Raw genomic sequence first — 72,089 nt, forward strand, 5'->3', positions numbered from 1 at the left:
AACAGGAAGAATTCAGCCTTGTAGAAATCTTCCCCAGAAATGCTATTTTCCATGAGTACAATTGAGATCACCTTTGAAATATCTATCAGAACAAGTTTAAATAGACAGAGAAAGAAACTGGGCTGAGGGGTCCTATTGGTATAGAGATTGACTTTGACTGTTCACATTTGCTATCATTTCTGTTAAAATTCAGCTTGGAAAACATCAAAAAGACACAAGAATGGAATAGTCTTAGCTATTTTTACTGCTTTATAATTTAAGAAGTGTCAGGCCGAATATTTACTAATTTGCCTCATGCAAGAGCTTTGAACTCTCTCAGAACCATGGCCCTAAACCACCAAGGATGGGGCAAGAGCCAATCTTATTAATTCTGTCTGTTCTCTTGTCAAGTAATCTCCTTTCCACATTGGAATCCATGTCTCTCTAATTCTACAAGCCTACCTGTATCCTCCCTACAGAGGAGACTATGTATCATAATTTTACAAAATGTTTTTTATTGGATATAAGACAAATGGTGGCCTTCTTTGTTCAGACAATTTAAAAAGGGGTGACATTTTACCTGTCAACTATTATTTTTGAAAATTTCATACTGGACAAGGTTTTGACTCTTGCTCTGCTACTCTAGTTTTGGGGATCACCAAGTTAATGCCTTTAGACTTTTTTAGAGGTTTCACACTGATGGCTGATTTGAAATATAAATAGGTGAAATTATTGGTGCTGTTGAACTTTCTTCTGCCCTTTAAAAGCCATTAGTGATACAGTCACCTGGAGGTGGCTGTGTGCCCAGCTGAAAACTGGGGAGTGCTAATAACTAAGGAAAAGAAGGAAAACAGATGTTAAGAGAAGCCACTAGCAACCTCTGCCATAATCCATTTTCTCCCTCTTTAGCCCTCTCCTCATCCAGACCCCCAAATTTGCCAAATCAAAAGGATTTTCTCACTCAGAAAAGCATCACTTTCACAACCCAGCAGAGAAAACTAAACATTTCAGTCTCCATGACAATCACTGCTGTGGTGGCAGCCACCTGATGTCACAGTCAAACACATCCTATGTTCAACCACCGCTCACGGATGCCCTTGCTTGAGCTATGAGACGGTTCCCCTTCCACAAGCTCAGCCACGTATCCCGAAGCAGAGCGCCATGCCTGGGTTCTGATGGGCTTTACCCCTCATTCCTGCGCTGCTCCAGAACCGGCTTCCCCGTGGTGCAAGCTCAACCCAGTGGCCAGACCACCTCTTGTCTCCTGCTGAATTCCTCGTTAGGCCCTTGTCCTTTGTGGTGGGCTTTATATGTTGGGGGTTTCAAGGTTAACACTGCAAGAAGGAAATTCCCTTGAAGCCCTTCAAACTGCAGTAAAAATACACGGCCACTGGGTGGAAAACACCTTGTTAATAACCCTGAAATCCAAAGAGTAGGAGCTGCAAACATGTGACCTGTGTTTTTGTTTTGTTACCATGGACAATGTTGAAAAAAAATTAGTTGCCAATATTTAAAAATTAGAACATTTCACACGAAAAGCTGAATTTCCAACTTGTATTATAATCTAGAAATTAGAATCTATCTCCACATTCTGGGCCTGAATTCCTGCAAGCCAAAAGATAGCTAAAGTGTTTCCTGGTATCCTGTGATAATAAACGCATTTGAAAATGTGGACTCTGAAATTGTACAGCAGTGTCTAGTGATAAGGTGAATGAATAAACTTAAAAATAACTTTAAAAAGATTTTCCTGAAAGTAAAAGTCAAACATAAAATTCTCATTGATGACTTGTAGACTCCCAATAATGCATTGTAGATTCCCTTCCCAGGATGAAACATACTCTGTTGGAGTCCCCATCATTCACCTGGCAAACTCCTCCAACTCCTTCTGGACCCACCCAGGAGCATTGTCCCCTGTACTGAAACTGCCCCAGTTTCCCCAGGCCAATTCCCTGTGTTTGCATTATAACAAAATACTACTTACCTTTTTCCGATTCTGTAGTCATCATTCATTTGTCTCCACGACTGACTTGTGAGCAATTTGAGGGGAAAAGATGGTAATTTATATAGTGTGTTCCTAGCAGCTCAGTCATAATAGCTGATTAATGTTTGTTTGTTTGTTTGTTTATTTATTTATTTATTTGTTTATTTACTTGAGATGGAGACTTGCTCTGTCACCCAGGCTGGAGTGCAGTGGTGCGATCTTGGCTCACTATAACCTCCGCCTCCTGGGTTCAAGTGATTCTCCTGCCTCAGCCTCCTAAGTAGCTGGAATTACAGGCACATGCCACCATGCCCGGCTAATTTTTGTATTTTTAGTAGAGACGGAGTTTCACATATTGATCAGGCTGGTCTCAAATTCCTGACCTTGTGATCTGCCCGCTTCGGCCTCCCAAAGTGCTGGGATTACAGGCGTGAGCCACCGTGCCCCTGTGCCCCCGTGCCCGGCAGATTAATATTTATTTAATAGCATATCATGCTTTAGTCTCTGATTAAATACCATTTCTAAAAAGAAACTTTTCCTGGTTCAATCAACTTCCCAGAATCCCTGTTATGCCTCTCAGAATAGAATAGACTTCTCCTTCATAATGTTACATGATGGGTAATTGTTTTAGGGAAATTATTTATTTATCATTGCTTTCCTTACCAGATCCATGAGACCGGGGTCTGTATCTTCCTGTTCCCCTATATTCCCCCCTTTGCCTAGTACAGTGCCAGGCAGCTACTCTCAGTGGTCAGATGGCACATTCACAACAGTCCTGGATCATGAACCTCCTGCATGATGATCCTGCAGCTGCCACTTGCTCCTGTATGCCTAGTCACCACCACCTACCTGTGTCTGCAAGTTCCATGAGAGGGGCCCACGCCGCCTCCTGCTTACCACAGTGCGTCCAAACCAGTGCCCGGTTCAGGGCCTGTGCGTATGGGACATCTCCTAGGCACCACTTCACACCCTCTCAGCCCCACCTCCCACTCCAGCCACCACCTCAGCAACCAGTTCTGTGCAAACTTACACCCACTTTGTGTAGGTGCAATCTGTTAGTGTCTCACCTGAGTCTAGGCCAGGTACCTCTCTGTTCCTGTCCTTGAGTTTCTCCAGCCAGAGGAGTAGGACTCTGTGAGAACCCGCTGGCCACACAAGCATGCATAAGCCAGACTGCACAGTGTTAATATTTGTGGGGCCATCCTTGGCCGATGTGGACAGCTACGAGACCCACTTTAGAAAGCTTCTCAGGAGGTCCAGGGGGTTGGAGCACGGTTGCCTACAATACTGGCCAATTTCATAATACATCCTTGTACTGTCTTTCCCTCCTTCCTTCTGTCCCTGGCCTCTCATTCCTGCTCCCTGGAATCATTTCTCAAATAAACTACCTGTCTCTGGCTCTGCTTTTAGGGATATTCAGGCCAAGACATGATACAACAAGTTTTTGTTGAATGAAGAAGTGAATGAATAAAACTGTAACCATGTTGGATATGTAAGCATAGTTGGGTCACCAAAAATATCATAAATGATTATTTGCATTTGTGTAGCTCCTGAGAACAGAATTATCTCCAATAGAAATATGTGAGAGACATTTCTATCCCAAAGAATCCATTTAAAAGAACTCACTTATCAAAAAAAAAAAAGAAAGAAGAAAACAGTGGTTGCCAGGGTCTGGAGCGAGGAGAAAATGAGGAGAGTTTTTTCATGAGTACAGTTTCAGTTTGGGAAGATGAAAAATTCTGTCTTCCTGGGGATGGATGGTGAGGATGGTTGCATAATGGGAATGTACTTAATGCCGTTGAACTGTATACTAAAAATATTTAAAATGATAAATTTATGATATGGATATTTTACCACTATAAAATTATAATACATTCATAACCATTAAAAAACACAATGGTCATAAAGAAACATTGGCAGGAAATAAAGACAAATGTTGTTCATTCCTGTGATATGGAGGTAGAATTTCATAATATATACTTTTTAGTTTCCAAACTTTCTCCACTGTGGTTGTATTATATTCCTAACCTAATAGCAGCAATTATTACTACTACAGTAATAATTATTAAGAATTATGGTATTAATAATTCTGTTTTTATTGACATGGCCTCAAAACATACATACATGTATACATATATATAGGCTAACATTAAACTTTTTTTTTTTTAGTGTACTTTAACTTCCAGGGTACATGTGCAGAATGTGCAACTTTGTTACATAGGTATACACGTGCCATGGTGGTTTGCTGCACCCATCAACCCCTCACCTACATTGGGCATTTCTCCTAATGCTCTCCCTCCACTAGCCTCCCAACCCTCAACAGACCCCAGTGTGTGATATTCCTCTCCCTGTGCCCATGTGTTCTCATTGTTCAACTCCCACTTATGAGTGAGAACATGCGGTGTTTGGTTTTCTATTCTTGTGAGAGTTTGCTGAGAATGATGGTTTCCAGCTTCGTCCATGTCCCTGCAAAGGACATGAACTCTTCCTTTTTTATGGCTGCATAGTATTCCATGGCGTATATGTGCCATATTTTCTTTATCCAGTCTATCACTGATGGACATTTGGGTTCCAAGTTTTTACTATTGTAAATAGTGCCACAATAAACATATGTGTGCATGTGTCTTTATAGTAGAATGATTTATAATCCTTTGGATATATACCCAGTAATGGGATTGCTGGGTCAAATAGTATTTCTAGTTCTAGATCCTTGAGGAATTGCCACACTGTCTTCCACAATGGTTGAACTAGTTTACAGTCCCACTAACAGTGTAAAAGCATTCTTATTTTTCCACATCCTCTCCAGCACCTGTTTTTCCCTGACTTTTTAATGATTGCCATTCTAACTGGCATTAGATGGTATCTCATTGTGGTTTCAATTTGCATTTCTCCAACGATCAGTGATGATGTGCATTTTTTCAAGTTTGTTGGTTGCATAAATGTCTTCTTTTGGAAGTGTCTGTTCATATCCTTTGTCCACTTTTTGATGGAGTTGTTTGTTGTTTTCTTGTAAATTTGTTTAAGTTCTTTGTGGATTCTGGATATTAGCCCTTTGTCAGATGGATAGATTGCAAAAATCTTCTCCCATTCTGTAGGTTGCCTGTTCACTATGATGATAGTTTCTTTTGCTGTGCAGAAGGTCTTTAGTTTAACTAGATCCCATTTGTCAATTTTGGCTTTCGTTGCCATTACTCTTGGGGTTAACGCTAAACTTTGAATACAAAAGAATACATCATTAACTAGACTGCTTATTTTTAATAATGATAATTTAAGAATGATATTGTAAAATTTTGTTTTGTTCTATGCAATTTTCCATTAATTGGGACTTAATTTTCACAGGAGCTGGAAATTAGACCATAATCATCGAATGGCTTGTTTTTATAAAGGATAGGCTGATACCATACTATACTTTATGTAAAATGTGAATATTAAGGGAAGTAGTGTGAAAGGCTCTTTATGAAAATAAGGCTAACCCCCATTAATTACTCCCTTAATCTCTTTATGGTCTCCCATTTTTTATGATTACTATGTATTTTTATGATCATTGATTCTATCTTAACATTGGTATTCTTCTTTTAAGGTTACCAATGCTTTCTTCCTCCACATTTTTTGATTTACCCAAATGTATTTATCCGTGGGTATTTCCCTAAATTTAGTGATCAGCGCATTATACTCTATGAAACACTCCACTGAATCCTGTTAGGAGACAGTATTCTGGAATTCCAACCCAATTTCATAACAGCCACAATTCCTGTATTCTTGGGCAAATTGCTTTACTTTGCTTATGACTGACTTTTATGAACAATTAAGACAAAACTAAGAATTCCTATGTGCATTTTCCAAGGTTATTCTGTAGAATACTTGGGCCACATGACAGTCCCATAAAATTAAGTTTTATGATCAAATATACATGAAAAAAGACTGCAAATTTATCCTTGGCTTAGAGATCAACAATGCAGAATAGCACCTAAAGGCTCTGGGAAGTCTCACTAAGAAAACACTAATTTATCTGTTCTGAGGATAGGATACACACATACATATATGTGTGTGTATATATATGTGTGTGTGTGTATACATGCATGTATATATATGTGTGTATATATATGTGTGTGTATATATATATATGACTGCTGGATTCTTTACAAAATGTATTATCAATTTTAACATACCTTAGAACAAACGGTTCTAAGAATGTACTTTAGGAGACACTGATTTTTACATAAATACAAGTTATTAATTCTAGAAAGAAAAAAAAGGCAAGAAGATCTTGGTGGAGCAGAGAACTCCCTGTCATTGCAAAACCAGAAGTGGTTAGGTGACTGCTTGCTGAGGATATTCTAGTCCAGTCTCCTACCCAAGGAAGTCACTTTCATAAAGGTGCTCCTAATTTCAAAATGGTATGACAATTAGAAAATGTGCCCTGATGGGAAGCCCTTCATGGCAAATTCAGTTGCCTTCATGACCAGGCAAGGAGTAAAATCACCCAGGGCCTTGGTGCAGTGCAAACCGTGGGTGGGTGATGGAAACTGTGAAGAGAGAGGAAAACTGCCCTATCTAAAGGGAGCAGTCACCACTCAGCTTCAGCTGCCGTTCCCATGTAGATGAACAAGCCTAGCATTACTAGATAGTGTGATGATTCATGAAAGGCCTAAAATTCATATGTCAATGGAAAACTTACTTAATTTTGAATGTCAGCTCAATAAAATAGAAAATAACACTGTAAAAGACAAACAAAATACTCATGTAGGCCAAACTGAGCCCACAGGGCAATAGTTAGGAGTCCTCATGTGTTTACAAATGGGTAGCCCTACCCTAAATAATCTGAGACGGACAAGATGTCAGAATTCCTCTGCTTAGTTTTCACTAGCTTTCCTCCATTCTGGTTACCTGGTCTCCTCTTGCTGTGCCTGTCTCCTTGCCTGCTTAGGAACCAGCTCAGTTGGAACGTGAAAGAAAAAAAAAACAGAGTTAAAACGCGTTGAGTGAGGATATGAAGGGACACCTATGTAGAGAAAGCATGGATTTCAGAATAATAGATATTATAACTTATAATATCTATTTAGCAGCTCAGAGGCATTTTTTTTAACAGAGAACAGAGGCATATTGTATTCTTTCCAGCTGTTTTCCAGGTAGTAAGGAGTCACTATATTGCCTGAAAGTACTCACAGACTGCCATCAAGCTTTCAGAATGTAATTTTAATATAGTCTTCTGTTCAGAAATAACTCTTGCAATTTAAAACTATCTTAAGACAACATGTAATTGATCTCAACATGCATAAACACAAGCCAATATGGTTTCAAGATTTTATGATTTGGGGTCTTAAAAAAAAGAACAGGAATAAAAAATGATTACTAAGGTTTTACTTAAAAGGGATTGCAGCCAGGCGCGGTGGCTTAAGCCTGTAATCCCAGCACTTTGGGAGGCCGAGACGGGCAGATCACGAGGTCAGGAGATCTAGACCATCCTGGCTAACACGGGGAAACCCTGTCTCTACTAAAAAATACAAAAAACTAGCTGGGCGAGGTGGCGGGCGCCTGTAGTCCCAGCTACTCGGGCGGCTGAGGCAGGAGAATGGCGTAAACCCGGCAGGCGGAGCTTGCAGTGAGCTGAGATCCGGCCACTGCACTCCAGCCTGGGCGACAGAGCGAGACTCCGTCTCAAAAAAAAAAAAAAAAAAAAAAAGGGATTGCATATCACTTCTCAGCTTCTATAAATCTTCCATAATCACGTAGCTCTTGATCAGAGTGAAGCAAGCAGAAATATTTTAATAGAGTCAAAGATCAGACTGTAGCTAAGTGGGTGAAATGGGACAGAGTGGCAGGCAAGCACTGGATAGGGCCATCTCTTCATTAGGGCAGAGAATGGAAGGGACTTTTTAGTCCTTTAATCACCTTTTTAAGAAAATTTGACAGTGCAACCAAAGTGTGGGTGATCTTTGGGGTCTTGTTTAATCTTACTTCAATCTTGTTTAATTCCAGAGTTAGAGGGTCATTAGTGCAAGCAAATGACTCATCACTAGAGTGACAGACTTTCTGGAGCATTGCCCAAGTGTTCAGGCACCATGCTGGGGATAGAGATATAAAAAAAATGAAGACCAGGAAGGAGACAAACAAATTGTTAAAATATAGTAAGTGCCAGGAGAGACAGGTATACACACGAAATTACAGAAACAAAAAGAAGGCACTTCACAGGCTGGGAGATGGGCAGGGATGGGGGAGAGCCAGGCAGGTCAGGGAAGGAGACACAAGACGAAGGCAATTGGTAGAATAGGTAAGCCATTCAAAACTTGTTAAAAAGGAAAAGTTAAATCATTTTAACTTAATGTGACCACACGAGCCAGTCTCTAACTTTTATTAAGACAACTGCTATGCCAGGAAAGCAGGTTTTCTGAATAATAGGCTTCTATGTGCTGAAAGGGTTTATATTTTTTCTTTTTTTTTTTTTTTTTTTTTTGAGATAGAGTCTTGCTCTGTCACCCAGGCTGGAGTGCAGTGGCGTGATCTTAGCTTACTGCAACCTCCGCCTCCCAGGTTCAAGTGATTGTACTTCCTCAGTCTCCCAAGTAGCTGGGACTACAGGCATGCGCCACCATGCCCAGCTAATTTTTTGTATTTTTAGTAAAGACAGGGTTTCACTATGTTAGGCAAGATGGTCTTGATCTCCTGACCTCGTGATCCACCCGCCTCAGCCTCCCAAAGTGTTGGGATTACAGGCGTGAGCCACTGCGCCCGGCCTAAGGGTTGACTCTTTGATGATGCTACAGCAAATGAGAGTTCAGCATTCATATGCAGATTAAAAAAAAAAACAACATGTTTTCTGTGTTTTGAAAACTATGCCCATAATGTGTTAATCCTTGCAATAAATATGTTTTCTCCTTTGCAAGTGTGCCTTTACACTAGAATGGTGCTGCTGCCTCCAAAATGTCACAACAGAGCATGTGGTTTGCAAGTGCCCACTTACGTCAAGAACCTCTTAACTATACTGAGCACAGACCAACTACAACTATCACTTCTAGATACTATTGGGATAGGCTGTATGAATTCACCAAATTAGCTGCAGTTTCCATCAAAGTTTTTATTTCATTGATTGGCCCCATGTTTATTTTTCCAAAGTAAAAATTCAATCAGACTTTTGAACACATTGACTTGTTGTTGGAGTTATCTTAGCCACTGCTTCTTATTTAAAACTCATGTGTTTGAAATAATAAAACATATTTCTCTGTTTCTTCTTAAAAAGGCAACATTTTGGCCAGATGCAGTGGCTCATGCCTGTAATCACAACACTTTGGGAGGCCAAGGTGGGTCGATCACCTGAGGTCAGGAGTTCAAGACCAGCCTGGCAAACATGGTGAAACCCCATCTCTACTAAAAATACAAAAATATTAGCTGGACCTGGTAGCAGGTGCCTGTAATCCCAGCTACTCGGGAGGCTGAGGAAGGATAATCACTTGAACCCGGGAGGTGGAGGTTGCAGTGATCTGAGATCACGCCACTGTACTCCAGTCTGGGCAACAAGAGTGAAACTCCATCTCAAAAAAAAAAAAAAAAAAAGTGATGTTTCGTTTCTATTATCAGAAAATTCTTGGAATACAGACGTTCCTCCCACTTGTTTGGGGAGTCACTAACGTTCCTTTTTCAAACAAAGATTACTTCTGCCACATAAAAGATGAGAAATGGCACTTGTTGTCCCGTGTGACCGATCCCTGAGCCAGCTGTTCTTAGTGAAGACGGATAAATTAACACTGGTGTAACCCAGATGTCAGCTGAGGTCTCCCATAAAATTGGCTTGACCTTTCTAAGTCACAGCCATGGGGGACCTCTGTGCCCTCGCCAGGATTTCAGAGAATTTCCCAGGTCGTAGACTCATGTCTGTCACCACTGACTCCAAGTCACTGCTCTGCTGCACTCCCCTTTACAGCTCAGCCACAGCTCTCCCCTCATGTCTGCTCTGTGCCGACTGCAGTGACTTTTCATTGATTCCACTCAACACACCGCCCAGGCTTTTATGTATAGCAGACTTTACTGAAACTTTTGTGCTATGGAGAGCACTTGTTGCAACAAAATGCAAACAGCTGAAAATGAATCATTGGGCACCTTTGTGGTGGCAGGTCCTTCAACCACACAGCCATCAGTAATTCCTTGTTTTCTCACACACTACAGCTTCCTGCGATGTAGCTCAGCGCCTGTCTCCCACAAGACTCCTACCAACTCCATGCTTCCTTGTTTTCCAGGCTGTCTGCTCTCAGCTTCTCTCCCTCAGTTCCCCTGCGATTTATTATGCAGAGCAGCTGAGCTCCAGAGCTAGCCAACTGAGCAACTGAGGAGGAAAGAATCCTTTGAAAGGGCGCTGGGCAGCTCATAGAACCTCCGCTGTATGATCAGAGAACCAGGCCAGAAAAAGGGAGGGAGCAAAAGAAAGAGAAAACTCTGTAGCCAGAGTCAAGACCAACAGCTCCAGACACCACAGCTGCCTCTATGTCACAGCTTCATGTCCTAAAGCCTCCTGCTCTCGACCCAGGGATGCCACCACTGCCCTCCTGCCAGTGCTGTTCCTGCAAACCAGTGCTGCTGATACTGCTCAGTCTGTGCAACCCCTACTGCCAAAACAGTGTCCTCTCTGCCTGCTTCTTTGCATCACTAGCTCCTCATTTCTAGTCTGGATGCAGGCATTTGATTGGTCAAGCCTATGTCTTGTGCCCCTTCTTGCCATAGCTGCACAGGAGCCTGACAAATGAAGCATCTGGTTTTTGGCTTCTATGGTGAAAGACAGACTCTGCTTTCTGCGTGACCTCACACAGTGGGAAAATGTACCACCATAGGAAAGAGGTTCAGATGTGAGGCAGCTGGAAGTAAAATCTGTCTGCCTTACCTTTCCACTGCCTATTTGGCTCCTGGCCTTTCTGGCTCCTCAATTACTTTGTACAACCAAAAACCTAATATAGTCATTGCTAAAAGGTCACCTTCTCAAGTCTCACCTTCTAATAACCCAAATCTTGGGCAATTTTGTTCTCTTAACCTTTCCTTTCTTTTGCCTGAAATGAAATTGCCTATTTCATTAACCCCAGTTTTAAAAACATGAAGGTCCATGCCCAAAATCAATGAAAGCTTTCTCAGGTGTCCAAAGTGATAAGTCATTTATGTTCTAGCTATGATTTAAGAGCAACTTTCAGACAACTTCTGTCCCTAAAATTCAGTTTTTATTTTGAGCTATTTCTGATGTATCCAGGAATTTAACAGAGAGAGTGGTCACAAGGGGAATGGATATTCCATAGATTCCCAAAGGTTGACTCTTCCGTCCGAGAATTACACCTGCACCATTCACACACCTGCACTATTCACACACCTGCCCTGCCCTGTTCATACACCTGCACCATTCATACACCTATACTATCCATACACCTGCACTATTCACACACACGCACTATCCATACACCTGCACTGTTCCTACACCTGCACCATTCATACACTGACACTGTCCATGTACCTGTGCTGTTCACACACCTACAATGTCCATACACCTGCGGCATTCACACAAAAGCACTATCTATACACCTGCACCACTCAAAACATGCACAGTCTATACACCTGCACAATTCACACACATGCACTGTCCACACACCTGCACCATTCACACACATGCACTGTCCACACACCTGCACCATTCACACACATGCACTGTCCAGACACTTGCACTCTCCAATATTAGCCAGGTATGGCTACTGAGTGCTTGCAATAGGGAATATCCAAGTTTCAGCACTTGAAATATACTAAAAAATGTAAAAACCAGACCAAATTTTGAAGCTGTAGTACTTATTCTGAATGTAAAATATCCCATTACTAATTTTTATATTAATTACATATTAAAATAGTAATATAGATATATTGACTTCAATAAAATGTTTTATTAAAATGAATGTCACCTGTTTCTTTTTACGTCCTTTTTTTTTTTTTTTTTTTTTTTTGAGATGGAGTCTCACTCTGTCACCCAGGCTGGAGTGCAGTGGTGTGATCTTGGCTTGCTGCAACCTCCACCTCCCAAGTTCAAGCAATTCTCCTGCCTCAGCCTCCTGAGTAGCTGGGATTACAGGCGCGCACCACGGCACCTGGCTAATTTTTGTATTTGTAGTAGAGACGGGGTTTTACCATGTTGCTCAGGCTGGTCTCAAACTCCTGACCTCGTGATCTGCCTGCCTCAGCCTCCCAAAGTGCTGGGATTACAGGCGTGAGCCACCACGCCCGGCCTCTTTTTACTTCTTAAAAGTAACCCCTAGATCATTTAAAATTACATATGCAGCTTGCATCATGTTTATATTACACTACTCTACACACTGAAATGCACCTGTAAATTTCAGTCAGTTAGTATGTGGCCCTGAAGAAGCCATACCACAAAACAGGAAGAAACCTCTGAGACCAAACAGGCACAATTATACTTTTTGAAAATGCTTATAAAATTATCTTGCATGAACAAAATAAACCTATTCATCATTCAGTTAGCAGTGTTCTAGATTAAGAAATTTACCATTATTGAGAATCTACTATGTGCCATACACTATGTTAGAGAATGGGACAACTGTGAACAAATCAGACCCAGCCACTGCCTTCGTGTAAAGTCAAGTAATCAAGAGAGCACATTTGGGAGCCTGACAACTTGGGTCCAAATTCTGACTCCATCCTTTACCAGCCATGTGATCTGGAACAAGTTAAAACAGCCTTTGTTTTCTTGTATATAAAACAGGAATTTTATCTGGCAAAGATGCTGCACGAATTAAACTAGTAAAAGGCAAATAGAAGCATACCATATTAGTCACCTAGTGCTGTATAACTTAGCAGCTTAAAACAACATGCATTTATTAACTCACTGATTCTTTGGATCAGGGATGGAGGCAGAGCTTCCCTAGGTCCTCTGCTTTAGGCTCTCTCACAAGGCTTCAATCAAGGTGTTAGACAGGGCTGGGGTCTCAACTGAAGGCTTACTGGGGAAGGACTGACTTCCAGGTTCACTAAAAGATGATTGTCATCATCTTTTGGGATGTTGAACTGAAGGCTTTAGTTTCTAGATGGCTGCTTCTTGCTTGGGCATCTCCAACCTGGCACTGGGTTTTATCAAAGCCAGCAAAAGAGAAAGTCTGCTGTTAGGACAGCTAAAAATCCCTGCCTTCATGGAGCTTACATTTGAGCTGGCTGGATGGCAGAGGGTATTGGGAGGTTGGTGGAAGAGAGACAGGGAGTAGCAATAAAAACAAATAATTGCTCAATCTAAATTCCATTAAGGTTACACCCCCAAATTATAGAATGTTCATTCTAAAATGCTAGTCTCATCATGGCCCTCTTTTTTATTAAATATGCTCCATTTGGTAGGCTCATTGTTTTAAAGATGAAGACAAAATGTCTTAGTTTTCACTATAACCTACTGTTCCAAGCTGTGTTTCCAGTGTATCCCCCATAGCAGTAGTTGAATGGTTACAGAGAGTAGCTACTCTGAAAATGATTTTTTAAAGTGTCTTAGATTTTCCATCTTTTGCCTTTTATTCTTCCACTTGTGTTCATATCTTAACATTAAACTATATTCTATTGAAAGGAGCATCTCAGTGATGTTCCAGTAAAACTGGAATTAATAGTCCTGAACCCTTGAAGATGATAATATTGGTACCAACATCTTCTTGAAGGCCCTTTCTATCATTATATCATCATTATCATAAATACTGATATAAGGCTGACTTTTATGATAATAAAACAAGATTGAAGCCCAAGGCAGAAAGATCACTTGAGACCAGGAATTTGAGACCAGCTTGGACAACATAGTGAGACCCTGTCTCTACAAAAAAAAAAAAAAAAAAAGATGGAATATTCTGACTCTTTACCTGAGTCAAGGAGGTGGGACCAAGTAGAATTGCTTAGAAGCAAACCATAATATAAACTTCTTTGATTTACTCCCAGCGCGTTCTGTGCTGGAGATCTATGGGTGGAAGCAAAGAATTTTTAAAAAATCAAAATAGTTTTTCCTACTAAAAACTTGGCGGGAATTCCAACAGAAGTAGTCAATAGACAGATGCTATCCAGTGAAATGAGAGTCTCAGGTGAACTGGAGACTGGTGCATGTAGAATCAAAGAGCCTTAGAGTCGGAAAGACATCAGAGATGATGCAGTGAAGCCCCCAGCCATAGACAGAGACCCTTCAATGTCACACCAGTCCTGCAACTTCTTTTACTTCCACCCTTCTAATTATAGAGAACTGGCTCTTTTACAAGGCTGACATTTTCATCATTAGAACCCAGCTGTTATCTGCACTCTTCTTTATTTTAAGGTATTTCCCCGGAATTAGTGCACATTAAAAATTTTGACATTTTAGGCTACAGAAATTTTGGTTGAATCCTCTTGCTGCACAACAGCCCCCACAGCACTTGCTCTCAGGAGTCTCACCTATCTTAAAATTCCTCTCTTTGTCATACTTCTCTTAGATGTTTCCAACATGCACTGCCGCTGAAGGTTTTTGTTCCAGTTATCTACTGTAGGATGAAGAGTAAGTTCCTAGAGTGCCAAGATGGCAAAGCGATGCTTAACACATCGTCTGACTAATGAAGAATAATTAGAACATTTATTTTCCATGAACTATTTTTCTATTATTGTAGCTTAATATCATGCTAACATTTTAAGCAACCATTTCACATTCTTGGTGCCCATTAAAAGTTTTCAGTCAATTACAATCCTTACATTTTTTTTCTCATGAAGTGTTGCCAAGGTAGATATTTCCCAACCTGCATGTGTACTAGAGTGTGTGTTAATCTCAGACCTCTCTGTGATCACTGGAAAATCGCTGGCCATAAACCTTATGTTATTAAACTATAAAATGAATCTAATAATGTTAGAACCACATGTGAGGTGCTGTAGAAAGTACCATCTCTGGTAGATAAGTGCTCCTCTTATAAAGAACAGGCTATTTATAACCACTATCTTCTCAAAAGACCGTAGGTGACCAGGCTAATTACCTTTCCAAAAACTAATTTTTAATCCACAGCCTTCCCTTCTCCTTACTCTACTAGAATCCCTGCTTCCAACAATTAAACACCTATCGAGTTAATTTTCTTTCCTCTCACACAGGTTGATTGAGTTCTTGACTTTCTTTCTTTCTTTTTTTTTTGTTTTTGAACAGCCGGTCAGGTCAAGAAACCCAACCCCTCTCCACCAACCGGAGCCCCGCCCCCTGCCCCCCGGCTGGCCCGGAGAGTTGAAGGCCAAAGACGGAGAGGAGGGCGCTCGCTGCTGTGCTCCCGGCCAAAGCGCAGGCTCGGCCTGCCTTATCCAGTGGGACGGCAAAGGGTCACTCTAAAAATTGCTGCAGCCGGGTCTTGTCAGGTGGCTGTTGGTGGCTCCCCACTGGATTTTCCTTCTCCCTCTCTCTGTCTCCACAGATCCCTTCCCAAGAGGAGTCTCCTGCTAAAACTTCATCATCTCCAGTTGACCTGCCACTTCACCCAAGGAGGGTAAGGAGCTGGGACCAGAGTCTCCAATTCCTGCCTTCTAGATCCTGGGGTGTGTGTGGATGTGTGGGTGGGAGACGGTGGGCTGAGTGTTTGTGGTTGTAGAGCTATTTTTCTGAAGGGAGTCTACAGCTGGGTCAGGTGGTTCATGTCCCTAATCTGAAGTTGGGAGACAGAAAACATGTTTTTTTGAAATCTGAGGAATGTAGTGTGTTAGGAGAATGTCACAGTAACAGAAATGTGTGACAGTGATGTGCTATAAACGTAAAACCACCTGTAATTTCTAACAAAAATTCTAAATCTCTAAAGCTTAAGATATATTTTTCTTTCACTACTTTATGGAGGAGGAGAAGGAGAGAAAATTCTTAGGCTTTGTTCACAAAGTTTAGAATTCTATCTCTATTTTTATCAAGAATCACTTTAACATTTGGTACTGATCAGTTTGGATAAAATGTTACCAGTTTTAACTAAATCTGTAGCACAAATATCAGACAACTCTGAATTCCCAGAAATATAACCTATTGACAAAATGGAAATATCCATTCCGGAAAAAAAAAAAAAAAAAAAATTTGTTGTTTGGCTAAAAAATAGGTATTTGTCTTAAATGTGCACATGTCATTATGCTGACATATATTTTGTATTTAAAATCATGTTGGAAGTGTAATGGTAAAGTGGAAACCACCCCCCCGCCCCCATCACCCCGAGGCTGGACTTAAAATGGCAAGCGACAGAAGCCAGGAGGGTTTCTATTCTTGGAGGTAGGGCTGATGAGCCCTGACAGATGCAGCGATAGGAATGTGGCCAGGACAGGGAGCAGGAGCAGCTGATTCGCCCCTTTGGCAAAAAGACATTCTGGGATCCCAGTTCATACTGGCATGAGAGTGACAGTGACACTTTAGCACACATGGCTTTTCAGCTTGCCCTGTTGTGGACTCTCTCCCAGGAAGCATGGGTGCAGGGCAGTGGGAAGGAAAATGTTCTCAAATATGAAGTAACAACTCTTTTCTGTAACCAGTTCTGGGGGCCTTCTTCTGGGATCAGTTGGGGCCAGGAAGAATTTAAGTGCCATGCATTCACAAGGACTTGCCCACTTACAGACAAGGGTCCAATTATGTGCCATCGTTTGGCAGCGTTATTCTCAGTCCAGTCATTTTGGATCTATTTCGGGTTACAGATCTCATGAAAACGCGGAGCCCACTGTGTGGAAAGTACACATAAACACATGCACACAGTATGTTTCAGACTATCCCATAGGACTCACGGACTCACCTGATACCCAACCCAGATCAGGAATGCCAGGTATAAGTCAGATCATCCAGCTACATTCAAATTTCAGGTAAGCTACAAATCAACTTTCAGTGTAAGTATGTCCCCAACACTGCCTGGGACATACCTGTACTAAAATATGATTCATAGTTTATCTGAAATTCACATGTAACTTGACATCTTGTATTTTTATTTGCTAAATCTAGCTGTTCAGACCCAGACATATAGATCCCATGTAAAGAAACCTTGTCTCAGTCAGTTCATCCCTATCTGATAATGAGTAGATTCTAGAGATATGGAAGGCCATATTAAAGGGATATTTGATGTAGGAACAGATTTTGACAATTCTGACAGCAAAAGTCAGCTGTGTATTCATAACTCTCTGCAAAATTATAGAAGCAAAAGTAATGCATCTCTTTGTTTGACAGATGATTAAACTGAAATCCTGATAGGTTGGACGTTCTGACATGGGTCTATCAAGCAGTTAGAGCAGAATGAACACCAAAACCCAATTTTCAGTTCTGTGATGATTAAAAACTCAATTTCTAACCTCCTCTCCCTCCAATACACAAAATACTAGGAAAGAAAAAGAGCCATTTTACTAAAGTTTTCAACAAAACCCAAACAAAAACTTTTGTACTGTGTCCTTGTGTCCTACATCCAGCCTTAGAGAATAGAATTGTAGTTAACTTTGTGCATAGAGTCTGTATTCTTTATAGATAAAGTTAGGCACAGTCTCTAGCTAAGTGGAACCATATGAAATGGAAAGTATTTGCTTTTAAACAAAAAATGATAATTTCATATTCAGTCTAATACTTCTAAAGGAAGTGCTTGATTATCTGATAAACAAAGTCATGCAAGCCCTCCTTGTCCCTATTTATTTGGCTTACCTAACCTATTGGATTTTCACATTCTTACTACCCTTGATAGGATAAAGAAATCCACAGGATCAATGTGTCCCCAAACAAATTTATTTTACATTCAAAAAGGTAACTCTTTTATTCCAGTATTTGGAACCAGAACGAACCATTTCATGTTCTCCATATCAAAATTTTAATTTTATAAACACCAGCTATGCCTTGCACTGTCTCTATCCTACCATGTTAGAAAAAGCTAACTTTTAACCTACTACAGTTTTTATCCTACCCTGGATTTAAAGAAGACAATATAGGGGGCCAGGGTTTCCATGGGTTTGAATTTTTGCCCCAGCACACACTGCACACTTACTTTTGTGATCTTGGACAAATTTTTTTTTTACTCTTTCTGATTCTTAATTTCTTCATTTGTAAAATGAACATAATATAACCTAACTTTTAGGATATCTGTAATATTTAATTTTAAAAACTAAAATTATGTAAAGTACTTAACATACTTTACAGGGCCCAGCATGTAGTATACTCTCAATTAATAAATGCTAGCTATATAGCTTTTTTAGGTGAAAATGGAGTTATCCATTTACATTAAATACATAACACAGATTCCTCCTTGGTGATGTATATTTAAGAATTAATATACTTAAATTTGGCAAATAGAAAAGATGATGAAAAATGTGATGATTTACGTAATTCTGTCCAGCTGCTTATCAGGTGTTGAATACATGGCACTAGAAATGGCCCAAGAGCCAGGATCTGCAGTGGGCATGGGGAGGGGAGTGTGGAAATGCCTCTTTGTTACCTTTCTGCCCAGTTTCTAATGGGCAGCTCTTCCAGGGTAGTCAAGAGGCTGCTCTATGTGATAGCAGATAGAGCAGAGGGAAAGAGACTGTGGAGTCCATAGCCAGGGAAGGTGAATTCTCTGGGCTTCCTCCACAGAATGAAAGGATGACTCCAGTAGCATAGGGACCCTTCTACAACCCTCTGCATCCTGCGTAAAATCTTTTCTTTGACCCAAAAAGGGAAGGGACTGGCAGTGCCTCCAAATAGCTGTTCATCCCATTACACAACCTCAGCTGCTGTGGCTAAACCTGCTCCTCCTTCCAGAATTCCTACTATGGTAGGAACAGTGTGAAAAGTGCAAGCCACCAACAGTCCTGGCAGAAGCTTGTAAAGTTCTTCCTCCCTTTGATCCCAAAAGGCAACATGTTAGAGCCCCCCTTAGGTAGCCAGGGAGAACCAAGCCTGCTATGGTTTAGGAAAAATGGAGAAACGGCCTTCACACTCTCCCAGCCATGGGCAGTTTAGCAAAGATGCATGCCTTGCCATGCAGACCATAATCCGAGTCAAAGCCCTCCCTAGGGTATAGTAATCATATCCTGGCTGATGGCCCTGACTACCAAGCTTGGGACGCCCTGAGCAGCTGACAATAAGACATTCACTCTGTTAAAAAGAAAAGAAAGAGAGAGAGCTTAAAAATAATTTTAAAAAAAGAGTAAGTAAAACCCTCATCCAACTTTGCAAAGTTAAAATATTAATTGAATCAAAAAGAATGGAAAGTTTCAAAATGTATTGCTCAGCATGTAAGTTATACTCTATATATGAACACATACATGTAACTCATTTTGGTAACACCTCACAGCCACATTTTGACTGTCATTGTGACCATCATTAATGATGACATAGGAGTGCATGGTGAACATTTGTAACATTGTAGAAAAAAACAGTGAGAGTTCCTGTAAGAATTGCTCTGACTACATGTTCACATGTGACCTGGTTACTGGTTAATATGTTTTTAAAAATACTCAATTTTTTTCCAGTCATCTATTAGCCCGTATCATCGGCCTCAAAGCCCAGCACTATGACCAAATTCGTAAATGGAAGTGAATTAAATTGTTCCACTTTCCTTTCCTGTGCACATATATTACTTTGCTGGCCTTTTATGACTTCTTTCCTTGAAGATTGCCCTTGCTCTTAATTTAAACATGATTGTGGAAAAATCCTGGTTCATCAAGTGGTATGCTGTGTGTTTAGGCAGGTGTGTGTTTGTTTGCACCCAGTGTGACATGCCTTGTGTCTGTACCCAGAAAGGCTCCAATGTGTGGGGCCTGGAGAGTTTGTTGAAGCCTTTCCTGTATGCCCCATGAGAACTTAGCCTCTGATTTCTGATCCCCCATAAAGAGGGAGCTAGTCTTTTCTGTAACAGGGCCTGCAGCACAAGATGGGGCTTATTATTAGTTGACCACGGTTCTCCTCAAGTTGAGAAAAGCAGTGGCTTTGGCAGATGGAGGAGCAGGGACACAGGCAGAGCATTTGTTAGGACATAGTAACAAATGAACAACTCTGCAGCCCTGAAGTCAACATTAGAGCTTTGCTCAGCTTCAAAGCAATGATCCTGATCCTCTGGTTCCTCTGAAGGATCTGCAGCAGTGTCCTTATTGGAGGAGCATGGCACAGAGTGAGAACACTTGGGTGGGTGGGTGGACAACCTTACCTATGAGTTACAGACCCGGCAATGAGATATCATGGTAGCTCTAAAGAAAGACTGAATTTATGAGTATAGATAGGAAAATCTGACCACAAAAAAGTTGCTTGCAGGCTTTGATTTCAACGGTTTCTTTTCTTGAGACAAAGTCTCGCTTTGTTGCCCAGGCTCGAGTGCAGTGGTGCAATATCGGCTCACTACAACCTCTGTTGTCTCCCAGGTTCAAGTGATTTTCCTGCCTCAGCCTCCCGAGTAGCTGGGATTATAGGCGTGCATCACCACATCCAGCTAATTTTTGTATTTTTGGTAAAGACAGGGTTTCGCCATGTTGGCCAGGCTGGTCTTGAACTCCTGGCCTCAGATGATTCACCCACCTCGGCCTCCCAAAGTGCTGGGATTACAGGAGTGAGCCATGGCACCCAGCCTGACTTCAAGTTTCTTAAATGGTCTACTGCCTATTCCTCTCCTTCTCTCCACTTTGGAGAAAGCTAAGTAAGCCAGTTACCTCTAAAAAGTGATTTCACAAGCTCTAAAAAGCTTCTTTTAATTAAAAAAAATTTATAAACACATATGTGTGTGCATGTGTATATCTATATGTTTTCAGTAACATTATAGATTACCTGAACAACATTATCAATTGCCCTGATTTAATTGATATTTATAGAACATTACACCCAACAATTGCAGAATACAAATTCTTCTGAAATGTATGTGGTATATTCAGCAAGTTAGTATATATATATGAATATATGTATTCTACGAAGGCTACTCTGATAGAAATTTTTATGTGAGTCATAGAAGGACACTTATTTACAAAACAAAAACCATGCATATCTGGGAAAAAGAGTAGATCTGCCCATTAACTGGTTAGCTTGGATTCATTTGTCAGACTAGCTAATGTATCACCCAGAGGGATCTTAGAGAAATAGGACAAGGTCAAGAGAATATAAAGAAAAAGAGGGGCATGGAAGTTCCCGTGAGTGGAACAGGCCAGGGCTGGGTCAACAGTGGGAACACCAGGAGTAGCATGAAGGTCAGGCAATGGAGGAAAGAGAAGCCATCAATAGGAAGTAAGAGAAAGAAAATGGAGAGAGAGAGAGAGAGCTTTTACTGATTTCACTATTTCGTCTAGCCTCAAGTTGTGCTCTCTCTTCCTGGAGATTTCTTAGTCCTTCCGGATTGCATATGAATTTACCAGGTTCAAGCATTCTTGGCATCCAACCTCCTGTATGTATTGACCGAACATTACTTGCCCAACTATCTCCCTCATGACCTCAGCCATCTCTGAATGCATGTGACAGGCTGAGTCACGCCTCCCTGCTTCAACTTGAAACATTTCCACTACTTCTAATAACCTTCTCCCTCCTATACATGCTGCTCTGTAAAACCCTTCAGTTACCAAGACCCAACAAGATTTATGTTATCTGCAAAACCTCCCATTCTAACACCACCCCACCACAATAGTCCTTTTTATTTGAATCCTTAAATCCAGATACACAATCTGCTCCATGTACTCTGTTGTTTTGCTCACCTAACCTATAACCAAATGCCCCAAGTTTTCTGAACTTTTGGGGTTAGCCCTACCTATCAAAATAAAAACTATTTCTCAGGTTGTGTATTTGCATGTATTCCCTTTCTCTCCCTGGTGTTTTTAAAAAATCTCGTAGAAATATTTACATGTTCCAGAACTCTTCCCTCGGTTGCTGTTTGACAATTCTTTTCTGAGTCACTATGTGACTGTCCCATATTGCCTCCTGCTCCTCATGACTGCTTGTCCATGATGTGATGGCTTTCTCTGATTCACTTCACTCTAAAGCTTCAACAGGCTCCTTTCTTCATTCCCAAAGACAACTAACAAAGGCTATTGCTTGTCATGAAAATGGTTCCAATTTTTTGAACATTCACTTTTTGTCAGGTACTCTGCAAAATGCTGTTACAGACATTTCCTCATTAGGCTTTCATTGACAACCCTAGAGCAGGCACTATTATTATCTTCTCTTAAGAAATAAGTCAATGGAGACTGTAAGAGGCTACGTAATCTATCAGGCTAGGTAATCTATCAAAAGTCACATGGAAGATAAGTAGTAAAATTGGTATTTATATTATATTTTCATTGTCATTCTATTTGAAATATTATCAAAATTTCTCCTGTGATTTCTTTTTTGACTCATGGATAAAGTAAAAGGAAATTGTTTAATTTTCAAATATTGAAAATTAAATGGTTTCCCTAGACGGCTTATTGTTATCAAATTCTAGTTTAATTCCATTTGGATCAGAAAGTATGCTAAAATATTAAGATCTCTCTGTAAATGTTATGTGTATATCAAACAAATTGAAATAGCCAAACAGCTACTGCCCTGAGCTTCTCTGAGTCCCTCTCACCCTTCCACCCTCTCCTGGGTCTCTTATCTAGTGACTGAAGAATTACACAGTGTACCCTAGGGAGTCACTGGGACCCGGGTCCAGCACTGTGGCCTGAATCCATTTTAGTTAGTAGATGTCCTGTTTTATCAGTAATTAATATTTTAAATATTACCCTTACATGCTACTTATGAAACAATATCTTAACGATGGGTAACAGAATATTTAGCATTTCGGTTTGAGGCACTCAGATTACTCCTCAGACTCAGGATTTCCTCTAAAACAATGAGCATTTACAAGCCCTGTATCTATATGAATTTAAAAAATGGGCCACAGGAGTTCTTCCAGGAACACAGACAGAACTTTCCCCCCAAAATTTACTCTGCTGTGCTTACCTAACTCCTTATTAATATTTTGCATTTGCCATGTCTTGTCTCGCTTGTCTCGCTACGGCTCCATCATTCCCAGCGCTGTGCTGCCCACACCAAGATGGATATCTGATAACCGCTTGCTGACAAATATTCAAAAGTTTCTCTCAGAAAATCCAACAAGGAGATACTCAACACATAAATTAATACATTTGAGCATTAAAATGATAGTGGGTTGATAATCCATTTTCACAAGGTAAGGACACATTTTGCATTGTTTGCAAAAAAAGAATGAAGGATATATGTGCTATAGTCTTGTAAAAAATATAAATGTGAATACAATAACTGGAGCTTAAAGAAGAAAACAAAAGCCCTGGAAAAGAAATAGACCATCTCTATTTTCTGCCTACCTGCTACTCTTCTTCTGCATGAGTAGGAACAGGAGCAAATACAACAGAAGGGCTACAAAATTACTTTAACACATACACCACCCATCAAATTGATAACACTTCAAGGAGAGCCAAAGCTGAGTTTTACCCCTGAGGATGAAATTACAGTTGGATTTAAAACACACACCACCCCTCCCCCACCCCCGCATACACACACACAAAACAAAAACAAAAAATTGTAAACCACCTAAATACATAAATGCTTATCAACAGGATAATAGTTGAACAATGTATGATATACCCTTACTATGTGTTACTATGCACCGATTTTAAGGAATGAGGTGGATTTATACATATACTGCTATGGAAAGATGTACATGAGTTACTGCTAGTAAAAAGAGAAAATTGTTGAATAATTAGCATAAACCTGTTTTGATATAAGTTTTCTGTAGTGTTATGTTGGAGCTGGTTTACACTGGCTCACAAGAGCTGATTGTTGAATTTTCAAAAATTTAGCAAGCTGACTGTTAAGCAGTTGATAGCTTGAAATCAGCCATGATGAGTGTATTTGCACCAAAGAAATCATCAGATTAGACTGGGTGAGGTGGCTCATGCCTGTAACCCTAGCACTTTGGGAGGCCAAGACAGATGGATTGCTTGAGCCCAGGAGTTTGAGACCAGCCTGGGCAACATGGTGAAACCCATTCTCTTAAAAAAAAAAAAAATACAAAAAACATAGGTAGGCATGGTGGCATGCACCTGTAGCCCTAGCTATTCAGGAGGCTGAGGTGGGAGGATTGCTTGAGTCCTGAAAGTCAAGGCTGCAGTGAGCCAAAAATCACACCACTGCACTCTAGCCTGGGTGATAGAATGAGACCCTATCTCAAAAAACAAAAGGTTAAAAATACTTGTTTTCCCAGTCTGTTGCTTGCCTTTTAAAGAGTCAGTTTTGTTTCATGTTTTTATTTTTCTATATTCTGATATTTCAGTCTTTCCTTTTATGGCTTCTGGATTTTTTGTCAGCTGAGAAGGGCCTTCCCTACCCTAAGATATAAAAACAAAAACAAAAACAAGATCCCTAGCTTGTTTCGGTTGATATAAGTTTGTGTGTGTGTATATGTTACTTAGATATTTAATTCATCTGGAAGTTATTTTAGTGAATATATAGAGTAGGAAATCAGTTGACCTAATGCTATCATTACAAGTTCTTGCCCATTGATTTTTAAGCGCCACATTTATCCTAATATATATACTCACACACATACACTATATAAATATATAAATAAGCACACACATATATACTGTATATGTCTATACACACATACACACATATACGGGTTTCTACCCTTTATTTTGTTCTGGTGAATTTAGAGGTTTCTACCTCTTATCTTATTCCACTGAATTTCTTTTTATTCCTGATCCAAAATTTTTAGTTCCTCTAATTTTTTACATCTGGTAAGAATTCCTTTATTTTTAAATAATATTCCTAGATGTTCTTTTATACTCACTCCTTCAGTTAAACTCTGAAATCATTTTATTAATTTCCAAAAAGAAAAAAAACTTATAGAGGTAGCAATTAAAATTTCACTGAATTGACATCCATCTCTTCATATAGGACTGTAGAGTCCCTCTCTGTTAAATCCTCTGGCAAAATCTGATAGTACTTATCATATGTGTCTCACTAAATTCGAGTCAAGTATGTATATCTCTTAAAATATAACAGGTTTCATTGCTACTGCAGATGAAATAATCTTTCCATAATATTTTCTATACTTCATATGGATTCCTGAATTTTAGTATTTTACTGAGGAAAATCTTCAGAGTGTTTATAATTCACTTTTTCATGAGAGTAAACTAAACCCTTTAAATGATAATTAACTACTATTCTACTGTATAGCTCAATCAGAAAATGTTGGCTGGGAACAGTGGCTCACATCTGTAATCTCAACACTTTGGGAGGTGGAGGCAGGCATATCACTTGAGGCCAGGAGTTCGAGACCAGCCTGGCCAACATGGTGAAAACCCATCTCTACTAAAAATACAAAAATTACCTGGGCATGATGGTACACACCTATAGTCCCAGCTACTTAGGAGGCTGAGGCAGTAGAATCGCTTGAACCCGAGAGGCAGACGTTGCAGTGAGCTGAGATCATGCCACTGCACTCCAGTCTGGGCAACAGAGAGAGGCTCTGTCTCAAAAAAATAAATAAATAAATAAAAAGAAAAAGAAAGAAAGAAAACGTGGTCACTTTTCTGTATAATTACTTGGCAATACAGTTATGGAGAGATTTCATTTGATAACATAAATCTTCCTAGAATTGCCTTCAATGTTTCATGCTGAAGTAACCTATCTGTAAAACATGCATCTAGTTTAATATGTCTTTAAATCTATTTTATGCCATGAAAACTATTATCTTATGAAAAAGTTTCTCAGTGTAGTATTTCAAAGTCCAAAGCAGAATTAAAATAAAACTATGCCTTTTCTTCTTTTTTTAGCAAGCTCTTGCCTGTGACAGTGTATTTGCCAACATGGCACCCAAAAAGAAGATTGTCAAAAAGAACAAAGGCGATATCAATGAGATGACCATAATCGTAGAAGATAGCCCCCTAAACAAACTGAATGCTTTGAATGGGCTCCTAGAGGGAGGCAATGGCCTTAGCTGCATTTCTTCTGAACTAACAGATGCTTCTTATGGTCCCAACCTCTTGGAAGGTTTAAGTAAAATGCGGCAGGAAAACTTCCTATGTGACTTAGTCATTGGTACCAAAACCAAATCCTTTGATGTTCATAAGTCAGTGATGGCTTCATGCAGTGAGTATTTTTACAACATCCTGAAAAAAGACCCGTCAACTCAGAGGGTGGATCTCAACGATATCTCACCACTAGGCCTGGCCACTGTCATTGCTTATGCCTACACTGGAAAGCTCACTCTCTCCTTGTATACAATAGGAAGCATTATTTCTGCCGCTGTTTATCTTCAGATCCATACTCTTGTAAAGATGTGCAGTGATTTTCTGATACGGGAGATGAATGTTGAGAATTGCATGTATGTTGTTAATATTGCTGAAACATATTCCCTAAAAAATGCAAAAGCAGCAGCCCAGAAATTTATTCGGGATAACTTCCTTGAATTTGCAGAATCGGATCAGTTTATGAAACTTACATTTGAACAAATTAATGAACTTCTTATAGATGATGACTTACAGTTGCCTTCTGAGATAGTAGCATTCCAGATTGCAATGAAATGGTTAGAATTTGACCAAAAGAGAGTAAAATACGCTGCAGATCTTTTGAGCAATATTCGCTTTGGTACCATCTCTGCACAAGACCTGGTCAATTATGTTCAATCCGTCCCAAGAATGATGCAAGATGCTGATTGTCACAAACTTCTTGTAGATGCTATGAACTACCACTTGCTTCCATATCATCAAAACACATTACAGTCTAGGCGAACAAGAATCCGAGGCGGCTGCCGAGTCCTCGTCACCGTTGGGGGACGCCCAGGCCTTACTGAGAAGTCCCTTAGCAGAGAAATTTTGTATAGAGACCCTGAAAATGGGTGGAGCAAGCTTACAGAAATGCCAGCCAAAAGTTTTAATCAGTGTGTAGCTGTGATGGATGGATTTCTTTATGTAGCCGGTGGTGAAGACCAGAATGATGCAAGAAATCAAGCCAAGCATGCAGTCAGCAATTTCTGCAGGTACTTGATCTTTTATTAGGAACTGAAATGGTTCAATATTATAGGGAAATAGCCCTAACATAGAAGTAAATTAATCTTGCTTATTAGCTTAGTCCATTGGCTTAGTAAATCAACAGTAATAGTAATGCCACTTTACGTATGTTCAGCACTATATATTACATACAGTGCATTCATATATATTTTGCACTACAGATTCCTGAAGCAAGCCTGTGAGGTGGGCGGGGAAGATATAATTATTCTGATTTTACATATGAGAAACCTGATACCCAGAGAAGTTATAACACTAGTAAGCAGCAATTCACATTTACTCATTTCTAGTTGGGTACTCTTCACAATACACTGACTTTTGATAGAAATTAGGTACAAATTTAGTTTTTAACACTAAGTAGTAAGAAAGAATAGAATAAAACAAAATTTATTTTAAGTGACTACTACTGACAACTGTCAAATTCATAATTGGCAAATAGAATGAGATCACTAAAACTGTGGCAGCTAATTCTTTTGAAATACTTATTTGAAAATCGAATAACAGAAAATGTGTCAATATTGTTGACACATATAGAAAATAGTGAAAGAATAAAATACATCCTTCAGAAGAATGGAATTCAAATGCCATATTATTTTATATATTTATGATTAAAAATTAAACTTCCATTTATATGAAATGTTCAGAAAATCATGCTTATATCATGGTAGTAGTATGAAGTCAAACATAACTAATGAGCAAGGTCTGAAAATTTGTGTAGCACTTCATGAAAAATATTCTTTATTATTCCATATGTGTGTATGCATTGAAAAGAACACAATTAACTGATTTTCAGTGTTTAATTTGTAACTATAGTTAAGTTCAATTTGGGAGTTACATGGGACAAAGACGAACATCAGACTGAAGGAGTGAGTTCTGTATTTACAATATTTCTGAACTATGTCAACAGGAAAGCATCAGTTCACTATGCTTATTTTGCTCCTGCTGAAAAGACACCTATCAGTACTCAAGTCGCTTTTTGAGGTATTGATTTCAGTGCTTTTACATGGATAGTTCCAAGCACTGAAAAAATATACATATATTTATCCCTAAACTAAAAAGTCTTCTCTACTAATAAATGCTGGAAAATAGAAAAATATCCAAAGTTAAGCCTTTGATGATGCTTTTAGACGTGAGTTCCATTGCTCTCAGTCTAACGGACAGGAGAAGACTTTGTTCAGTGGCTTGGGCTTTACTGTGGCAATGGCCAAGAAGAAATAAGGAGTTTGCGAGAAATGGAGAAATCCAGTTAGTCAATTCGTATCTTAAACAGTGAGAGGGAGCTGGGAATGGTTGGCCTCTCTTCAGATATGCAGAATTGACTTTAATATAGCGGTGCCCTCCTCTGATCGCCACAAATGCCCAGTCTCCCCTATGTGCACATCTCATAAATCCCGCTGTATGATAGATATTTGAATATGGAGGAAACGGGGGCTGAAAGCTCAGTCTCTGTGGGCTCTTCTCCAAGCGGCCCCATAAAGGGAGTGCTTATAAACGGAGGAAAGGCGGGGGCGAGGGGTAGTCAATGCCTGCTTTGTCTTTAACAAATGTCACACATTTTTACTGGCTGAGAGAGAAACGCCGGCCTCCAGGTGAGGAGCTGGACTCCTCGCCTCCTTGCAGGGTCAGTGTCAGGCTTCCCACTATGGTTTGCAGAGTAACATGGGGTCCCCAGCTGCCGCCGACAAAGCTGTTACATCTTCACTGTCATTTCCAGATACGATCCCCGCTTCAACACCTGGATACACCTGGCCAGCATGAACCAGAAGCGCACGCACTTCAGCCTGAGCGTGTTCAACGGGCTCCTGTACGCCGCGGGCGGCCGCAACGCAGAAGGAAGCCTGGCCTCTCTGGAGTGCTACGTGCCCTCCACCAATCAGTGGCAGCCGAAGACGCCCCTGGAGGTGGCGCGCTGCTGCCACGCCAGCGCGGTCGCCGACGGCCGCGTGCTGGTGACCGGAGGCTATATCGCCAACGCATACTCGCGCTCTGTGTGCGCCTACGACCCGGCCAGCGACTCGTGGCAGGAGCTGCCGAGCCTGAGCACACCCAGGGGCTGGCACTGCGCGGTCACGCTGAGCGACAGAGTGTACGTGATGGGCGGCAGCCAGCTGGGGCCGCGCGGGGAGCGCGTGGACGTGCTCACCGTGGAGTGCTACAGCCCCGCGACCGGTCAGTGGAGCTACGCGGCGCCGCTGCAGGTGGGAGTGAGCACCGCGGGCGTCTCGGCGCTGCACGGCCGCGCCTACCTGGTGGGGGGCTGGAACGAGGGCGAGAAGAAGTACAAGAAATGCATCCAGTGCTTCAGCCCCGAGCTCAACGAATGGACGGAGGACGACGAGCTACCCGAGGCCACAGTCGGCGTGTCCTGCTGCACCCTCTCGATGCCCAACAACGTGACTCGGGAATCCCGGGCCAGTTCGGTATCTTCTGTGCCAGTCAGTATCTGAGCCCAGGTAGATGAAGGGACGCAGAAAGAACACGTTATTTATTCATAGAGCCACGTGGTTAACCTCTGAGTTCGCGAAAAGGAAAATATTTAACATTTACTACACTGATTGTATTGTAAAATATGTCGAGGCACATGTCCTGATGGCTTTAAATTCCTGGTATGGCATAATCTACCTCTGTCTTTTTTTTTTTTTTTTTTTAGATCAAAATACAGGGCCACGGCCAACAAAAGAAACAATTTATTTCAGCGGCCACTGGGTGGCAGACAGAATTCGTTATAGGCACTGTTCCAAGGCAGCATGTTTCCTAAATGTATAGCGGTTACACCCACATTTGAGATTTTTTTCCTCTACACTTTAGTACACTTGAGGTTTATGTAAGTGATTTCATGTTCAAAAGTTTATTTTCCTCTCTCTCTTTTTTCTTTAGGAAGTTGAAGATATTCATATAGATTTTATTTAAAAATGGAAATTGTCGATCTCCGTAAAGACTTAAGATTTAATTCTCTATTTCAACGCAATTTTTCCCCCATATGTGATTGAGTAAAGGATTTTGAAAGATATCCCATGACAACATAATAAAGCTTAAAACAAGATCTGACCGAAAAGGAATAGGGATTCCACCCAGGGACCCTAAAGTTGATAACCTTTGCGTTAGCAGACATTTCTCTTTTTCCATGCCCCAGGCCCCAGTTTATTTTCTACCATAAAATCCTGCTCTCAATCAAGGAATTGATTTGAGTCATTTAATTTATAGTGTACATTTAAGTCATGTGGTTGTTTCAACTAGAAGGATTTGCATTTTATCCTTTGTCCTCTGTTAAAGAAGAATTTCACATACCCTGGGAGCCTTACCCTCACCGTAAAAGCTACACCAACCTGATTAAAGACAACCTTGGCCCTAATGTACACCCTGTAAAGATCACCAAATAAAACTATGTCCCTAAGGACCATTAGCTTGAAGCTTAGAGAGCCTGAAGTTTATACAACTAATAACAATAATTTTGTTTGCCCCAATCTTTTATAAGATAAGAATGAAAGAAACATTTGGAATTTGTAGATTTGGTAGTAACTGGATGAATGGGTTCTCCTGTTGATAAATGCCATTGTTTCCCATTTCATATGGATCCTCCTGATTTCTTAAGTAAAAATCAAACACTCATCTCACATATATAAAAATATATGTTCATTCTGTCCTATTTTTATTAATCTCATCTGCTCCAAATTAGCTTTGGATTTATAACCAAAGTGTATCCACTTGATAGCATTTTTCTTATATGTTTGCCAAGTTTTGGGGAAAGGGAATGACTGTAGTAAATGATACATATTTTCCTTTTTTATAATTTATCACTTTATTCTTTGACAGTTTATTTGTTTTGGAGAGGAAGTGGCCTATCAATTATGGGTTATGTGCAATTGGATTTTGAAAAATAAAACAAGCTATTTAGGAATTGAACATGAGTTATATGGAAATATAATTTGGTTTTCATTCATCTCATCCTCTCCACCTTGTGTAGATAGGTTGTTGCTAGAGTTATGATATTTATTTCTAAAATATGTTATCTGAACTGTGAAAAGTGGTTCATATAGTACACTTTGTGGAACAATTTTATATCATTGCCCCTTATGAAAAGTTCAGTCTCTGGGTATTTAATGATAACACTCAGGAATGGCTACAAACACTGTAAATTAAGAACAAGACATTATTAATGTAAAAGCACTGGGCTGTTTCCTTATCCCACACAAAGAATCTTTTACCTTGGTATATGTGGATATGGTATATTGCCTTGGTGTATGTATATGTGTGTATACACACACACTCATACAACTGAGAAGCCTATAATATACGGTTAATTTGTAGAGAAAAGGTGTTTTATTTGTGGACTACAGATCATAAGTGGGCGAATAGATATAATTCCTTGATGCACACTAATAGATGTGTTCCCATTGACATCTTAGAAGTATTGTATGAAAAGGAGGACCTAGGGCTTGAAATGAAATGATAATCAATCAGTTGTAACATTACATGATGGAATAATGAGAAGAGATACTGAAACTAGAGGATTTTTCGTCTATCAAAGCTTGATAAAATAGGTTGTGCAAAAACTTGGCAGTGGCTTTCTAGAGATGAAACTGGAGACATGTTAGAGCTGGAAAAATCATTTAAAATTACTATTTAACTTATTTTCTCCATTGTTTATCTGAAAACTCAGAAAATCCACATATGTGAGCTTACCAGATTCTTAGGTACATTGCTGTTCCCTCTTCTGCTTCAACAGTTAGGAAAATAAAGACCAATATGAATTTGGAATGTTAGAATTTCTGACATACCACATTGGCGAGGAGTATGGAATGTAAAGGTTGATGAAAGTTTCATATCCTGGAACATCTTGCATTGCCAATTGAAAGACATAAAAGTATGCAGAATCAAAATAATGTGTGTCCCCTTTCATGTATAAGCGAAACATATTCTTTAAACCAACTATTGAAGCAGTTGCTGCTAGAAACCTAGTTTCTCCAGATTTCCCAAGTGGAAAATATTTAGTATGTTTTTAAGCTTACATTCAATTACTCTCCAGAATCTTAGGACCCAACCATATACTTCCTTTTATTTTTTATTAAAGAAAAGGACTTGTTACTTTTGTAACGTCCGAGTCCTGTGATCAAATAAAAGCATCAGTTCAATGTATCAGAGAAATTGCGTGTTACCCAGCAGCTGAAATAATAAAATTCAAGCTCTCTTTTTCCGAATGGGCCGGAGACCTGATGAGAAAGTCTCCAGGAAGCCAAACTTTAACATAGTTTGTCCATTTTTAGTTAGGTTCTCGGTGCCAAGTTGTCATCCCTGATGCATTAGTTGCTTTCAGTGCACTGAATGAATTTTATTTTTACTTCCTATATTGTAAGAATGGTTTTGAATAGAAGGACAGTGATGGTACAGATTCGTATAATTTTAAAATATGATCAGATGGTAGTGAAGTGTTATGAGTGAGGAGGTATAATTGATGCCATAAGAAAGTGAGTACTGAATGGTTCTATGATTTAAGGTAGAGCAGCAGTTGTAGTAAGTGTATTTTACAAATACACATGTAAATAGAAGTTTACCTGGAAATATGTATGTTGTAAAAGTTCAACTTTTTAATTTTATTTTTTTGCTAGTTATCCTGGCCAAGTGTCTTCAAAACTCATCCAAGTTACTAGGCGAAAGAAACTAAAATCACCTCATTAATTTTTTTCCGTTAGTTACAACCAAATGAATTTATGTAATCTCTGAATGAGCTAGATCCCTATTCCAGCCACTGAAGAATAGGTTCTCCAACACAAGGCAGCATTAAAAGGAATTACTTTTCAGTATTTCTTTTCATGCCAAAAAAAAACCTACAGCATAATTTTCCAAACAGTGCTCTATTGGTAATTATGAGAATTAAACACACTAAAATATTAAAGATTTACCCTCCAGCACATTTGTTGGGTAAAGACCATTTAATTTGCCCTCTCAGGGAATTTGAAATAAATTATTTGTCTTGGATATTCTTTAAAAACTTTTTATTTATTTAGCGAATTTTGGCAAAAAAAAAATTTCATTTGCTTAAAACATTCTGGTACTATGTAAGGAACAATGAACTAAAATGTATGCAGTGTTATTTTGTAATCTCATCACTATCAATAAAGCTGCATTCAATAAGACCTTAGTCAATGACTAAATATGGGCAGTTTTGAAATATCCTTTCTCTGCTGATCGGGGTGTTTGGTTTTTTTCTCTACTTAGTTTTCATGATGATTCACCTAGACGAAACAACAACAAATGACAAGTAATTGAAAAAATGTTTCAACAGCTTGAAGATTAGTGAAAGAAAAAGGTATAAAACATCAATAGAGACTTGCTTTGTAACTCAGAGAAAAGCCCAACTCTGGTCTAGCTCAGCCCTGACTGTTTAGAAGTCATAGGTTAAGTGTGGTTTATCTTCCCATTTCCACCCTGACCACAGCCAGCTTATCACAGGTGCATCATCATTTGCAACAAAACGTTTTAGGAAATAAAATCTCATTGTTGTGTAGACAAGCCCTTACAGCCTTTCTTGTCTACCTTACGCCTCCAAATGAGCAAGTAAAATGTAACCAACATAAGATGCTCGACTTTTGATCTAATTTAGTACTTAAATAATAACATTCAGTTGAGGCTATCAAATCTAGGAAATTCTAAATGGCAGCAATGTTTTTCTTAAAATTCTCCAAGCCTGGTAATCATATAAATAGACTAGACTAGCCTCAAACACAAAACAAATGGTGCCACATTCCAAATTTTGAGCATACCAGCCAGATGCCTCAGAGTTTCTTTGCGTTTTCTTTAAACTCCCACATTACTCCAAGCTTCCCTACAGATTTGTACGGCCTCCCACAACAATCTTGGGGATGTCTCCACTCTCAGTTACAGTGGGAAACTAAGCAGGATCTTTTTTTGCTAGGCTAGGTATAGACAAGATCTATGCCCTCTCCAGGCTTCAGCACTGTGCTGAATTCTATCTACATCTCTTTGGCCATCTACTTAGATGAAAGGGAGCTATGAAAAAGGTCTTCACGTCCAGGAGGAAAGGTAAAGTTTTCATATAGCATTGTCTCTGCCCAATGAATGGCTAGTCATCTTCATACCTGGTTATCAAAGGAGCAAGGAGCTTCCCAGTCAAACTGCTTCCCCTCAGCCACACTGCTCTGGCTCTGATCATACCATAACAATGCTCTCCTGTCCCTTTCCTGGGTCACAAGACATGTACTCAGCTCCTCTATTATACCTTGCCTTTTTCCTTCTGAAGAACAAGCCCAGACAACTCTTGCAGACTTTTCTCAATTCAGTGCCCTTACAGGTCAAGAGCATGTATTAAATGTATTCTGCCAGCCTTGAGTGTTTGCACAAATCCGGTTCCCAACAGCCATCAAATAAACCCCTCCTTCCCTGGGTCTCCTTGTTCTTCTGTTTCTGGAATTGTCTTAATTCTTCTTGATCTAACCTCTTCTAAAAGAATGTTGAGTGAAAATTATACATCTGTGACTTAATTCCTGCCACTCTAGCCATACTAGCAGGTTCCCAATACATGACAATTTGGGGAGAAGAGAACACATGTAGAGTCTAAAAGAGGACATACACACATCTGTTCTTAATCCCCATTAACAGAAGAGGATTCCTGAAAGAAAGAGGGGGAAGGAAGCTAAATGGTGGTAATCTCTGAAGTTTTATTCTGCAATATTAATGAAACGTTTCCATTTATTGCAGAGTTCCAAACTGAAAAATGATTTATTTCATTACAATTCTGCATATGAGTAGCAAAGAAAATTCTGTATGCCAAAAGAATCCTTTGGTGTTTAACAAATGTTCATTAGACATAATTATTTCCCAGCCTCATGCCCCTGATCATATTCTGTCTTTGTCTGCCCTGCTCTGTGCTCCGTCCCCTTGGGACTACATCATCCAGACTCAAGCTCTTTGGCCGCACATTTTATTCATCTAACGGGAGGTATCAGAAGGAGGTCAGAGGGCAGAAGCAAGTGATTGGGATATTTTTTTCTGCCCTCTTCAGGCTTCAGCACTGTGCTTCTGGCCTAGGCTGTAACTCTCAACAGCTCCAGCCCAATGGCCTTTCCTCCCTGGTTCAAATCTCACCGTGCCTACGTGCCATCATAGTTTACCACCTCTGGATATTTTCCTGTTGATTTATGTTCTGCCGTCCCTTTTAGAATACAATCCTTAAATGTGAAAATTTTGTCTCATTCACAGATGTACCTCCAGTGTCTAGAGTCATGCCTGGTGTATAGTAGGAGATCAATTTTTTGTGTGTGAAGTAAGTAAGTGAATGAGTGAATAAAACAGTAAAACCATCATGACCTACTGCTTGCTGATCTCTATTCCAATATTACTCATTTATCTAATCAACAAATACTTATTAAGCATCTACTGCATGCAAAACACTTTCCCTTACCCCAGGAATCACTAGAGGGAAGCACATTAAAGTACACAACCATGATAACTAGGACTTTTCCAAACTAGCTGCAAGCCAAAAATTAAATTGTTAAGACACATTACAGGTGAAAGGAGTTATGCAACCAACACTTTCCATTTCTTAAAAAAAAAAAAAAAAAAAAAAAAAAAAAAAAAAACCTCAAAAGATTGATATCTCTATAGCTATGTCCCCTTTAAAATTTTTTAAATTACATACATCCTCTCTCTAATTGCCAATTCTTCAAAAACAGGTTAGAACTAGCTTCATCATTTAGCTAGTAAGCATTTATTCGGTGTTTACTAAGTACACACATACACACAGACACATCACTTAAGTGCGAGTGTGTATGTATATACATATATTCTCTCTGTGTGTGTGTGTAAAATATGTGGCCTTATGCTTGCATTCTGAAATTAAGAGCCATTGTGATTACATCACCTTATCTCATATGAGAGCTAAACAAGTTAATAGGTAAAGTTCATTTCTTTAAATACTTCTCATGGGCAGCCATGTTTTCAGAGACATGGAGAAACCCAAGAAAGTAAAGCCTACACACAAATATCCAGGGGCCTTTTTCTGACTCAAATTCCAGGGATTCCTGGAAGCAGGACCCTTGCAGCTCAATCCCTGGTGCCCTTCAGAACCCCAGACCATCAAAGGTGTTTCATTTCCCTCATGGGTAAAAATACGGAGGACAGGTCACTCAGTGCAGAGTCCTTGGAGACGGACAGTGAATCTCTGGGCCTGAGTCTTCCAGAGATACTTGGAGTGCATTAGTTCGTTCTCACACTGCTAATAAAGCCATAACCAGGACTGAGTAGTTTATAAAGGAAAGAGGTTTAATTGACTCACGCAGTTTAGCATGGCTGGGGAGGCCTCAGGAAACTTACAACCGTGGCTGAAGGGGAAGCAAATACATCCTTCTTCACATGGTGGCAGCAATAAGAAGTGCTGAGCAAAAGGGGGAAAAGCCCCTTATAAAACCATCAGATCTCGTGAGAACTCACTATCACCAGAACTGCCCCCATCATTCAATTACCTCCTCCTGGATCCTTCCCCTGGGGATTATGGGAACTACAATTCAAGATGAGATTTGAGTGGGGACATAACCAAGCCATATCAAGGAGAGTAAGATATTGCATAAAGAAATAAGGGGTGGCAAATTCAGCTGAAAGAAGGACTCGCTCCTGCTTTGGAGGCACTCCACAGAGCCACACTTCTGAAGATGGCAAGGTGTACTGGCGACTGATCCTGGGACAGCTTTGGGAGCCTGCTGGAGATGGCGGGGCTACAAATGGACAAATGGAAAAAGTTACTATTGGAGGGGAGTCTCCCCATGCAGGACTGCTTGTTTTGAACAGGGACAAACTAACTCCACTGAAAATCCATGAAATGTTAAGGCATTGCCAATTTCTATTATTTCCCCTGAATTCTTGCAATTAAAATCCAACTTGATAAATTAATGCCTTTGATGAAGCCATCCAATCCTCTGCCCCTGCCTGCCTGCACTGACCTTGCCATATTCTTTGACCCAGGCAGAAAATCGTTTGGCAAGCTCTTTTCCCCTCCTTAAAGTATGAACATGCAGTCTGAAAATTCAGAGCTTAAAGGTGAGATCAAACACCTCAGCTGGGCTGGGCTCAGTGGCTCACACCTGTGATCCCAGCACTTTGAGAAGTCAAGGCCGGCAGATCACCTGAGGTCAGGAGTTCAAAACCAGCCTGGCCAACATGGTGAAACTCTGTCTCGACTAAAAACACAAAAATTAGCCAGGTGTGGTGGCGTGTGCCTGTAATCCCAGCTACTCAGAAAGCTGAGGCAAGAAAATCACTTGCACCCAGGAGGTGGAGGTTGCAGTGGGCCGAGATTGCACTATGGCACTCCAGACTGGGTGACAGAACAAGATTCTGTCACACACACAGGCATACACACACACACACAGGCATACACACACATCCGTGCGTGCGCGCGCGCACACACACACACACACAGAACATGTCATGAAACTTGGCAGAAAATCAATTTAGGAGATAGTTTACGTCTTAAAATAGAGAATAAACTTTTTGAAAAATAGGAATACATCACCAATATAAATGGAAAACACAACTCCTACAGGAAGATGAATAAAGACTTGAAGAAAGAATTGCAAGGAACAACTTCGTTCTATCAGCTCTCTCGACTAAGAAGAAAGAAGCTCAAGGAGCTAAGAAAATAGAAAGACTAAAATTGGCTAAAGCAGAATTTAAATCCAAGTTTCCCAAGTAGCCTTGTAGTAGGCCAATTAATGCCACCCCTTCCCCTCATGTCTGTACCCTAATCTCTGGGTCCTGTGCATATGTTATTCTATATGGCAAGAGGGACTTTATGTAATTAAGGTTGTGGATCTTGAGGTGCAGAGATTTTCCTGGATTAACCAGATGGGGCCAGTCTAATCACTTGAGCCCTTAAAAGCAGAGAAGTTTCTCCAGCTAAAGTCAGACATGCAACAGAAGAGGAAATCCAAGAGATTTCAAGTGTGAGATGGATTTGATGTGCAATCACTGGTTCTGAGATACAGTTGCCCAGATGCAAAGTTAAAAAGAGGCATCCCAAAGCTAATAGAAGTTCCCAGGTGACAGCCAGCAAGGAAATGGAGACCTCAGTCCTACAGCTACAAGAAACTGGATTGTGCCCACAATTTGAGTGAATCTCCCTATAACCCATGCTGTCAACACAGATTATAGCCTGGTGAAACCTGAAGCAGAGAAAGCAGTCAAGCCAACCCAGACTTCTGACCTACAGAGCGATGAGATAATAAACATGTGTGGCTATAATGCACTAAACTGTGGTGATTTGTCTAGCAGCAGCAGAACACTCATGTCCCTGCTGTTCAACTGTACTCGGGAATTTAGGGTCACATGCAGGTTTGATTCCATTTTCAAAGCAATGAACTTTTGCATTTCCACCACCACAGATTTGCCTGCATTCTCTCTCCTTAGAAGTTGTTTTATCTCTTTTTAGTTGGACTCCTATCATTTAATTGATGCTATATTTCCTCTTATTGAGGTTTAATAAAATTATAATTTTTAAGATAGTATTTTAAAAATATAATGCTTTAAATATTATTTTTATAAATACATTACATCTACTTCAGTGGACCCTTCAGAATTAGATCACCTAATATTGTATTCTTAACCAGGCATAGTGGCTCATGCCTATAAACCCAACACTTTGGGAGACTGAGGTGGAGGATCACTTGAGCCCAGGAGTTCAAGACTAGCCTGAGCAGCATAGCAAAACCCTGTCTCTACAAAAAATTAGCTGGGCATGGTGGTGCATGCTTGTAGTCCAAGCTACTTGGGAGGCTGAGGTGGGAGAATCACCTGAGCCTAGGAAGTCAAGGCTACAGTGAGTCCTGATTGCACAATTACACTCCAACCTGGGCAACCCCTGAGACCTTGTCTCAAAAAAAAAAAAAGTTGTATCTTTAGTGAAATAGAAGGTCCATCATTATTTAAACCATCATTGAACTTTGACATGACCAGGTGGAGACATTTGAAAGAATCAAGACCATTTCTATATTCTATGAGCTGTTACTAGAAATCAATAAGATAAACTAATATTTTCTTCAATACATTTTGATTGTTTTTAAAAACGATGCACATATATACATTTTTTAAAATCTTAAACAACAGCAACACTGTCAACTAAACTTTGTAATATTTTTACTAGGCTAGATTTAAATGCATATATTAATTTAGGGTAGTTGACATTTTGCAACCTTTTGTTTTTTATTTTGTAATTTATTTTTAACCTTTGTTATTTCATTTAGTATATTCTTTGCTGTTTAAGTGGTTCTGTTTTATGCAGTGAAATAAAATATTTTCCATATATATCATATATATGGAAAACTATTCTATAATTGTATTACCTAGATTTTAAAAACACTACCTTAGAAATTATAATACTATCAAGCCTCAACAACAACAAATGTAGCATCAATTAAATAACGGGAGTTCAACTTAAAAGAAACATAATGACTTTTAAGTAGAGAGAATGCAGGCAAACTTCTGTGGCTGTGGGTGTACAGGAGTCTCGATAGGTAGGCAGGTAGATAGATCAATAGATAGATCGATAGATAGATAGATAATTTCTTGAGCTTTTGTTATGTCTAGCAACCTGTGAGGTGATGGAGTTCCAAAGATGAATAGACCTTTTCTCACCGTCTCTGGGAGTAGGGGGAAGTGAAGGAGAGGCTGGGGAAACAGACATGTAAACAAATTATTGCTCTATGATGTAATACCTGTAATTACAGGAATATGCACAGAGCCTCATGAGATTCAGAAAGATTCCCTCTGGAGGAGTTAAAGCAAGGGGAAAATTCTGAGCTGATTTTTTTTAAGATTTAGAAATTCGGGATTATTGCAGATTGTGTACTGTGTTCAGAAAGCATTATAATAAAGTCTATACCCTTGCCTCTCGAATGTTGCCGAGAAATTTAGCAACTGCTGTGACCTAATTGCCTCTTCTGTGGTCTTTGGAAAGCAGTTTAAACTGGGAATTGGAAGACTGGAATTTTGTACCCAGATCCAACATTGGCTAAACAAATGGTTTGGGCCTCAGTTTCCACATTTGTAAACATAACAATGAATCATAACCACCCTGCTTATTTCATAAGACATTTGTAAAGATTAAACTAGATAATATAGGTGAAAACATCGGGGCATTCTACACATTCATCTAGGTCATGACATTTCTATCTTGAGTTGCCTGTGGCCAATATTAATTACTACTATGCATTAAAATAGCAAATTAATCAGAGTAATAAAACTATGTGATTCCTTGGAGTCCCATAGCATATTTCTTCTGAAGCTCTGCACATTTATCCCCTCTTTGGCTTCCTGATGTCTTTGAAGAATAAGCTGGGCATGCATTATTACTCCAGGCTTGCAGAAGACTGAAGAGCATGAAGTAAAAAGCCCAAGGTAGCATGGTTGAATGAGGATTTGAGCTCCAGTGCTTGTCTTCAGACTATTCCTTTACACACATAGTACACAGAGCACCAGGTAGAAATGACAGTGGTGCTTTCTAACAAATTATTTTGAAAGCTGCCCAGAACAGATAAAGATATATTTATTCCAATCACAGATGCTCAACAGTAAAGTTCATCCTTTTCAGTATTCAACTGGGGGAAACAATCATGCCTCTAAAATTGAAAAGAAGAGAGCACTTCCTTACTGAACACCTCTCCTCCTTGTGCCCTGGGCTCCCAACTTTCTCTTAATGGTCTGCACACCATGGGAGCCTTCTGTTCTTCTGCTCTAGCCATTCTGGGTGCAAAATGCGATTCCACATCTCTACCTGTAGAAATTCCTCCCATCCCTAAGCTCAGCTCAAAATGCCATTCACCACTGATCCCAGCCACCAGAAAAGTCTCCCTCGCTTGAAAATCACTCAGTTTAGACTGGTGAGTAAGAGTCCAGGCCCTCAAGGCAGTCTGTGTGCATCCAAATCTCAGCCCTGCTACTTATTAACAACCTCTCCACTTCTGATCCATTGTCTGTAAGTGGGATGCTGTGGTGATCATGCTAATAATACTTGGTCATTACAAGGTTATTAAAAAGATTAATAACAGGCAGCAGAAGCAAAAATAGACAAACAGGATTACATCAAACTAAAAAGCTTCTCCACAGCAAAGGAAACAATCAACAGAGTAAAGAGACAACCTGCAGAATGGGAGAAAATATTTGCAAACCATACATCTGATAAGGGGTTAATATCCAAAATATATAAGGAACTCAAACAGCTCAAAAACAAGAATACAAATAACTCATTTTAAAAAACGGGCAAAGGGCCTGAATAATCATTTCTCAAAAGAAGACACACATGTGGCCAACAGGTATATTAAAAACTGCTCAGCATTACTAATCCTCAGAGAAATGCAAATTCAAATCACAATGAGATATCACCACATACTCGCTAGAATGACTATTATCGAAAGATGATAGATGAGTACTGGCAAGGATGCCGAGCAAAGGGAATGTGTGCATACTGTTGGTAAAAATGTAAATTAGTACAGCCATTACGGAAAGCAAGATGGAGCTTCCTCAAAAATTTAAAATAGAGTTACCATACGATCTAGCAATCCTTCTTCTGGGTATATATCCATAGGAGATGAAATTAGTGAGTGGAAAGGATATCTGCACTCCCATGTTCATTGCGGCACTATTCACAATAGCCAAGACATGGAATCAACCTCAGTACCCATCAGTGGATGAACAGATAAAGAAAATGTGGTATGTGTACCCAATTGAATACTATTCAGCCTTCCTGTTGCAACAGCATGAATGAACCTGGAGGACATTATGTTCACTGAAATAAGACAGGCACAGAAAGACAAATACCACATCATCTCACTTATATGTGAAATCTGAAAAAAAAGTTGAACTCATAGAAGTAGAGAGAAGAATGGTGACTATGAGGAGCTGGGGACTTGGTGGTGGCGGGAGAGTGGGATTTGCGGAAATGTGGGCCAAAAGACATAAAATTTCAGTTTAGACAGAAAGGATATAGTCAAGAAATCTATTGTACAACACGGTGACTACAGATAATAATAATGTATTGTTTATGCTTGAAAATCACTGACAGTAGATTGTGTGTTCTTATCTCAAAAAAAGATAATAAATACATGAGGTAATGCATATGTTAATTAGCTTGATTTAATCATTTCACAATGTACACATATTTCAAAACATGTTTTTAAAATATATACAATAAACATGTAATTTTTGTCATTTTTTAATGTTAAAAATAAAAAGATAATCATGTAAAGTACACTTGATGACACATGGAAATATCCAATAAATATTAGCTATCAAATTTTCTTCTATTCCTATGCAGATTTTTCTTCCTGTACTTGGTAGCCAGTTCTCTGAGATCAGAAACTGGTTGCATAGCCCCTCTTACCTCCTACATGAAAGTACATCTCAGTTCTGTCATTATGAGCTCTGCGAGCTTGGCCTACCATTTAGTTTCTTTAAGCCTCAGTCTCACATCCATAAAGTGGAGATAATATGAAAATTAAAGGCAATAATTTATATTAAAGCACATGGAACAGTGCTGACCAGATAGTAAGTAAGCAATGTATTTTAGCCATACTTGGTGCTTAAGAGTCTGTACTTAAAATTATATTAAAGGTTAAGGCTCTGACATCACAATGCTCAACGATCATGATATATAAACATCTATATCATGATCACATCATGAATTCCCTAGAGCTGGGATCCAGAGGCTGTCTGATTCAGTGCCTTTCCTGCAAGGATGATCCTGCCATCTTGGGCAAATACAGAGATGCAAATTTTGCATTAGCTAAAAAGGACATAAAAAACACCAGTTTTGGTGAGGAAAACATTACAACATATGAGAGTTTATTTCCCAGGTAAAAAGCCAACAGAGTAATTATTAAAGACAAGATTTTGCAGCCAGAGCAGCAGGGCTCATATCTTAGCCCTCACCAGTCTTGTGATCTTGGCAAGTTTACTTATCACGTTAACTGGGGTTCCTTAGCTCTAAAGTGAGGATACCTATAGTATCTGCCTCATAGAGTTGTTGTCAAAATGAAAGGAGTTATCCTTTAGCAAGCACCCAAAGGAGTGTTTGGTGCCTAGGAATCACTCAATAAATGTTAGTTATTATAATTCTTCTGCCTGTGAAATTCCCTGCCTTTGGCTCTACAGTGGACCCATTGGAACCGTCCAACATTGAAGAATGGCTTTCAGCAGCACCTGTGTGTGCTTCTGCTATACCAGGACATGATGCTCTTTACACCCATGTTGTCAAGTATAGATGAAATTAAGGGAGAATGCTCTAAAAGAAAACAAAAATGTCAGAGAATTGCCCCTTTGACAGGCACAGACTAAGACAATGGGAGTTCCATGAACATGAGCCATATATTCAGAAGAGTTTAGACAGAACTGTGCTTTGTTGTATTTCATGAGCTCATAGTACCCGAAGAAGCTAGTACAGTAGAACAATAGCTGATGTATCAGGTTTTTTGGTCATGTTATCAGTTACTGACAGCTTGCCAAACTGCACAGTCAATACTGTAAATTCACAAAACTAGAAGAGGAAAAGTATTAAAATGATCATTCTCCATTTGACTTTAAAACTCCCAGATTATCCAAATAAAAGATAAATCAAAGTGAAACTAATGGGTAGCCTGTGCATGATACGGATTCCTGATGACACTCAGGATCATTAACTTTGTTTCATTACTGAGATATCTAAATAGTAAGGAGCAGGACGTTTCATAAAAATGGCCTGAGGGGAACACGCTACAGAATGTCTTTGAGTTATTTTACTTCAGCCCTTGGGTGGTACGTTAGTTGGGTCTTCCATAAAAAGTTACCACAAACTAGGTGGCTTAAAACAACTGAAACTTACGATTTCACAGTTCTGAAAGCTGGAAGTTGGATATCATCAAGGTTGGTCTCCTCTGGAGAGCTGTGAGGGACAGCCGGTTCTCTGCCTCTATTCTAGCTTCTGCCAGTTACCAGCCATCTTTGGTGATCCTTAGCTTAGAGAGACAGCACTCCAGTCTTTGCCTCTGTTGTCACATGGCCATCTTCTCCTTATTTGTCCCTGTGTCTTCACATGGCATTCTCCTCTGTGTATATGTCTGTGTTCAAATTTCTCTTTTTTTGTAAGGTTGGCACGAAAGTAATTGTGGTGGCTGGGCACGGTGGCTCACGCTTGTAATCCCAGCACTTTGGGAGTCTGAAGCAGGTGGATTACTGGAGGCCAGAAGTTCGAGACCAGCCTGGCCAACATGGTAAAACTCCATCTCTACCAAAAAAAAAAAAAATTAGCTGGGCATGGTGACGTGTGTCTATAGTCCCAGCTACTCGGGAGGCTGAGGCAGAAGAATCACTTGAACCCAGGAGGCAGAGGTTGCAGTGAGCTGAGATGCTGAGATTGCACCATTGCACTCCTCTCTGGGCAACAAGAGCGCAACTCTATCTCAAAAAGAAAAAAAAGTAATTGCGATAATGAAAGTAGTAAGTAATTGAAAGTAATGGCAAAAACCACAATGACTTTTGCACCAACCTAATATAAGAACACTGGTCACACTGGATTTGGGCCCAACCTAATGACCTCAATTTAACTTGATTCCATCTGCAAAGATCCGATTTCCAAATAAGGTTACATTTACAGGTATCAAACGTTAGGATTTCAACATATCTCTTTGGGGGCCACGATTCTACCGATAGCAGGTGGCAAATTTACTAATTGCTAAAGAGAACTTAGAGTTGATCAGGTTCTTCCCATTGGTCTGTACATCTTCATTCCTTAGATAAGGAAAGCAAACATGTTTAACCTTTGGACTTGATTGTGGCTGGGATAATGATCTTCTAGTAGTTTTTCATTTAAGTTTTGTTTTGATGTTTTTCAGGTTTTAAAAGAAATGGTATTTGCCTAGTCATTAAATCTATTAACTCTTTATGTGCGTGTCACCCCCCAAAAAAGTAAAATTACTAAGACTTTTTAGTTGGTCACTATTGCCTATGTAGTGAAAGACAAAAGAAGAGAGGCCACTGGGAGAAGTAACTGAATTCTTACCAGAGCCCTGCTGTGTACAAAGAACCTCACTAGATAGGATGGGGAAAGGAGCAAATTCCTCTTTCAAGGAAACCTGGAATAGGACATGCCGGCCCTCTCTGTATCTTAAAAGTAGGAAGGAAGTTTGGTTTCAGAATATTGGCTTCCAAAGTTGTAAAGGTAAGATATGAGATGAAGAGCAGCAGCTTACAGACCCATGCAAGCAAATGGTTCCTCCTCTCCCCATTCTTTAGGAAAGGGCCATTAAGAAAAAAAAAAAAAAAAAAAAAATTTGGCCGGGTGCAGTGACTCACACCTGTAATCCCAGGACTTTAGGAGGTCGAGGTAGGCAGATCGCTTGAGCCCCGAAGCTGCAGACCAGTCTTGGCAACGTGATGAAACCCTGTCTCTACTAAAAACAGAAAAAAATCAGCTGAGTGAAGTGGCTCACACCTGTAATCCCAGCACTTTGGGAGGCTGAGGCAGGCAGATCATTTGAGGTCAGGAGTTCGAGACCAGCACAGTCAACATGGGGAAACTCTGTCTTTACTAAAAATACAAAAAAAAAAAAAAAAAGCTGGGAATGGTGGCGCACACCTGTGATCCCAGCTACTGGGTGAGGCTGAAGCGGGAGAATCGCTTGAACCAGGGAGACGGAGGTAACAGTGAGCCAAGATCACGCCACTGCGCTCCAACCTGGGCAACAGAGCGAGACTGTACCTCAAAAAAAAAAAAGGAAGGAAAGAAAGAAAGAAAGAAAGAAAGAAAGAAAGAAAGAAAGGAAGGAAGGAAGGAAGGAAGGAAGGAAGGAAGGAAGGAAGGAAGGAAGGAATTAGTGGGGCTTGGTGACAAACACCTGTAGTCCCAGCTAATCAGGAGGCTGAGATGGGAGGATCACCTGAGCCTGGGAAGTCAAGTTTGCAGTGAACCATGATTGTGCCACTGCACTCCAGCCTGGGTGATGGGAGTGAGACCCCGCCTCCAAAAAAATTTTTTTAAATTGACTTTAAGTTAAAAAAAAACAAAAACAAAAAAACCATGTTGCTCATGGATAGTATGACATTTATTTTTGTTTATGTATTAGTATCAAAAATCACCAATTATGGAGCACATATTAAATCCTACTGCTGCTTGTTTTGTGAATAAAATTGTATTGCACACAGCCACTCCTATTAGATGTTTTTGTCTACGACTGCTTCTCACCATCATGGCAGAGTTGAGTGTTACCCAAAGGGCCTGAAATATCTACTATCTGGCCCTTAAGAGAAAAATAAAGCTCATGCTTTTTTAGACATGTACATAAGGAATCAGAAACTAAAGAACACTACAACACACCAAACACCCTACACATGGATTACAGGTGGTAACTTGCAATGAATTTCTTGGCATCACCATTTCTTTGACAAATCTATGAGCTTAGTGATAAAAACTTGGCATTAGTGCTCATTAGGAAAAGCCAAGTAGGGTTTAAACAACCGAAAATCCCTAGTAATCACAAGAACAAGGATGCCAAAAGTTAGTTGAGATACTATTAAGAATCATAACCCCAGAACTGATAGAAAAAGAGAGACTGAATCACAGTCTAGCAGAGCTTTCCAGGATTAAAGCAGGAGATGAAAACCCTCTCCTTACCCTTGTTTGTAACCACATTTTGGATTAGGATGAAATTTGGCACAACTTCTGCCTGCTCTTATTCTTGTAATTTTCCCATCCTTTTTCTGGAACACTAAACTATGGGAGGGTGCACCCAAATAGATCTGGAGACACCATGCCCTTCACAGGGTCCTCCCTAAGTGCTCCAGACACCAGCACCCTGGATAAAGCACCTGCCACTTTGTCCCAGGGACTGAGGCTTCTCTCTCCAGGCTCTTGCGTCTACCCCATTTTCAAGCCCTCTTGCTTTGGTCTCATGTGCCCACACTTTCAGCCCAAACTGTGCCTTTCTGGTCAGTCCCTATGGATGAATGCCTCAGCTGAACTGTCTACCTGGATTTCCATAAGATCATCTTTGGTTCCAGGATCTACAATAAAATCACCAGACCCAATCTATCCCAGTCTGCTCTGACCTCATCACTTTTCCCCTAAGGGCGCAAATGTCCTGTCTCTAGCACTAAGCCACAGAGACATCTACATAAAATGTTGGCTGTTTCCATTTTGCTGAATCTGTCTTTCAATGACAATTTCTGGGTTAACTCATCTCAAAACATACCAGAGCCTGAAGGGTCTGCTGATCCTTTATATCCTGCGAGAATAAATGAATTAGTATATATACAGCTCTTAGAAGTGCGCCTGACTAGAATAAGCATCTTAGAGGCTAGCCATTATTTGATTAAGGTCTCAGCTAGTGATTGTAGTTTCTTAGTGCTACACAGTGTTCAGAGAGATTCTAGAACCTAGCATCTTTCTCTAAAAGCAGGATTTATCTTTGGTTGCGGAAATGTTAGTTTTGTCTAGGATTTCTTTTGAATATTTCTTAATTCCTGTTTTTAAGGAGAGAAGAAAGTCTTTGGAGATGTGATTTTAAGTAGAATGAGAAGGCAAGAATACCTGTAGTATTTGTTTGTATTTTATTTTATTTTATTTATTTTTATTTTTATTTATTTATTTTTTGAGACGGAGTCTCGCTCTGTCACCCAGGCTGGAGTGCAAAGGTGCGATCTCGGCTCACTGCAAGTTCCGCCTCCCAGGTTCATGCCATTCTCCCGCCTCAGCCTCCCGAGTAGCTGGGACTACAGGCGCCCGCCACCACGCCCGGCTAATTTTTTTGTATTTTTAGTAGAGACAGGGTTTCACCGTGATAGCCAGGATGGTCTTGATCTCCTCACCTCGTGATCCACCCACCTCAGCCTCCCAAAGTGCTGGGATTACAGGTGTGAGCCACCACACCCGTATTTTATTTTTAAGCCACAGAAACAATTTTGTCAATAAATGGGTGATCCTTGAACCTTCAAAAGCTTTGTCTAAAACAGAAGCATTGTTTTCATTTTCTTAATAGACTGTCTTTTGCCATTTTTGCATGCAGCAAAAAAATATATTTCCCCAATACTAGCACGGAAAAAACTGCTAAAAGTGAGAGGCATCCTGTTTATTCAGGGTTACTGCAGTCCCTCGGGGCGCGGACCGTCTATTTTCATGTGCTGCTAAACTGTCCGTGATTATGATGTGCTGGGTGTTTTTTGCTCATTTATCATGCTTCAAATCTCTCTGTTGCTGATTTCTTGCCTTTTGAGCTCTTCAGCCAGCTGGCTGTGGTGGACAGGGCGGTAGGAAGGAGTATAATAGAAATCAGGAAGTGAAGGTGCTGGCTCCCACACAACAGCCAGACTGGGAAAGAGGCTGTCTTAAAGATCATTTGGGCACAACACACGCTATACTGTTTCTGACATTATCTGTCAAGTGTCCGATCCAGAAGTAGCAAAGTGGGATGGATAATAATTAGCGGGTCGATAGGGACCATACTGATAGCTTGGTGGCCACTGAGAAATTTCAGATAGCGAGCATGGCTCCATATATGAGATAATGTGTGATCTTTAGACTCAGGTCTCTTTTAGAATAGCTGAAGCTGGCATTGGGCCCATATTTGCCTCCAGGTAAAGGATATCCCAGAGGCATTTTGTCCAATACAAAGCCTGGAAGATTCCTTACATCTTGTGCTAGATTTATTGTTGCCCTTATTATATATATTAAATATCCATCTTCTGCATTAAATTCTGAGCTCCTTAAGGGTTAAAGTCACATAATTTTCATTTTTAGTTCCCCAATGCCCAGCAAACAATGTATTAATCAATCAACTACTTTTATGAAGAACAAAAAACAAACAAACAAATAAAAAACACTGTACTTCATACCTGAATTAGACCAAACAGTTGAAACACTAATGGGACATTAGGACTCCTTCAGGGGGAATTAAAAGTGGTATCTCCCTTTCCTCTGTCCCATTCTCTTGAGTCATTTGCAAATGAACTGGGAATGTTAGTCCCACTCTTGCCTTCAAACGGAAAGGCTCTGGATGTAGGGCCCTGGGATAGTAATTAGAACTAACTTTCCCCATCCACCCACCCACCAGGTGACACAAACTGCCTTCAAGCCTGGCCGGAGAGATTCACCCAAATGCTTACTGTCATCTATTGCATCATCTCCTAGGAAAGAAGAAAATTGCTTCCATGTCTCCATGACCCTAAATGGTCTTTATCTAATCTGACCAAAGTCATCTCTTGGCCTTTTGATGCCAACAGCATTGGTCATCCTTGCAGCACCCAGGGTCACCCTGACCAAACACTCAGGAAGTGTGCGTGATTCATCAAGCCCCACCTTCTGGAAGTTACAACACCGTGTAGCACTGAGAGACTACAATCACCGGCTGAGACCTTGATCAAATAATGGCTAGCATTTAAGATGTTTATTCTAGTCAGGCACACTTCTAAGAGCTGTATATATACATAAAATGTTGGCTGTTTCCATTTTGCTGAATCTGTCTTTCCATGACAATTTCTGGGTTAACTCATCTCAAAACAACAGAACAGAGTTACAGCAATAGCAGTGGCCAAACTGCATTGCAGAGAACCAAGACTGCAAGTTCTTTTTCCATTCTCCATCCACACAAATACTTTATTTAAAAATAAATAACAAATCCAGATATGCCTTCCAGTTTCTTGATCTTAATCTCTCACTCTGGATCTGTTTAGATTCAATGCCCTTCATGTAGCTATTTACGACCCACTGGTTCACTATCTGGGTTTGATGTTCTAGACTCTGACATCTGGTCAAATATTTCATCAAATATTTGATACATGAATGAAGAGGAGACTTTAAGACTTTCAAAAGGATAAGAACCAGAGGCTAGGCATAGTGGCTCATACCTGTAATCCCAGCACTTTGGGAGGTTAAAGCAAGTGGATCACTTGAGGCCAGGAGTTCGAGATCAGCCTGGGCAACATGGTGAAACCTCATCACTGTTAAAAATACAAAAATTAGCTGGGCATGATGGCAGGCATCTGTAATCCCAGCTACTCAGGAGGCTGAGGTGCGAGAATCACTTAAACTTGAGAGGCAGAGGCTGCAGTGAGCTGAGATTGCACCACTGCATTCCAGCCTGGGCAACAGAGCAAGACCCTGTTTAAAAAAAAGGATAGGCAGGGCACGGTGGCTCACGCCTATAATCCCAGCACTTTGGGAGGCCGAGGCGGGCAGATCACAAGGTCAGGACATCGAGATCACCCTGGCAAACACGGTGAAACCCTGTCTCTACTAAAAATACAAAAAAAAAAAAAAAAGTTAGCCAGGCGTGGTGGCGGGTGCCTGTAGTCCCAGCTTCTCGGGAGGCTGAGGCAGGAGAATGGTGTGAACCCGGGAGGCGGCGGAGCTTGCAGTGAGCGGAGATCGCGCCACACTGCACTCCAGCCTGGGCGACAGAGAGAGTCTCCGTCTCAAAAACAAAAAGGATAAGAACTAGAGCAGCAAACTCAACCCTGACACGTTGCCATGTATCTCAGAAATATCTATCTGGATGTTGAAAGGGTAAATAGAAAGAGTTCACTCTACATATTCCCCTGGCTAAATTGAGACATTATAAGACGGATGTGGGAAATAGAAGAGAACGAATTATGAGGTGTGCTGGCCCAAAGCCAAATGCCTTGTGGGGAAACAAATTCTTTGACCACCTTCAACAATAGTGACTCCCAACCTCCTTGGAATTTTGGCACCCTATCATTATGTACTTGATGATCTAGTCTTGATTTGACAACCACCACTCCTGCGCTTGGCATGAAAAAAGTTATGAAGCATAGATTTATTTCATTTTTTCCTAATGAATGTGAACCAACATGACTTTTATTGCAAGCATTTTATAGCCTTCCTTGAAACAACTTGCATCATCCATTTTTTTAAAAAAACACAATTAAAAAAAAAATAAACTTGAGCAGTCGTGTAGCTAATACAACACTACAGTTAGTAAGACAGCATGACTGCAACAGCCCCAGGAAATAGACAGCAATCCTGGTTTCAGTGAGGGAGACAGTGTGAGAAAGGGAGAGCTCCCAGTATACGCAAACATGTTTTCTGCAAGTGGATTCCCGAACATCTCCTCACATCCTTCCAGTAAGTTTTCCAGTAAGCCTTCCAGTGAAACTTCACTTGAGCCAGTTTCAGTTTGTTTTCCATCCCTGCAAACAAATGATCCTGGTCTAGATCATGCTGAATTGGCACCCAGAAAAAGATAAACAGAGACCAGTAAAAAGCCTTGGCAGACCCATAATATGCCTTCTTTCTTCAACCCCTCACAGCACAATACCTTGCTGGGAGACAGAAGTTACTTCGGTGTCAGGGATCACGCATGTGCTATGTGCTGCCTGGTTTTCCTATAACCAGCTCTGACAATCCTGCCTAACAGAGCCATCTACCCATATCTGAAATCCCTAACTCTAGAGTAAAGATAACATTTTTCTTGGCTTCTTTGACTGATACATTTGGATAGAGCAAAGGAAAAAGAGATCAACAACACGGAGAGGAAAGATGAAACAAAACATGGAGAATTGTGGTAAACATATCCCCACCCAAACAAGTACACTTCATTCTACAGAGCACACAAAGAAAAGATCCTGGATTTAGAAAAAGACTCTCTTCCATCAGAGTAAATACTTACTGGGCTTTTCAACAAAAATTTATTTGCCCTACAGACAGGTCTGACTGCCTAATTTCTGCTATGAAACAAGCTCCAACTTGATCTGGATTTCATGAGGAAATGTGAAATTTGAACATTTTTATTTCCCCAGGTTTTTCCGTGCTCCCACTTTATTTTGGTTACTGCCTTGACTTCCACCCCCAGGTGCTATAACTGCTTTATTTCCTCCTGCCCATAGCCTGTTCAACACATGGTGGTTGCTTGTCCATTTTCTCGAAGCGCTGCTTTCTGCCGTATAACCGTGGGTGGTACCAGTTTATACAGGCAGTGGCAGTGTAGGCAGAGCCTTTGGTTTCAGCAGGCCTTCTCTGGGCCTCAATCTCCTCATGCCTAAAATGGATATTTTATACTCACTAGTAGGGTGTTGAGGGGATCAAATGAGATAGCAAATGCAAAGCTCCTAGCTCAGAGGCAAGCACACATCAGTACCCGCTAGGAGGATCCTGGCCTTCCCTCTGGAGGTGACAAAGTACCTGCTCTTGAGACTTCATGTAAGTGGGTCCAAAAGGGCATGGAATTTGAGACAGGTTTATAAGACAGTGGGTAGTGGACGAAGGACTCATGCTCAGGAAGAGCTTCTCTGCCCTCACATCCCACTATCCCAGTACATGAACAGAATGTGCTTTTAGAACCCAATTATGGGCTCAGACGAAAACCTCTGAGAAGATTCAGGAGGCCATTCAGCGGAAAGGCTGAAGGCAGGCAAACAGCAGAACTCAGCACTATTCAGCAAAATGGTGAAAACAGAAACTCTGCAGATAAACTTTAATTGTAAAACAAAATTGGTGAAAGAAAAATGGGTGAATTAATGGGGATTCTAATTTAATAAAGTTAGAATTAACTACTGTCAAGTTAAAAGGAACTTTAAAGTCAGTCTTACTATAAATGGTTAGTCCTCTCAAAGTCCTCTGGGGGAACCATAATTCTCCTTAACATGTTAGGGAAATTAAATCAGTTATTTAGAACCTACCATAAATCTCTTACATACTTTCTTGGAAAAAAAAATTGTAATGCATAATTTATTGAAATTAATTTTGTTTCGTTAAATAACCTTTGATTCCAAGAAATAGCACACCTTTTAACTTTTAACCTACAAGCTAAACAGCCAAATCCAGATAGTAAATTTGAGTGAATTTACCTGACGATATGGCTGGAAATTTTATTCTCAGAGATATCTTAGAAGATACAAATCTATTATTGTTAATGTGAGAATAGCAATGTATATGCATATTATTGTGTCAATCTTATTCGGTTGTAGTTTTAAAATTCAACTATTCTCACAGAATTTTCCATAAAGAATTAAGAAACCTCTTAGGTTTTATTTAAAAACTTAATAACATAAGCTACATAGAGGTGAAAAAGATAAATGAAAAACAAAAATAAGTACCTAAACTAGAGCAAGGAATTACTGCAATAAAAAAATTGTTTAATATACAAAGCTATTTTGTGAAATTAGTAACACCTTTTTAACCAGGTAAGGAAAAAATTGTTTGACTTTTTATAAATATATAATATTTAACTTTTTACTCTTTCCCATTTAAACTTTGCCTGTTTGAAGGACATTCCAAAAATATTTCTGTTCACTTCTTAAAAACCTTCTAATGCATCTTCTTAGAATGTCATATATTATTGCCAAATTAAATTACTGTTTTACTACCTGACAGCTTGAAAACAAGGACTATCATGTTATTAGAAAGTCTTGTAAGAAAATAAATCTCAGCAATAATGTGAACTCATGGAAGTGACAGAATTTTTTAGAGACTGATAAATAGATACATCTATATCTAAAGTTTTTTTTTTTAGAAATGGAATCTTGCTATGTTGCCCAGGCTGGAGTGCAGTGGCTATTCACAGGTACAATCTAAGCATACTACAGCCTTGAACTCCTGGCCTTAAGTGATCCTCCTGCCATAGCCTCCCAAGTAGCTGGGACTACAGACATGCCCCATTGTACCCAGCTTTATCTATATTTTTTAAACTGGAAAATTTCTGCAGGAATTACTTGCAAGTTTCTGTTTACAAGCTTCTAAGCCTTCAAATACCCCCTACCCTTCAACTTAATATACTATTCTTTTATTTAAATGATTTTCCCAGTGAAGTTTTAGTTTTATCGGCTGTGTGGTTTTGGTCCCAACAAAAGCAGTTACCTTGTAAATTTCAGAAACATATATCCACTAGTTAAATTCAGCACTCACAATCTTAGATTTTCTAACCAAGCCCTGCTTTCAAATATTCAGTATCATATTCTGTCCCACTGAATCATCGAAGTATCCCAGAAATTCCAGCATTTTTGCAAAAAAACAGCACATTCTAATAAAAATATATGTTACTCAAATATACCTTCAAGACACAGATGGTGATGAATCACAAGCTGAAAAATATTTTAGTTAGAAGTAGAGGTAGTATAACATTTTTTTTCTTTTCTTTTTTTTTTTTTTTTGAGACGGAGTCTCGCTCTGTCGCCCAAGCTGGAGTGCAGTGGCGCGATCTCGGCTCACTGCAAGCTCCACCTCCCGGGTTCACGCCATTCTCCTGCCTCAGCCTTCCGAGTAGCTGGGACTACAGGTGCCTGCCACCACACCCGGCTAATTATTTTTTGTATTTTTAGTAGAGACGGGGTTTCATGTATTAGCCAGGATGGTCTCGATCTCTGGACCTCGTGATCTCTCCCCCACCTCGGCCTCCCAAAGTGCTGGGATTACAGGCGTGAGCCACCGCACCCGGCCTAGTTAACATTTTTTGAATCTGACATTGTACTAATTGATAAAATGATTTTTTTTTCCTCTAGTCTGTATAAAACTCTTGGTAAGATTTCCAATATGTCAGCTAAAAATGTTAACATCAACAATATTTGCTTTGATATCGCCAACATAAGACAAAACAGTTGTTCAATGAATGTTTTGAGAAAATGTTTTGAGTGCTTCTTTGCTGACTATGTAACAAACACCATTAAGCACTAAGAACACAGTTATTAACAATCCCCATAGAGCTTTCGGCTTTTTTCTTTTTTGTATCTAATTAGGGTAAATTTCCAACATCTACAAAAGTACACAGAATGGCATAAAGTCTCACATACCAGTGCCCAGTTTTAATAATTATCAACTCATTACCAACCACAACTCCACCCCATATTAATTTGAAAGCAAATCCCAGACATTCTAACATTTCATCTGTAAATATTCAACATTTGATCTTGGTTTTAGAGATAAGCCTATCAGAATTATGCCACCTAAAAACCCCAATAATTTCTAAATGTTATAAAATATTCAGTCAGTGTTTAAATATCCCTGATTGTCTTATAAACTTTTTGAACAGTTCTTGTTTTGTTTTGTGTTTTGCTCAGCTCTGCACTTTGTAGTTGGTTGACATCTCTTACGTTTCATTTAATCTATAGTTCCCCGTCTGCCTTAGTTTGAGTTCCTCCAGAAATGCATCTAAAACAGGATTCAAGTACAGGTAGTTAATTTGGAAAGTGCAGCGTACACCATAATGGAGACAGCATGTGATACAAGAAAAATCAACCCAAACCCATAGAGGTTGAGCTGTTAAGCAATTTACCAGTGGGTGACTGAAGCTTAATCCTTCGGGGAAGTTCTTGAAAAAGGGATAAACATACACCCACCTCAGAATTATGCCCCTGGGAGTTGAAGGAGCTTGGGTATGTAATCATCCACTTTATTTAATCATTGGTTAAGGGTTGCTTCTGGGGTTGTTAATTGCTTGGCACTTCTGGCCTTCTGCGGTTCAGGAAAAAAAAAAAAAAAAAAAAAAAAAAGCTCTTAGGCACCAAAAAGCAGCTACTGACAGTTGGGAGCAAGGCTGAGCACAGTGAAGGGCACAGAGGATATGGGTGGGCACCGAGAGCATCCGCCACTTCCTCCCCCAGTCCCTCCTTGCCCTGTGTATGGTGAAGAAACTAGGTCACTTTGCCCTGTAGAATTTCCGGCATTGTGGATTTTGCTAATTGCATCCATGTGGTGTCTATTGTTCATATGTTTGCTGTCTCCTGCATTACCTGTGCCCTCACTCCCTAATAGGTAATTCGGTCACTTATAACTGTAATATTTTTGCAAGAAGACACCATTGGTGATAGTGACAGGACTTCTGTTAGCAGGTGCCTAGTTGCTTCTCTTAGTGTGACGTTAGAAATTTTAGCCTAAATCTACTATTTCATTCGAATGTGCAGGTACTCGAATTCTCATTCCTTAATCATGTATTAACAGGAATACCTCTATAACAGAGAAACTTCCCTTTGTCAACTATTTGGTTACTCTGTGGTACAGTTAGTACAGGAAAGGTAGGATTAATATTTGATCCTTTCCTTGTATTTACCGGTTCTGAAAATAATGAGCTGATTTCCCAGAACCCTCTATAGGTGACCAAGAGTTATTTTATGAATGCATGGATTTAAACAGAACGGCTGTGTCTCAATCCCTCATTCAAATTGTCTCTTTTTTTGGCCACTGAAATTTGGCCAGATATTCAAATTGGATTCTGAGTCCTTTCTAACATGACTTTAGCGGTCAATGAAATGTTCTTGCTTTATAGTATGACAATATGTTCCAAGACTGCTGTGGTTTCAGTGTGTCCTCACAAAATTCGTGTGTTGAAATTTAATCTCTGTTGTGGTGATGTTGGGAGTTAAGACTTTCAGGGAAGTGATTCAGCCTCGAGAGATGGATTAGTACCTTGTAAAAAGGCTACAGGGAACTAGCTTAGGCCCTTTTTCCCCTTCTGACTTCTGCAATGTGAGGACCCAGCGTCCATCCTCTTCAGAGAATGCAGCAGAAAAGCGCCATCTTCAAAGCAAAGGCTGGGTCCTTTCTAGACACTGAACTTGCTGGCGCCTTAATCTTGAACTTTTAGCCTCCAGAACTGTGAGAAATAAATCTGTGATTTTTATAAATTGCCCAATCTCAGGTATTTTGTTATAACAGCACAAAAAAAAAACAAGATAAAGGCCTTCTTGAATTTTTTGCTCCCCAGTCTTCGAATTAGCTGACTTTCCAAGAATGTGGATTCCTTTTATTGGAAAATTGTATCAGAAACTACAGTCTGAGTGTTATGGGAACTCATTGCTGCTGAGCTGGTCATTGTTTCTAAGCCTTTTTAGCAGGCAGAGCTAGGAAATAAGTTGTTTTGTTTTGTTAAGAGAAAGCATATTATGAGCTCATACTGATGTTTTCAGTTCGAGTTTAGGATTACAGGGTTTGCACTTTTTGCTTTTATATTTTTTTTCTCATACTTACAACTTGGTTTTTAACAATATAAGTACTTATTTGCCATATCCGGTAATATATACCACAGTTTCAGAATAGCAGTGCCAATATTATTATAAACAGTATGATAATTGAAAGTAGCATAAAGTGTATTTGCATTTTGTTTTATTCTTAGGGTATATCCCACTAGGTTTGTATGTTAAATCTCTGTAGTTGTTTTTTTTAAGTTACTTGTTATAGTTCTTCTCTGTGTAGTTAAGCAACTAGTTCAATACAGTAATTTTTATTTTCCTTTCAGTTTTTAGAAAATTTTTGTTAATTTGATTTGATAATTATGTAAAATCTTTGCACCATTCCAAAGTCAAATTTATAAAACAAGATATAATCAGAAACTTTTGTTTTTAATCCATATTTTCTCCACTCTGTTCCCATACAGGTAAACAGTTTTAAAATTTTTTATTTTTGTTCAGTTTTGTTTTATTATGCTCTTATTTACGTGTTTTTGTTGTTTTGAGACAGGGTCTTGCTCTGTCACCCAGGTTGGAGTGCAGCGGCGTGATCCCAGCTGACTGCACCCATGACCTACTGGGTCAAGTGATCCTCCCACCTCAGCCTCCCAAACAGCTAGGACCACAGGTGCATGCCACCAGGCCCAGCTAACTTTTTTTTTTTTTTTTTTTTTTTTTTTGGTAGAGACAAGGTTTCACTCTGTTGCTTAGGCTAGTCTCAAGCTCCTGGGCTTAAACAATCCTCCCACCTCTGCTTCCCAAAGTGCTGGGATTTCAGGCATGAGCCACCACTCCTGGACTGTTGTGATTTTTAATATATGTATATTCATATTCTTGTTTTGGATAAACGGTAGCATATTGTGTATTTTCCTCCATTTTTGCTTTTTTCATATAACAATGCATTCTGCAGAGTATATAAAAATAGAAACATATTCGGAGACTCCTCATTTATAGTTGCACAGTTCTCCATTGGTATGTTTTACTGACAAACATTTGGGTTATTTCCACCATTTTGTTGTCATAAGCAGTGTTGTTATGAATATTCTCTTATAGATTACATATAAACATTAAAGTTTCATAAAAAATACTCTGACTTCATTTTAGAAATTGTTAGATAATTGATGGATTGAAGACTTCGTTTAAACTTTTCTTAGTATATGTTAGTTTTGATCATATGAATGTGGCTTCTACATGTTCTCATTTTTATTACATAGTAACATTTCCTCTGTGTCCCAGTGGTATGATCAGCTACTGCAAATGGTCCATGGTTGCATGAAAAGGTATATTCTCCACTTTTAAAATACAAAATTCAAGATCTGCCTATTCATTCAATCTTGCTTTACTTTCCACTCTTTACCAAATCTTGAGAAAAATATTTTAATGTCTTTTACAACAATTATATTTCTGTCAATTTTCCATTTTAAGGTTGTAATACTATAGAGGCTCATGAATTTTATATCTCTTTTATGGATTATATCTTTTATCAATATAAAATGATTCTTTTTTCTGTGAAATTATTTTTGTTTTGAGAGACAATAACATTATTTACTTTTACTAATATATTTACCTTTGTCTCTTTCTTTCTTTCCTTCCTCCTTCTTTCTCCCTCAACTCCAGCCCTGGCCATTATAATGTTTACCTTTATTAACCTTCACAGCAGAAGAACAGCTATCCACTTTTTTGGTTGGTAAAGGTCTTGTGTTCCTGGATCACGGAGTAGGCATAAACCTCTCTCAGCTTCCAGCAAGATTTTTCATGTCAGGGGCAGAGCTTTTGACGGTTCTGACAGAGATTTTTAGTTAAGCTCCATAAGATTTTCACTTAGCAATGCTTCCTCCCAGATTCCGACTGCCACTCAAACTTCATTTCCAGTGTCATGGTTATGTGGATTAATCACTTTTCAGTGTCTTCATGAGTCTGTATAAAATTAGGAAAAGTTGCAATGGAGCATATTTCCATCTTAAACTGAGAGCCAATTTGTCATGTTTTTGACATTCTCTGCTATTTGGTAATATGGTTTTAAAATTAGCTCTGTATCACAAAGGTGTATTTTAAAGAGAACTTACTACCTGAGTGTAACACACAAAAGGAGATGATACAATCTCCTTGTATCAGAGATGATAAAATTTACTTACAGATTTTTGTTCTGTGAATGTGAGTATTTCATACCTGATAAAAACACATGATTTTGTCTTTTCACTTTTGGGCACATTGAGAAGCAATATTGTTAGATTAAGAACTTTGGATGAATTGGAGGTGTCAACAACGATAATCCAATCTCATTACTATGAGATTTGCAATGAAATTTGGGGAAAAAATTTCGTTATTGAGCAAACTGAGTTCTTCAAACAATACTAGTGGATTAGTATAGCACTGACTTTAAAATAGATATATGACAATTCAACTCTTTTGTTAACCAATAAAGGTAGTTTATTACATTTTTATTTCTTGTCATATATTTTTATTCTTCTTTAAAACTCTTCTTTAAAAAATTCATGTGCTTTAACTTAAAATCTTTGAAAGACTTTTGCCTTTAAAAAACTCAAAGAGATTCCTCAGACAAAATGTCCCAGGTGGCCACTCAGTAAATATTAGCATCATTCTTTAAGAGCATAAATGAAAACTCAACCGTCTTGCAAATGAAAAAATTGAGTCTCCAAGTCACAAGAGTATTTTTCTTTACTTTTTATTTTGAAATAATTTCAAATTTATAGAAAAGTTACAAAAATAGTAGATAGAAGCCTGTATGCCCTTTACCCAGATTCATCAAATGCTAACATTTTGCCCCATTCACTTTCTCAATCTCCTTTCGTTGGCACAAGAAACTGAGGCACAGAGAAGTTAAGTAACTTGGCCAAAATCATACTACTAGAATATGGCAAACCTGAACTTCAACCCGTCTGGCACGAGAGGCTTCCATCAGTTCCTTCTCCACTCAAGTAAACCTCATCAGTTCTTACAGGCATTCGGTCTGGTAAGTGAGTACCTGGTTTTTATGATAAGTTGTCACATGGTTATGATATTATGAAATATGTATTTGGCTTGTTCCTGTTTCTTGACATACAGCTCCTAAAACACTTGGGTATCTCCAGTGATGAGTGTCTTTGATATGCTGTGGAGATTACTGATGGCTAGGGACCCCTAGGTAGCTTCAGTTTGGGGACTGGTCACCTTAAAGACCAAGGCATGATTAGATGGTTGGGACTTAAAGTCCCATCAATCAACCTTCACCTCCAGGGAATAAAGAGGGGCTAACCAATGGCTCATGACTTAATCAATCATGCCTACATGATGAAGCCTCCATAAAAACTCAAAATGACCGGGTTCAGGAACTTCTGGATAGCTGAATATGTGGAAAGTTCTGGAGGGTGGCACATGTAGAGAGAGCATGGAAGTTCCATGCCCCTTCCCACATGCCTTGCCTATGCCTCTCTTTCTCCTGGCTGTTCATCTGTATCCTTTTTAGTATCCTTTATAATAAACCAGTGAATGCAAAATAAGTGTTCCTCTGAGTTGTATAAGCCATCCTAGCAAATTAATTGAACCCAAAGAGAAAGTAGTGGGAATCTTGACTTATAGCTGGTCAGCCAGAAGCATAGGTGACAACCTATAACTTGTGATCAGCCTCTGAAGCGGGGGCAGTCCTATGGGGTGGAATGCTTATTCTGTGGGATCTGATGCTATCTCCAGGTAGATAGTGTCAGAATTAAATTAAATTATAGTACACATAGCTGATATCTGCTAGGGAATTTGTTGGTTGCTGGTGGGGAGAAATCCTTATATATTTTGGAGACTACAGGTGAAATGCTCTGTGTTGGCCGTGTAAAAAAAAATGGTTTGCTTTGGTTTTTCCTTAGTGGGTTTTTCCTTTTAACTTACTGGTGTAGGTAACAAAACCCATAAGAAAATGCCCTCGTCTAACTTTGTAAGCCCCATATTCTACATCTGAGCCAGGTAGGAAAAGGAGACCCAGAGGAGCAATAAGTTAGCAACAGACAACAGTGCCCTGAAAGCAGGAAATGGCAGTGTCTGGACAAATTGTCACGATCATATTAAGCAAGTTAAGTATTTACTCAGCTGGCAGGAGTGTTACATTTTTAATTGTTACCCACTTTAACCAATATTTAGCTAGTGTCTTCTGTATACGGAGGACCATATTAAGCATTTTGGAAAAAATCCAAATGTAAGAAAGGATGTCAGAGAGCAATAAACACTCATGAAAAAAAGTAACCTTAAGCATACTTACAAAGAAGTATATATGTGTTAATAAATTAGTATTATACCAAAAAATTAAAAACCTCCACTGTTCACACAAACCCTGAGGAGCCATTAGAGTGGGGAAAGTTTAAGAAGCTATGTTTCTCCTTGATGGTGTAAGGTTTTAAATGGGTTTAGAAAACTAAGGGGCTATGTGGAGTTAAGAGTGCCATGAATGGGGTAAAGATGCAGAGTTGGAAGGAAACCAACGTATGTGGACCTAGAAGGGAGGAAAGTCATAGACTCACCTTGGAAGGCTGAAGGAGGCTGACACCATGTTGGATGATCAAAAATCAGCATTAACTCATTCACCAGATAGGTTCGAATAATGCAGATGAACTCAAGGTCACAGGTGTCAGGATGGGGAGACTGTCTCAAAGCAGGGGAGGCTTGGCTTGGGAGTTTTGTTTTACTTTTTGACAATGTTAAACCAACTAAGTAAACATGAAAGAGAAGTATGAAAATAGCCCACTGGCTCAAAGTCAGAAGAAAAGCATGGGAGGCTTTAGAGAAAGTGATGTGTTCGTAGGTGGTGAAGCTGAAGCCAGGTGGCAGTGAGTTCAGGTGGAAGTGGATGACAAGAAAATGGAGGTAGAAATGTAGATTTCCCCCACTTTATATGTTTTTTCATGGGTAGATGTAGAAAAGAATGATAATTAGACACTGAAGTGAGGTCAAGGAAGAAGTATTTTTTAAGTAAGGAGACAACACTACAGACTGGCCACAAATTCCCTCAGATTGTGTCTAACCAGAGCTGTAGATATTAATATACAATCAGCTCTCAGCTGGGCACGGTGGCTCGTGCTTATAATTCTAACATTTTGGGAGGCTGAGGTGGGCAGATCGCTTGAGCCCAGAAGCTCTAGACCAACCTGGGCAATATGGTGAAACCCCATCTCTGCAAAAAATACAAGAAATAGCTGGGTGTGGTGGCAGGTACCTGTAGTCCCAGCTACTCAGGAGGCTCTGGTGGGAGGATTACCTGAGCCCAGGAGGTCGAGGCTGCAGTGAGCCATGATCATGCCACTGCACTCCAACCTGGGTGACAGAATGTCTCAAAACAAACAAACAAACAAACAAAAAATCTACTTTTAAGGACTGCCTCTATGACTTCTGTCTTTAGGAAAATGTTCAGAAGTAATAGGAAATATGAAAACATGAACATTTGTGCAGAAAAGAAGGAATCGTAGAAAAAAACTTCAGACTCTTGTGCAAAAGGGCACATTGTGTATGCTTAAAGTTAAAAGGGAGGAACCAGGGGAATGTGATCAGATTAAAATAGCAAAGCAATTAAAAATTTTACATATGAAGCTTAAAGGCAAACTTAGAGATCGTAGTAACCACAGCAGGCATAGTCAGCACTCAGTAGGTGTTTACTCTGTGTAGGATGATGTCACCGTAGAAGCAAAGGTCCTACTGAGGGATCCAAAGCACAAGTGGAAACACTTACTTTTTCACCACAACTCAGAGTTTTGATAAAGAATAGAGATGGATTTATTTACTAACATAATAAAACGCTGGTAAACACTAAGGGTACAGAGATGAATTTAATACAGCTCCTTCCCTCAAGGAGCTCCTGATCCAATAGAACAAGCAGACACTAGAGTCCAATGAGACACTAGCTACCAAGAGCAAGGGCAAGAAACATGAGATGTAGAGTTCCACCCTGGTATAGTTTGGATCTGTGTTCCTGCCCAAATTTTGTGTTGAATTGTAATCTCCAATGTTGGCAGTGGAACCTGGTGGGAGGTAATTGGATCACGCAGGCAGATTTCTAATGAATGGTTTAGCAGCATCCCCTTTGTCCTGTCCTTGGAACAATGTAAGGACATTATCTGTAAGATCTGGTTGTTTAAGAGTGTGTGGCACCTCCCCCCACTCTCTTCCTCCTGCTACTGCCATGTGAGATGCCTACTCCTACTTTGCCTTCTTCCATGATTGGAAGCTTCCTGAGGCCACCCCAGAGGCAGAAGCCTCTATGCTTCCTGTACAGCCTGCAGAACAATGAGTCAATTAAGCCTCTTTTCTCTATAAATTACCCAGTCTCAGGTATTTCTTGATAGCAATGTGAGAATGGACTAAAACTCACCCAGTAGACTCCCCCGGAGCCTCCGGTCTTCTAGCCCTCTTTTATCAGGAGAGGATCCTGGATCAATCCTGCTGCTCTTTGGCATTCTGGGCACTGTACTGCTGTGAAGATGCCTCTAACACCTCCCTGCCCTAGTGAGATCATCTTCATTGATTGCTGCAGTTGCATCCCTGCTGTCACCACCACTTCCACCACAGGTGACCAATCTTGCCAGATGGACCTTGCTGTTATTAACAACAACTTTGAGAGGTCTACACCTCATCAAAGTTGGAGCTCTTATTGGTGTCCACAGTGGTTGTCTGGCTCCTGAAGATTTTCTTTCTTCTTTTTTTTTTTTTTTTTTATTTTGGTAATTCTCTCTCTAAAGCGACTTGAAATACCTCTACTATATTCAACTTTGAATGAGTTTTGTGATCACCTAGTAGATGGGATTAAGAAACGCACATACACATATTCTCACTCCTTTACTCATTAACCTGAATTTCAGTGTTCTGATCCCTGAGCATCAATCCCCAACTCCTCCACGTCAAATCCAGTCCAGAGTCCTCAAGGCAGCCAAGCAGACTTGGCTTTCCCCAGGGACCCCAGGCCTATGTGCTTTGTTATTTTATTATGTAAGAAGGAGAAGCACCTAAAATGTGATAATTAGTGAATGAAAGATGATCGTGTGACGGTACCTCCAAACTTACACCAGCGAAAGAGAGGAAATAAAAGTTAAGTTCTCCACATGTCCTTTTTACTAGAGAATCCCAAATCACTGTGACTCAGCACCTGTACTTTGTGGTCATTTTTACCTGACACTAATTCTGCTGTGATTCAGACGTTGCTCCAAACAAGTTTCCTTGTCACATTTCACCACTGTTGTTAGGAAAACATGTTCAGTGCAGGGGAACATATTTGTTTTGCTAGAAGCAAAGAGAGAGAGAGAGTGCACGGCAGAAGCAGGCAGTCATCCAGTAGAGATCAAAGTTCCCTTGCAAAGGGAATGTGTCGTTGGGGCGCACTCCCTTATTTAAGCTTTTGCTGATTCATCATGCACTCATCAAAGCTGCACTGAGCTAATATTTAGAAATTCATTCACTATACAAGCAAACTCCAGTATCAAATCCTTAAGTATGTGACTTGGTCTATTCATACCTGGGTGTATACTTAGTCCTGAGTCTAGGCACATACACACATACAGCGGGGCTGAAAAAGCATGACTGTAAAAAACTGGGGTGATAACTGGACAATGAAGTGAGGTCAATGAAGAGTTATTTTAAATAAGAAATAACCTACAGATTGGCCACAAATCTCCTCTGCATTGACATTCATATGTATACATACACATTCTCACATAAAAACTCTTTTAAGAAAACTTTGAAGGAAATTGTTGAAATTTGAACTAAGATGATAGTGAACAAAAAGCCCACAGAATATTAACAATTATCTTAATTTTCTTTCTTATTATTCAAAGTATATGCTCTAAAACTGTACCAAGGTACATCAAGTGCACAAATAGTAGTATGGAGTTAATGGTTTTTTCCATTTACATGTACCTATGTAACCACCATCTAATTCAGGACAGAGGATATCTCCGATCTCTTAGATGGAGAAGATCGCCTCATGCCGCTTTCCAGTAAATATCTCCCCATAGAGTTAATAGTATTCTGACCTCAATCACCATAATTCATTTTGTCTGTTCTTGAAATGTATATAATTTAAATCATACAGTAAGATACATATATTTAATTTTTAAAAATACATTCAAAAGGTACAAAAGCCATGCTTCACTCCCGGCTCTGATCTCCAGCCACCTGGTTTTTCCACCCAAAGGCAACCAATGATATCACTTTTTTTTTTTTTTTTTCAGATGGGGTTTCTCCCTTTTGCCCAGGCTGGAGTGCAGTGGTACAGTCATAGCTCACTGAAGCCTCATACTCCTGGGCTCAAGCCATCCTATTGCCTCAGCCTCCTGAGCAGCTGGGACTGCAGGTACACACCACCACAACCAACTAGTTTTTAAATTTTTTATTTGGACAGAGTCTCACTTTGCTGCCCAGGCTAGGTATCACCATTTTGTTCATCTCTACAGAAACATGTATTCATATACACAAAAATGCATATGCATTATATAGTTTTCTTCTCTTGAAATCACTTTTGCAAAAATTATAACAATCAGGAAATTATGACAGTGAATGAGATCTGAACTAACCAACCCCCATCTAGCCTTTAACCTGCAAACTTGCCTTAATTATTCCTGGGCTTATGCCAAGCTAACTTTGGGAGACAATTTAGTTTAGAGTTTAAATGGTAATAGCGCTTCCCCAAAATTATGCCACTTGGTAAAGCTAATGAAAGCTAATCCATCCACCAGGTTATTAGGATGAGAGGAGCCTGAATTCTGCTAAGGTGTAGACTTAAACGATTACCAGCCATTACTCTGGAGGCCACAAAAATTGCAACTCCCCTAATTACTCCCACAGATTACATCACTACTGTAGAACCTAAGACTAGCCTTTTGAGATGTCTTTTCAGGTTTCTGCAATTCTGACAACCAATGAACCAACGTCTCCACCCAGGCCTGCCAACCCGCACTAACCAGTCCTGAGAGCCTACCCAGAAGTGTACTCCCTGGGCCCCCAAACTGCCCTTGAAAAACCCTAACCTCAAAATTTTCAGGGAGTTTGATTTCAGTAATAACTTCATCTCCCATGTGGTGTGGCTGGCCTCCTATAAATTAAATTTTATTGCAATGACTTGGCCTTGGTGGATTGATTTTGTCTGTGCAGTGGGCAGGAAGAACCTATTGAGTGGTTATACTCTCAGACAAGTTTAGAATACTACTGAAAATTTTTAAAAATTAGCTGGGTGGGTGTGGTGGTGTGCACCTGTAGTCCCAGCTACTTGAGAGGCTGAGGCAGGAGGATTCCTTGAGCCCAGCAGGTCAAGGCTATAGTGAGCTATGACTGTACACTGCACTCTAGCCTGGGTGACAAAGTGAGACCCCATCCATACATAAATAAATTTAAATAAATGAGAAAAAAAAGGTAGTGACATATTATAGCATTTATGAATATGTTTAGCTACAAATAACAGAAACTCAAAAACAGTAGCTTAAATAGTAAGTTTGCCCCACAAAACAAGAAGTCTGGGGCAGTCCAAGGAGGTTTAACAGGTTGCTGTTTCTGTTTTTTACCTCCACCAGCCTTTTTGGAGGCTTTTGTCTTAATGCTTATTACTTCTTTGTTGCAAGATAGCTGCTGCATCTCCAGGTGTTACATCTGTGTTCAAGACAGGGAGAAGAAAGGGGAGTTGAGAAGGGGAGAGACCCGTGTTAGGAAATCAAAAGCTTTCACAGAAACCCTCTGTTTCTATCTCATGGGACACTCCTGGAACATACAGCCCCTCCAGCTGTACGACACTGTGGTGAAGCAAATATTTTTTAGTTTGGCACACTGGACAAAATTAGGCTTTTTTTGTAAGAAAGATAGGGGATGAGAATTGGCATGAGCACATATAAGGATAGCCTCAGCTTCACATGATATTATGACTGTATTATTTGTTAAATATTGAAAAAATATGGAATACTGAGAAATTTTAGTTTTGGATAAATACACATTCACATTAATTTTTGCTGTCCTTACTACTACTTTGAGACAAAAGGTAAACTAAAGAACTTCTAAAATTTCTTCTCATATTGTTGTTGCACACAGGTCCATCTTTTTAAATCCACAGTTGCAAAATATAAAAATAAAAAAAACAAAACTATGAAAACAGAAAAGTTTATGTAACTGATTTTGTGACAAAAACCTGATGTGACCCAAGGAGAGGCTATTTGAAGTCTTCATTCATATGATTTAGTGTGAATTGTTTATATGTTGCAGAAATATTCATGTTTGATTAAAGAGCACTGCCCCAGACCCTACTCGGGATATCATATAATAAATAGGATCTTCTAACTTTGAAAAGTTCTGAATTCTCAAACACCTCTAAACCCAATGGTTTAAATAGGGAATTGTAGAACCATGGTTAGAAAGATGACATCAATGTAAATATACAATTTGGCAGAAAACTTAGGGGAATCATATAAACAACTAAATGAATGCAGGCAGAAATGAAAAAAGAAATCCTGAAACTTTAAGAATCTGGGATAATATCAGATAAATAAGTTGCTTAAATTTGACTAATTTAAACCATTTTTATAAATTAGTCACTTAGCATGAAGACATCAACAATTCTTCCTAAATTCTAAACACTACATACATTTGAATGCTGAGCTAGTCCCAGGACTCATCCCCAAAATATCACTGACCAGTATGATTTAATTTTAGTATTTGCTCCCTCAGGGGCATCCTTGCTGCAGGATATCACAAGGGTAGAAGGTAAAGCAGCTGCACGAAACATCTTCGCTTTTGTTACTTTGAGATGATCCTCTACCTGAAAATATCTAAGCAGATACTTTTCTCAGCTTTGCAATGCAAATGATATTTAACAGTTGTCTATGAATGTTTTGTGTGTGCTTATCAAATTTCGGCTAAAACACATTTATTTATATGATAAATATGATAACCAAAAGATTCCATGTATTATCTTTTCAATATTCATGTTATACTGTATAAGCACTGTATTATACAAATACTGTATAATATAGTATTAAAAGGTACAAAAATACGATAAACTAGCAGTACTTCAGCTCTGCGGGGTTGCTGTGGGAGAGTTCTGCAGGGTTGCTGCATAAGCCCCACGTAAGTGATTAAGCCAGACAGTAACTACATCAGTGCTTCTCAAATTTTCATGTGCCTGCAGATTACGGGTTGGGGGTGGGGAGTTGTTAATATGCATTCTGACTTAGTAGGCCCGGTGTCAGGCCAGAGATTCCACATTTCTCCCAAGCTTTCAGGTGATACAGATGCTAATTGGTGGACCACACTTTCAGTAGCAAGATGCTAAAACTTCTTACAACTCTAAATTTTAATAATCTTTTATAAAAGGATTGCTATAATGTATATGTGAAATGGACTATGGAAACATAAAATAATAAAAGTTTACTATTGTTAATCACTTGGGAAGAAAACATACATCTCAGGATATACAGACTCTTAGGAGAACTCCATGTGATTTAGAAATCTAGCCAGCTTGCCAAGAGGATAATGAAGAATATAATTGAGGTGTGGGTGAAAACCTCCAAAGACTAGAAACCTTTGCTCTGACTTGCACCCTGAACATGGTTGTCCCCAAGCCAAGATTTTACTAAAAGGTAATTAAGCCCAACCTTGAGAAAACATGTGTTTTCAAGTTCAGCCTTAAGTGGTGTTAGGCAGTTCTGGGGAAACCAGTTAACATCTTGGGCCTATTACTTGCAAGGAACATTTAGGCCCCCCAAACAAACAAGATGTTAGCTAAATAATAGGCCATAAAAGTAGAGCAAAGTGGAGAACCCCAAAATAACCAAGGAGAAAAAAGAAATTCAGAGAGTGAACAATTTGTACAAGGGCTATTATCCTAGACTCAATTTGTATTTCTTATATAGCCAAAGTAGTCTTCTCCAAACAAAAATGTTTATATGCTACCCTGCTGTAAAATTATCTAAGGCTCATCACAGTACCTACAGAGAAATAGAAATACTGATTCTTCTTAATGTAGAATCCTATGAGGCTTTCCAAAAACATCCAGTTGTATAGCCACAATCACAATCAAGATATCGAGCAGTTCTATCTATCTCAAAAATCCTCCCCTTCCCCTAAGTAGCCAATCCTTTCTGTACCACTCCCACAACCCCTGCCCCAGTCCCTGGCAACTGAACATCTATTTTCTGCTCCTGTCATTATTCCTACTCTAGAAGGTCAAATAGAATCATACAGAGTGTCGCCTTTTGAGTTGGCTTCTCGTACTTCACACAATGCATTTGAGATTCATCAATGCTGTGGCATGTATCAGGAGTTTGTTCCTTTTTATTACTGTAATCCATTGAGATGACATGCTGAGCCATATTGGAGCCTGAAGCAGAAAAACAAAAAATAAAAATTGTACCCCTCTATACATGTTTTTTATGTATTTTGTGGATATTTAAACACTAAAGTAACAAAAATATTGAAAAATTTTTTAAACATGTTATTAAAACCCACAATATTATGTCCAGTGTAAAGATTTTATTTACAACAAAACAATTCATTATAATCTTACTTTCCTGGCTGTAGTGGAAGCAAACGCATCCATAATATTTTCAAAATCTACTTTTTTGCTTATCTTACACTATTTTATGGGGCACCACTGTGACCACTGTTAAAAAAAAATTCTCAAGAGCACTTCCAAATTTGGATAAGATTGCACCAAGTAATATACTTGCATCCGTTTTAGAAAATCCAAACCTAATACTGATTTTATACTACAAATTATTGAAATTGTACACTGCTTAAAACTATTTCGGCTGAAATTTCTACATAACTTAAATTGTCAGAATACTTAAGAGCCAAGTGAGTGACTGCTTTTTGTACATCAAATGTAATCATAGAAAATAACTTTCAAATGTGCCAGCCTGGCCAACTTGGTGGAAACCCTGTCTCTACCAAAAACTACAAAAATTAGTTGGGCATGGTGGCAAAGGCCTGTAAACCCAGCTAACTCGGGAGGGTGAGGTGGGAGAATCACCTGAATCCAGGAGGCAGAGGCTACAGTGAGCCGAAATCTGCACTCCAGCCTGGGCAACAGAGTGAGACCCTGTCTCAAAGAAAAAAAAAAACAAAATATTAAGATACTTTACTTGCTTTTTCACATTTTCATTTAAATGTGAAATTAAGATAGCTATGGTCTTCAGAACTTTTGTTTGACATGCACTTTTCCCATAATAATTAATATCTCCATGCAGTGATTTATACATTTCCAATTTTTAAATTTTTTCTTTTCACTCATTTACAGATTTTGGAGGTATATTCATCTCTTGCTAAGACCTTTTTATTAATCAAATATTTTTTCAAAGTATTTTTTTCTCATTTATTATAAGCAAAGAGATAGGTCTTCTATTAAGCATATAACTTTATATATAGTAATTTCTTTAAAAATAGAGCTTTATTAATTTTTTCCACTGGCTTAAAACATTACCCCATACAGATGTTTCATTAAAATGTATAATCTATTGCACCAAGATACTTTCAATTATAGCATCATGTATTCTGCCATTTGATATTATATCTTTCAATATTCAATAAATGTCTTTAATTTGTATACAAAATGTCTTGATTCCATTTGATCTTGATGCCCATCAGGTATCCACAATGTACTTCTTAGAACAGATGTATAATATTACATCTGTTTATTGAATTCTCCAAAAAATGTACATATCCTCTGTACAATACTAAAAATGGTTATCATATTTCTATTCACAGAAGCAATGTTTTTGCATATTAAATTAAGACTACGAGCTGAGTACTTCACATGTTTGACATAATTGTTTTTGGTGCAAATAATGACCACACACCTTTGTATACACAAGCCATATTTGCTCTATTATCATTTCCCAGGCAATTAGCATTTTTATGTCAATATTATTTTTTTCCAATTCATTAATAATTTCACAAGGTAGATCATATCTAGTTTTTTCTTTCACATTTCAATAAAGTCAGTATAACTTTTTCTGTTGATATGACATCATTCTCAATGTAAACATACTTAATAATGTGACATACTTGTTCATAATGGGCTACAGTGCAGTGATATAATCTTGGCTCACCACAACCCCTGTCTCCAGGGTGCAAGTGATTCTCTCACCTCAGCCTCCCAAGTAGCTGGGACTATAGGTGCATACCACTATGCCCGGCTAATTTTTGTATTTTTAGTGGAGACGAGGTTTCACCACATTGACCATGCTGGTCTCGAACTCCTGACGTCAAGAGATCCACCTGCCTCGGACTCCCAAAGTGCTAGGATTACAGGCATGAGCCACCGCGCCGGCTTGCTCACATACTTATTTCAAGTTTTTGAAATGTCTAACATTTCTCTTTCTTCACTTTTGTCTTCACAATTCAAAACAGATTCTTTAGTTAACTCTGAATTTGATAATTGTTCTATTCTAATAATGTCAACATTAGACACGTAATCATTTTCAGTGGTTAAGTACCGTGTTTTCTAGCCAAACGTGTAGCTGCCTCAAGTAATTTTGATCCATTTCAGTATGGATGTTTTTTTCCTGAACATTCCAACAACTTGGCCTTCTAGATGCCATATTTATAGGAAAAAATTTTTAGTACATATTTAAATTCTATTTATTTTTAATCAATACAAGGTTTCTTTCCAAGAATATAATATATAGTAAATTTATAGTAAGTTATATAAATTAATTTTTACATATTGTAGTATCTAATGATCAAATAGGTGTTCATAAAAGTTTGTGTTGGCTGGGCGTGGTGGCTCACCCCTGTAATCCCAGCACTTTGGGAGGCCAAGGTGGGCAGATCACGAGGTCAGGAGATCGAGACCATCCTGGCTAACACAGTGAAACCCCGTCTCTACTAAAAATACAAAAAATTAGCCGGGCGTGGTGGCGGGCACCTGTAGTCCCAGCTTCTCAGGAGGCTGAGGCAGGAGAATGGTGTGAACCCAGGAGGCAGAGCTTGCAGTGAGCCGAGCTCGCGCCACTGCACTCCAGCCTGGGTGACTGAGTGAGACTCCATCTCAAAAAAACAAGTTTGTGTCAAAAACATAAAAAAACAGGCCAGGTGTGGTGGCTCATACCTGTAATCCCTACACTTTGGAAGGCTGAGGTGAGTGGATTGCTTGAGCTCAGGGGTTCAAAACCAGCCTGGGCAACATGATGAAATCCCATCTCTACAAAAAATACAAAAATTAGCTGGGTGTAGTGGCATGCATCTGTAGTCCCAGCTACTGAGGAGGCTGACGCAGGAGGATCACCTGAGCCCAGGAAGTCAAGGCTGCAGT

The 72,089-nt window shown here is 39.5% G+C and overlaps 1 protein-coding gene across 1 annotated transcript; it reads left to right on the forward strand.

The window, feature by feature from the left end:
- Positions 1–15,291: 15,291 nt before the first annotated feature.
- Positions 15,292–33,060, forward strand: KLHL31 (kelch like family member 31). The gene is made up of 3 exons (XM_023223016.3): positions 15,292–15,441; positions 25,676–26,880; positions 28,623–33,060. Exons 2-3 carry the CDS (start codon positions 25,709–25,711, stop codon positions 29,353–29,355), a joined length of 1,905 nt encoding a protein of 634 aa, XP_023078784.2. The 5' UTR covers positions 15,292–15,441; positions 25,676–25,708; the 3' UTR covers positions 29,356–33,060.
- The last annotated feature ends 39,029 nt before the right edge of the window (positions 33,061–72,089 follow it).

The sequence above is a fragment of the Piliocolobus tephrosceles genome, chromosome 5 (assembly GCF_002776525.5).
Source record: "Piliocolobus tephrosceles isolate RC106 chromosome 5, ASM277652v3, whole genome shotgun sequence".
NCBI lineage: Eukaryota > Metazoa > Chordata > Mammalia > Primates > Cercopithecidae > Piliocolobus > Piliocolobus tephrosceles.

What these genes read in the sequence shown, in the direction of transcription:
- KLHL31 (XM_023223016.3), top strand. Translation starts at nt 25,709, where the DNA reads ATGGCACCCAAAAAGAAGATTGTCAAAAAGAACAAAGGCGATATCAAT. An exon ending in GCAGTCAGCAATTTCTGCAG is followed by an intron (nt 26,881 to 28,622) that starts GTACTTGATCTT and finishes TGTCATTTCCAG; the next exon opens with ATACGATCCCCGCTTCAACA.